The sequence below is a fragment of the Zea mays genome, chromosome 4 (genome assembly GCF_902167145.1).
Source record: "Zea mays cultivar B73 chromosome 4, Zm-B73-REFERENCE-NAM-5.0, whole genome shotgun sequence".
Lineage (NCBI taxonomy): Eukaryota > Viridiplantae > Streptophyta > Magnoliopsida > Poales > Poaceae > Zea > Zea mays.
The window spans coordinates 52,354,906-52,426,461 of record NC_050099.1 but is presented as its reverse complement, the minus strand read 5'-3'; the positions used below and the strand labels follow the sequence as shown (position 1 = coordinate 52,426,461).

The 71,556-nt window shown below is 48.2% G+C and overlaps 3 protein-coding genes across 4 annotated transcripts; all 3 read right to left on the bottom strand.

Annotated features, from left to right (window-relative positions):
* Positions 1–19,336: 19,336 nt before the first annotated feature.
* LOC103653253 (ubiquitin carboxyl-terminal hydrolase 2) lies at positions 19,337–22,671 on the bottom strand. Its single transcript, XM_008680202.3, has 6 exons — positions 22,244–22,671; positions 21,777–21,828; positions 20,917–20,963; positions 20,681–20,727; positions 20,495–20,597; positions 19,337–20,409 (listed from the first exon to the last, which is right to left on the bottom strand). Exons 2-6 carry the CDS (start codon positions 21,805–21,807, stop codon positions 19,642–19,644), a joined length of 996 nt encoding a protein of 331 aa, XP_008678424.1. The 5' UTR covers positions 21,808–21,828; positions 22,244–22,671; the 3' UTR covers positions 19,337–19,641.
* Positions 22,672–41,473: 18,802 nt separating this feature from the next.
* On the bottom strand, positions 41,474–42,232 carry LOC100384158 (uncharacterized). The gene is given in 1 exon segment (NM_001176736.1): positions 41,474–42,232. A coding segment is annotated over 1 exon segment (423 nt). The 5' UTR covers positions 41,962–42,232; the 3' UTR covers positions 41,474–41,538.
* A 711-nt stretch (positions 42,233–42,943) lies between these two features.
* LOC100193676 (uncharacterized) lies at positions 42,944–45,713 on the bottom strand. Of its 2 annotated transcripts, XM_008678356.4 has the most exons (5): positions 44,553–45,713; positions 44,364–44,420; positions 43,871–44,228; positions 43,654–43,740; positions 42,944–43,515 (listed from the first exon to the last, which is right to left on the bottom strand). In XM_008678356.4, exons 1-5 carry the CDS (start codon positions 45,563–45,565, stop codon positions 43,441–43,443), a joined length of 1,590 nt encoding a protein of 529 aa, XP_008676578.1. In that variant the 5' UTR covers positions 45,566–45,713; the 3' UTR covers positions 42,944–43,440. The 2 variants fall into 2 exon arrangements, with proteins under 2 accessions (XP_008676578.1, NP_001132241.2); NM_001138769.2 differs by having other exon boundaries at positions 43,237–43,515; positions 43,654–44,228; positions 44,553–45,530.
* Positions 45,714–71,556: the final 25,843 nt, after the last annotated feature.

Here is a 71,556-nt window from a genome sequence, read left to right as displayed (position 1 = left end):
CTGTCACATTGTTACCTCTCTTAATATTTGGTTTAATCCATTTCAGCTAACTGTTTTCAGCTAACTGTTTTAAGCATAGAAATTTCAGCTAACTATTTCTTATTGTGTTATATAATATTAGTTAACATGTTTGGAAGGGGTTCTCCAAGAATCAACATGCTCTTATCAAAAAGTGCAACAAAGAAGCCTTCTCCTAAAGCTGGTGATCCAAGAAAACATGGAGGTTCTCCAAAAGGTATGCAAGTAGGCTTAAGAGATATTAAGCGCCTCTTGGAATTCAACAACTAATGTTTCTTCCTTGTCTTGTGTAGAGAAATTAAGAGCCGCTTGGAACTCAACTCTAGAGAAGACTCTTGTGGACCTGTTGCATGAGCACAAGACAACTGATTATAGGGGTCAAAATGGATGGACAACAGAAGCATGGAACAAAATTGTCAAGGAATTTCATCAGAGGGAACAATATGTCTATTTCACAAAGACACAAATACAAGATAAGGAAAGAGAGTTGAAAAGGGACTATAGGTTGCTAAAGGATGCAAAGAATCAAAGTGGAGCTCATTTTGATGAGAAGACAGGGAGGATTACGGCTGACCCAGCTTTATGGAAAAATATAATGACTTCTCATCCTAAGGCTAAAAAGTTCCGCAACAAGTCTTTTCCTCTATATGAGGCCTTGGGGGAGCTTTATGATGGTTAGTCTCATTACAATGTCCATTTTTCCAATATGTTACGTTGTCTACCCTTTTTAGTAAAACTTAATTGTGCAGGGCAAACAGCTCAAGGGACCTACTGAAAGTCGCCTAGAGGGGGGGTGAATAGGCGGAACCTGAAAATTAAAACTTTATCCCCCAACTAGATCCCTTGATTAGTGGTTAGAACAAGATATACAAATTTCGGAGAATAGAAACTAAGTTCTTGCTTGAAAGGAGTATTGCTAAATAATGCGGGAGAGATAAATCAATACAACTAATAAGTTATAGAATAACAAAGCAAGAACCCTTAGATGAGAAGAGCACTAGAACAAGTTCTTTCTTGCAACGTGTTGCTTCACTAAATGGAAATTTAACTTGAAGCAATACCAAATGAAATTAGCAAATAATGGTGCAAGAAAACTTAGAGCAAGGGAAAGCAAACAAATCACAAGCAATAAACACAATGGACACGGGTGATTTGTTTTACCGAGGTTCGGCCCTCGAAGGCCTAGTCCCCGTTGAGGAGTCCACTTAAGGACGGGTCTTTTTCAACCCTTTCCCTCTCTCCCCCGATCACACAAGGATCGGTGAGCTCTTCTTCTTCTCAAGGATCACTCTCGATCCCACAAGGACCACCACAATCTTTGGTGTCTCTTGCTAGCTTTTACAAGCCTCCAAAACTTTGGAGGAAGTTCAATGGGAGTCAAAACTCCACGCGCAAATGAACACAAAGATGAAGCACACACTATCTCTCGATGAATCTCACAAGGCACTAGTGCTAAACTCAAATGAGTAGCTCTCTTTTGCTTGCTCTCTCTTTTGTGGCACTTGTGTTGGTTGTAGTGGTCTAAATCTTGTGTATAGGATGGATCAATGAATATATGTGGTTGGGAGGGCTTGAGTATGTCAACTAGATGACTTGGAATGTTGCTTGGGCTCCCACCCCTTGAAGTGGCCGGTTGGGGTGGTATTTATAGCCCTCAACCACCCATATAGCCGTTGGGGCGCATCTGCCAGAAATTGCACTGGCGGACGGTCCGCGGCTAGGGCCCGGACGGTCCGCGACCCTCCAACGGTCGATTCTGACATCTTCAACGGATACTTCTGACAGATCAACGGTTAGATCAACGGCTATCTGCCTCGGTGACACCACGCGGACGGTCCGCCCTTGGTTCCGGACGGTCCGCGCCAGCTATATAATTCCTTTTGCTCAACTTGTCACCTTCGGGCTGAACCAGGTCTTCACCTGCGGACTGTCCGCAAATTATAGCCGGACGGTCCGCGCGTTGTAGCTGGACGGTCCGTGGTTTATTCGGACTGTCCCTGATTTATAGTTCCTGGTCGAAGTCAAAGCGGTGACGCGGACGGTCCGCCGCAAGGGCCCGGACGGTCCGCGCGTGGTCTCGGACGGTGCTTGCTCTTCCATCGGACGGTCCGCAGTAGAGACACATGTTTTTGCATTGGTTCTGTCCGAGGTTTATTTAGGTGTCGCGGACGGTCTGCCGCAAAGACCCGGACGGTCCGCGCTTGGCCTGATTTTCCAAAAAGCTTCTCCTGTCCGGAATAATCTACGGTATTCCGGACAGTCGATTTAGTATAGTTGTAGATGAACCTTTGGCACCTGTAGAGCATATAATCTAGAGCAAACTAGTTAGTCCAATTATTTGTGTTGGGCAATTCAACCACCAAAATCATTTAGGAAAAGGTTTGAGCCTATTTCCCTTTCAATCTCCCCCTTTTTGGTGATTGATGCCAACACAAACCAAAGCAAATAAATAAGTGCAGAATTGAACTAGTTTGCATAAGGTAAGTGCAAAGGTTACTTTGAAATTAGACCAATTTACATTTAATGTTTTAGACCATGCTTGCACCAATTGTTTTGTTTTTGCAAACTCTTTTGGAAATTCTTTTCAAAATGTTTTGCAAAATAGTCAAAGGATAAATAAATAAGATTTTGAGAAGCATTTTCAAGATTTGAAATTTTCTCCCCCTGTTTCAAATGCTTTTCCTTTGACTAAACAAAACTCCCCCTCAATGAAATCCTCCTCTTAGTGTTCAAGAGGGTTTTAAGATATCAATTTTGAAAATACTACTTTCTCCCCCTTTTGAACATAATAAGTGTTGGGGGCCTTCGGCTTCCGAAGGTCCTCAAAAACATGATTTAACAATGTTTCTGGAGTATAATGTGTGAACAGGTATCTTCGGACTTGAATCAGAAAGGGAGAAGCTCAAAAGATACGAAAGTTGACACAGTGCCGAAGCTGTGAAGCAGGAAAGCTTCGGCATGTTCGCAGAAAAGGGAAACCGACTTAAAGATGAAAAGGCCATTTAGACCTCGATAGAATGCTATAGAATTATCACCAAATGTAAAGGGCATGTATGTAATTTTGTATGGGTTGTACCCCGTGCCTATAAATAGGTGAACAGTACCCCCGTACTGTTCACGCTGACTTGGCATTTGCTTTTGCGTCACACTTGTATTTTCATCTCCTTCCAAGCCGAAGGTACATTTATAATTCAATATTGTTTCTATTTCTTTATGATGAGTTAATAAAGTTAAATGAATAATGTTATATGATTATTCACGCTATCTTTTATGTTTCATATGCTTCGTCTTTTACTAATGTATATTGTAGTGATGAAGGTTGATCCTTCATGACCTTCGTCCGGAGATCGTTATATCCTAAGGGAAATAATGCTTCAAAGGACGAAGGATCTTAATGTTTAACATTTTCTGTGTTGCCTTGTTCTTAACTCATAGCATTTGAGAACAAGTCCCTAACATTGGCGCCCACCTCCGGTGAACTCACTTCCACTTCGAGTCTTCGTGAACACCTTCGGAAGCTATAGACCTTCGCTATGGCGCCGAAGAAAGCTTCAGCGGCTGGGGCTGCAGCACTACAACCGCTGGACCACAACCAGGAGACCGTCTCTCTTCGGGAGGCCAGAAGCCAGAAGAGAAAAGCCGTCAGCCCGACGCTTGAGGAAGAAGAGCTAGACCAAGAAATCAGAGAGATGGAGATGCTACATCAACAAGTGCAGAGGAAGAAGGAGAAGATGGCCCGCCTAGCTGAGTTGCAAAGGCAAATTGACGAAGCTTCTGAGGAAGTTCGCCATCTCACTCACGATGAGCAGAACAGAAGGCCTCATCAGAAAGACCTTCATCAGGAGGGCTTCGTCAACGAAGACGACTGGTATGATAATTTCCATCAGGGAAATTTTGTTTTTGATGATGCTTCTCCTCTGTCTGCTGAGCTGCAGGCTACTCCTTGGCCTCCATCCTATAAGCCACCCCAGCTCCCCATGTTTGACGGCCACTCCGACCCGAAGCAATTCTTGATGAGCTACGAAGCAACAGTGTCTTCGTACGGGGGCAACGCTGCAATCATGGCGAAGTCTTTCGTCATGGCCGTCAGGAATGTTGCTCAGACCTGGTATTCCTCCCTTCGGCCAGGAACAATCACTTCATGGCAGAAGTTGAAGGATATGTTACTGACCAGCTTTCAAGGATTTCAAACGAAGCCGGTTACAGCTCAAGCTCTCTTCCAGTGTATTCAGGATCACGAAGAATACCTTCAGGCGTATGTCCGAAGGTTCTTACGATTGAGGGCGCAGGCACCAACGGTGCCCAATGAAATCGTTATCGAAGCTATGATCAAGGGGCTTCGTCCTGGACCTGCAGCTCAATACTTTGCTCGGAAGCCTCCTCAGACCTTGGAGAAATTGCTCCAAAAGATGGATGAGTACATTCGTGCTGACAATGACTTTCGCCAAAGAAGGGAGGAGGCCTTCAGATTTTCTGAGATGACCAGGGGCTTCGGAGGAAGATACTACCCGAGGCATGTCCGTTCCATTCACAGCACTCAGAATGATGATAAGGGGAGTCAGCAAAACAGGCCGCAGTGCTCCTCACAGGCTTCGGGGCAACAACAAACTTCCTTTCGGCCACCAGCTCCAAGAGGCAGAGGCGCCAGGGGCTTCGGCGGAAGATTCGGAGATCAGCCAAGGAGACTGTTTTGCCTATTCTGTGGAGAGGGCAAGGGCCACACCACTAGGACGTGCCATGTTACAATCCAGAAGCAAAAGGAACTAGCCGAAGCTGCATCTCAACAAGCTCAGTCAAAGCAGGTTATGCATACTGCTTCGTTTCATCCGCCTTATGTCCCACAATACATAGACAACCACCCTGCGGCTTCTGTAGCTTCGGCAAGTCAACCTCAAGCTTCCTGGCAGCAGCTTCCGCCTCCACCTCCATTGCAGCAAGGTCAACAGCCAGAAGGGAGTCAATACGCTCCACAGCAGAGGGACTTCAGAGAACAGTCCGAAGCTCGCACAGTCAACAGCACTGTGCCAGAGTCGAAGCACATTTATTGACATATCCTACCTTTGATAGCAGTCTTTTCTATTCAGTTTTATTTTCTGTGAAGCAAAAAACATTGATAGTTTCCATGTAATAATTTCGTTGTTTCCACGAGAAAAATTTATTTGATTCACAGGCCTAAGTTGCCGAAGCCTAAAATTTCTTCCGTTACCAAGAAGGACCTTCGGACTAAAAATCCTTCGGAGTAACAAAAAGTCGTTCTAAGGAACGCAGAGTAAGTTTATAAAGTCACAAAAAGTCGTTCCAAAGGGAGCGCAGCGTAAGTTTTCTGCTCAGAAGTCGTTCCTAAAGGAATGCAGAGCCTACAGCGAAAAATCAACGCTGATACCGTCTAAGTAAAAGACGAAGAAGCTCCTAAGGGAGGCTTACAGCGAAAAGTCAACGCTGATACCGTCTAAGTAAAAGACGAAGAAGCTCCTAAGGGAGGCTTACAGCGAAAAGTCAACGCTGATGCCGTCTAAGTAAAAGACGAAGAAGCTCCAAAGACGTTCCTAAGGGAATGCAGAGCTTACGAATATATTTTATGTGTATCTTCGGAACAAATGTCACATGCATAACATAACATCATCACATCATTTTGCATAGCATAAGCATCATACATCATATCGCATTTGGCAAGAGAAGGGGACACTCTCAACCTTCGAAGGGATGCTTTGAAAAAGTGACATTGAAATTGTATAGCTTCGGAATACAGTTTCGGGGAATATTTTCACGAAACATGGGCGAACTTTATCAGATCAATATCAAAGTTGCATAGCTTCGGAAAATAGCTTCGGAAAATGTTTTCACGAGGCATCGATGTCATTCATCAGAATAATTTTGACGAAGGCTATCTTCTTCACGACGCATGAAAAGAAGGGAAGGTGTTTTTTCGCCGAAGGCTCAAAAGTGGTATGTATTTAAAGTTTCATGCATCGTAAAGAATTCAATAATGAAAAGAGACTTGTATATTACATTCAAATGTACAAAGTGTTGCATAGATTACACTTTAAATGTTTTTTTCCAAATAGCACCTAATCTTCCCTCAATACTGCTTCGGCGGCTTTATTCAGAAGTTGGTCAACAACCTTGTCCATGATAGTTTCGGCCATTTGATTAATTTCTTCATCCCCTTTTGTGTGGGGGTCGGCAGATCGTCCAACAGTTTCTGAGCGAAGAGAACACTTCTTCAGTACTTTTACAAATCGCGAGCAAAGTTTAAAATGAAAATTACAACGCAACAAGAACGACTAGTTGGTACCTAACTGTCTTTCGGGCTCCCTACTCCTTTCGGCAGCGTCTGCTACTCTTCTAGCATCGTGAATGCCTTTTTCGCTTCTTTCAATGATCTCTCGCGCCATTCCTCGGCCGCCGTCGTTCCAGATATCAGTAAAAAATTTGCCTCCAACTGCGCTCGCTTCGGCCGAGGGGTCCTTGATGTCTTCGGTAGATAAGGTAGCTTCGGATTGAGCTAAAAATTTTACATGTTCGCAACCTTTCTTCTCTAAGACGGAAGCAATTCCTCTGGCGCCCGAAAAAGCACATATGTCGCCACGACTGTTCAGAATCTCTTCGAAGGCCTCTGCTTCGTGGCTAATCCATTCCAGCGGACCTTCGGGATTGCCTCGAGAGAAATTCTCTTCGCTGGAAAAAGCGCCTACGCTGGCGAAGCTGGATTTAATTTTATTAACACATTCTACAGATTTTACATAATATTTCCCCTGAGATGTGCGAAGCTCCTTAACTCTTGATTCCAATTTGCTGACCATAAAATCACTAAGTTCTCGTTTCGTTTCCTCAAGAGCGCGATCCTCTTCGGCTCTGGCCAGCTGTTTCTGAAGATCTTTAATTTCGAGTTTTTGAGCTTCGGCCTGGGCCTTTGAAGCAGCTTCGTCTTTTCTCACTTTATCTACCAGTGTAAGCAGAATCTTATCTTTTTCCAAAGCTTCGTTTCTCAGTTTGATAACTTCGGAGCGTAAATTATTAAACGCAATTTCATAACTTTCATCTTCGGCGCTCTTTTGCGCTCTTAACGCGTTGCTTAGGATCAGGCCCTATATGAAAAAAGAATTCATATAAGAAAAAAGGAATGAGTTGCGTAAAAAAAAATAGGGGGTTTTTTTCTCAAGTGTTTAATTCCCGTACCTTCAGGCTGTTGTACGCGAGGCTGTCTGCGAGATCCTCTTTCGTCATGGCACTTAACCCAGCTTCAAGCTTCGGAAAGCCTATGCTTCTCGCCATCTCTCGGCAGACGGATAGCTCTTTGTTATCAGGCAGGCAGTATAAGAAGTCATCTTCATTTGTTCCATTGAATATTACTGCCCCCTTCGGATATTTCAGCTCCTTTGCATAATGGTTGGCCTCATGAGTTTCTTCCTCAGATAGCTTTTTCCCCGAAGCATGTCGTATGATGTAATCGTGCATGCCGGCAGGTGCTTCGGGGATGACGGTGTCCGTTTCTTCAACTAATATTGGTTCCGGAATTTTTACTGCTTCGGCTTCAAAAGGTTGTTCTTTGAAGGGCTCTGAAGGCCCAGCTTCAGCTTCAGCTTGTTGAGCCGAAGCTTCAGTAGAAGCTTCAGCAACTTCAACACTCTTTTTTGGAATTGTGCTTGAAGACTTAATTGTCTCCAAGACGTCTAGTACATTTACCATTCTTTTCCTTTTTGGGGTCACTGATGGCCCCTTTTGGTTTTTTGCTGTCCCAATGATTGCTGTAGGACTCAAAACTTCTGATGTTTTGGAGCCCTCGGTTGCTTCTCTTACCTCCTCAATTTTTTCTGTGAGCGGCGCTTCGGTTTTCCCTTTTGTTTCTGACAACAAAATGTTTGATTGTTCTGATTCTATCTTTGGTGGCACTTCGGTCGTTTCTGCGATCTCTGGCAACAAGGCTGGCTCGATTAGTTTTTCAGCTTCGGTGGCTGAAGAAGTTTTCCCGGTAAACTCCGACACCGAAGCTGGTTCAATATAACGCGGCCGTTGCGTAAGAACCTTTATCTTTTTCCTTTTCGGTTCTGGCTCGCTAGGAGCAGCTGCAGCTTCTTCTTTTGCAGAGATTGTGTTTTTTCTCTTCTGCCTTCGAATGGGATAGCAGTAATTAGGGTAGACAAACCCAATGGCATCAAATACCCGATTCAGTCTCTTCTTTTTTCGGCCTCCGAAGGCTGCTGACATTGCATTATCTTCAGCCTTCGAGTAGGTCCCGAGTAGCTCATCACTTAAATTGTCAATACTTTTCAACCACTCATCATCTGGCTCAATAAATTTATCTCCAAATTTGAAGGTGTACTTCAGTCTCACAAGCTCACCTTCGTCGGCCTCTTTTATGGTTTCTTGTGGCATTTCCCATTTCTCAGCAAGCGGCCACACCCTGAAGGCGATATGTTCTTGTACTAAGTCCCTTGTTCCTATAAAAGAGCAGACAACGCCGAAGGCTCTTTGGCACTCTTCGGCGGCTTCGTTCATTTCAACCTTCGGCCTCCGAAGGCCGAAGCTTTGCCAAATAGGACGCATAATTATACCTTTGATGTCTTCTCATGCTGATAAGTCATTCTTCACATAAAACCATTCTGTCATCCAATCCCCGGGCCATCTCTTCCGAAAGGTTGGTACGGGACAGCTTGCCCCGGACCGAGAAACGAAGCTGTAGCAGCCAAAGTTGTTATGGTACTGTTCTTTGCCCCAAGGCTTTGTTTCATATAATAATTCATGAACATTACAAAAGCTTCTTGCGTCAGGCTTCAGACCTTGACTCCTCGCGGCCCACACGAAGATATTTAGCCTTATAATTGCCTCGGGAGTAAGTTGATGAAGATAGACTTCGAAGATTTTCAACACCTCCACGACGAAGCTGCTCAAGGGGAATCGCAATCCAGCTTTCAAAAAGCTTCGGTACACCACAACTTCATTTTCTTCAGGGTGTGGACAAGTTTTTTCCCCTTCGTCCGCCCTCACAATGGACAGATCCCGAAAATACCTTCCTCTCATATTAACAAGATGATTCTCTTTGATAGTTGATTTACCATAAACTGAATGGCTTGGTCGCCAGGGGCGATCTTCGGAGTCTTCGCCACCGCTGTCCATATCATAACTTTCACTGTCACCAGTATCTTCAGACAGCCCCTCCAGAATTTCCTTGGTAATCTTTTCTGTGTTGGACTTCGACATCGCTATAAGAAACCCTAGGTTCTTCTCTTCATCAAGACTCAGCTTCATCTCAGCAGCAGCCTTCTTAGCAGCTTCAGACATCTTCGGAAGCGCTAAAAAACTGTTTTTAAAAAAAAGCCGAAGCTTCAAAGCTAAAAACTTAGCAGATCACAGTGCACAAGAGCTAAAAAATGAGTGAGCAGGAGTGGTTGCCCAGAAAGCGTGCAAAATAAGTTTGCGGTATGGCCGTATTTATACGCTTGATGCGTTGAAAGTTGAAAGACCCCACTTGTCATTGAATGTTGCTATTCTAGCAAAGGGAAGGTGTTTTTTCGGACCTTCGGCATAAAGCCTTCGTTCATATCGCAATCTGAATTTATTATTTCAAACAAATTAATATTGCGAGGGGCTACTGTTGGGGGCCTTCGGCTTCCGAAGGTCCTCAAAAACATGATTTAACAATGTTTCTGGAGTATAATGTGTGAACAGGTATCTTCGGACTTGAATCAGAAAGGGAGAAGCTCAAAAGATACGAAAGTTGACACAGTGCCGAAGCTGTGAAGCAGGAAAGCTTCGGCATGTTCGCAGAAAAGGGAAACCGACTTAAAGATGAAAAGGCCATTTAGACCTCGATAGAATGCTATAGAATTATCACCAAATGTAAAGGGCATGTATGTAATTTTGTATGGGTTGTACCCCGTGCCTATAAATAGGTGAACAGTACCCCCGTACTGTTCACGCTGACTTGGCATTTGCTTTTGCGTCACACTTGTATTTTCATCTCCTTCCAAGCCGAAGGTACATTTATAATTCAATATTGTTTCTATTTCTTTATGATGAGTTAATAAAGTTAAATGAATAATGTTATATGATTATTCACGCTATCTTTTATGTTTCATATGCTTCGTCTTTTACTAATGTATATTGTAGTGATGAAGGTTGATCCTTCATGACCTTCGTCCGGAGATCGTTATATCCTAAGGGAAATAATGCTTCAAAGGACGAAGGATCTTAATGTTTAACATTTTCTGTGTTGCCTTGTTCTTAACTCATAGCATTTGAGAACAAGTCCCCAACAATAAGATACCAATTTGAAATTTACCAATTGAAAATCATTAGTTTTACCAATTTGAAATTAGGAGGTGGTGGTGCGGTCATTTTGCTTTGGGTCTAATACTTTCTCCCCCTTTGGCATGAATCGCCAAAAACGGATACTCAGAGTGAAATGTAGGCCCTCGAATAACTACTTTCTCTCCTTCGGCAAATAAAACATGAGTGAAGATTATACCAAATACGGAGAGACGGCGGGATACCGGCAAAGAGTGGATAATACCAATGGAGTTGAGTGGAAGCGATGTCTTTGCCGAATACTCTATTTCCCTTTCAATCTAAGACTTAATACATGAGATGCTCATGAAAACATATTAGTCTTAGCCTTGGCACACAATGAAGATAAGAAATATGCAAATGTACCAAAGGAAAGAGACATGATTAAAAAGGATATGTCAATTAAGCTTAAACAATTCTATACAATATAGATTGCTCCCCCTAAATATGTGCATAGAGAGGAAAACAAATTTTTTTTGGTCTAAAATGCCAAGTGCACATAATTAGGTTAATGAGACCATGTCTATATCATAAGGAGTGTAAAGTGCATTGTGTCATAGTATAAGTGTGATGTTCATGACATTTTATGCACTTATGAAAGCATGTTATAAATATCTCAAGCATTTACCCTTAAGGATTTCAAGGAGACTTAAGGACCATCCACCTTTTGGAACAAAAGGCAGCTTATCCTCGTTACAAGGTTAAGCTTTAAGCTCCTTGACAATAAAATTACTTCACCCAGTTTAAACAAAGATGTAAAAAATGAATGTTTGAGAAGTTAAACTAGGTATGAAGCAGGTATAACGCAAAGGACATGCTTTCTCTTCCTTCTATCTAAGATATGCAAAGAATGCTTATAAGAGGAAGATTTGGGTACATGTTTGAATGAAAGGAAGTAGTTTTACCGTTTTGTTCCTTCGCATAGAGACACTCTCTTCATTGTGCTTTGTCCTTAGTCTTAGATGCTTAAGACCTATTCTTAATGACAATATATGGAAATATTTTGCACAAGAGAGAGTTCTACAACTAGTGATCTTTTCAAGTTATTGTTAGCATATATCAAACGGATCACAAGTTGCATAAATGTATCATGAATTCTCCTTTTAACTTAGTGCATATCAAGATAGATGTCGATTGAAATTACTAATTGAAATCAAATTGAAATTGCATGAAGCACTAAGAAGCATAAGTGATAATTGAAGTTATTCAATGATCATACAACAGGTGCGATCAAAAGAACAACATATGCATTAGATTTTCAAACATGCTTATAAATAGGAGAATCCGATAAATATGTTACTCTGACATTGAAAGCTACAATCCTTGATAAAGGTGACATTATTTTACCAAGATGAATTGAAATGTAGTAGCATGCCTTATGAGAAACTTGTTCTCATACAAGAGACTATATGAGATTACTAAGGTAGCGTGCTAGTCTCAATATAACAAAGATATAGAAATAGGCTCCCCCTAGAGATATGCATCAAAAATGAAAGAATTGGGATGCACTTATTTTTAAGGGCAAATGGGGAGAAGCACTATTTATCTTTGATCAAGGCTTATACGATTTGCAATAAACAACTTAAGCCTTGTGTTCTCACAATGAAAAAGATTTAGAATACTCACAACCACACCATTGATGCTCTTGACAAACTTATTGTCCAAGTAGGTGTTGTTTCACTTAATGTCTTTCATGTGAGTGTCCTCCCTTTATAGTTGACTCTTTTTTTTCCTTCCAAACTTAATGAAAATACTTAAGAGAGATGTTAGTAACACAAGGGAGTATATAATGAAGGATGATTTCTTTTAGATAGGAAATAACACAGTTCATCATCCATAAGTCACACAGGCATGAAGTAAAATCCTTAACATTAGTGCACTTTTACTTGAAAAGAGGAACATGCACTATTTAACAATTTGATCAATCATAGGAATTTAATTCTTCATATTGAACTTTAATAATTATTACATAAAACAATTCAATATGAGAACATTTATTGCAAAGGTATGAATAGATTCTAATGGATAAGTGCATTAATGAGAATGAGATTGAATGCACAACTTAGCCAATTTAAATTTAATAAAGAATCTATTTCTTCACAAAGACATAATTTAGAGTAAACAAGTATTGATGGGAACTATATTAAAGAGATGAGTTCCCATACCTTTGCTTTTTACCTTTCTTCCTTTGGGTGAAGAGCAACCCATGAGGCTTGTGCACTTTCTTTTGTAGATATTCAAAAGTAAGCTCAAGAGATGCTTTGTTAGTAATACAAGCACTAGTTTCCAATTTTTGTAATCATTTTGGTAAGGAATGAGAAGTTAGATTAACAAAACATGGAAACTCCATAGCATGAACTAGATTATTCATAGATGATGTTATGCTCAATTTTAACTCATAAAACAAGCATAAATAATCCTTTGAGATTATAGGAATAAATCTAAATCATGATTTGGAAAGCGATAAATGTGAAAGAATCATATCCAATTAAGCAATAAGAGATACAACATGAATTATTGGATAGAATTTCCTAGACATGACGAGATACGCATTTCCATAGAGAAACTTATTCTCTACAAGTGAGACTACTTAAATTACTTAGATAAAAACATTAGTCTCACTTTTCTAGCTATAGAGAGAATTTTCCTTTTATAAGTGTCCTAAGTATTTGAATTCCTTACATGACACCTTATTCTTTTAAGAACATGAAGTATCTCTCTATATCTAGAACATGGCAATAATAGAATAATTAATGTAGAAACATGCCATGAGAACTTGCAATAATTTAAAGCATGTAGATTGTCATAATATAGAATTTGATAAATACACAATCTACCATATGAGAGGAATTTCTTTAAAGAATGATGACATAATTTTAAAATATCCTTAAGTGCTTTCTATTTCTATGTGACTACACAAGACACATGACGAATTAAGATAATTGCACTTAAGAATATAAATGTTACCATCCCTTGACTTTCCTCCATGTTGTAGGCTTTGATATACCGCTCATGATGATTCTTTATTTCCTACAACATCAATATCTTCCCTGAGATGATATGGGTTTTGAATAACATGTTGAAATAACCTTGGGTCAATCTTAAATATGTAGATTATTTGAAGATTGATAGCTTGAGTTGATAAGAATTGAATTAACTCCCTCAAGCACCCCAAAGGTTCATACCATCTCCTTCTCCTACAAATCTTGTCAAGCATATTTTGGTACCCATCGCTTGATGGGTCCGTTAAGGTTAGTAAACAAAGATCTAGGAACCCAAGTGTCCTTTGTGCTAGCGCTTGGTAAACTTGTTACTTTTCTAGCACAAGTTGCAATCTTGGGTTGCCTAGTTATATATGAATCAAATGACAAGTTAGGAGTGGGATTTTTACCAATGGGACAATCTTTGCATTGATGTCCCTTCTTTCGGCATGTGTAGCATAGGCGTTTTCCAAATTTTGAAGATTTCTTCTTTCCTTGTTTATTGCCTACTACATGGTTAGTAAAAATTTTCTTTCCTAACCCTATGCCTCTTTGCTTTAGATGGGGACAAGATCTAAGCAAGTGTCCCTTCTTGGAGCATTTAAAACAAAGTCTATCATCCTTGTTAATAATCAAGCCATTTTTAATGTAGGGACATGACCTAATCAAGTGCCCCTCTTTAAAGCATTCACTACACCTCTTAATGTGAAGTGTGGCTTGATCATTACCTTGGATGTTACCTTTTGTGGAGGCGTGGTTGAGGCTTTTGGAGGAGGTGTTGAATTTCATCTTTTGTTTCTTCCTCTTGATAATCCTCAAATCCTTGACATTTTCTTCAAGGGATGTAGTACATGCCACGGTTGTTCCCGTCTCAAGCTTCTTCACCATGTGATCACGGTTATCTTGAGAAGGTTGGGCAATGCATTTCCCTTTTAGTTGTGTCAAGCTCATCTTTAGCCTCTCATTTTCTTCTTTGAGCTTTTGATATGTATCATCATTTGTTCCTGCAAATTTTAGCTCAAAGGAAGATTTGCTTGTTGACAAACAACAAGCATTAGCACATGGTAATATAGTATCAATTTGAATACATGTGCACGAATGAGATTGTTGGGATTTTAAGTTCTCTATTACAATCTCATGAGCAATGTTTAATATGATATGATTATCCATAAGATTTTCATGAGAGCATAGAAGCATATCATATTTATCTTGAAAAGCTAGATTTTCAACTTTTAGCTTTTCTACTTGGTCCTTGAGCAAGGTATTCCTATTTACTAATTGAGCGATACAATGTGAAGCGTTATCTTGCTCAATTGAAATAGTTTCATACCTTTGGACCAAATCATCATGAGAGCACTTTAGCTCCTCATGTTCTTTAGTCAACTCGTCAAAGTGTTGCATCTTTATGGAGAGAATATCTTCTAGCCTTTGACGAGCTTCGCTTTGCTCTCTCGCTCTTTCTAGAAGTTTGAGCATGACCGCCTTATCTTCTTGGCTTAGGCGAGCGTAGAGATGCACAAAGCTTCTTTCTTCCTCCTCATCCTCATTGGTGCTTCCGCTATCATTTTCATTAGCCACACAACACATGTGGGAATCGAAATGGGAAGACAAACCTTTTGGAGAGGTAGATTCATCGTTTGGTCTCCATCGTTCATTTTCTCCTTCTTCCTTGCAAGGGTTAGTATCACAAAAACTAAAGGAAGTAGAGGCATCAAATGAATTATTATGTTTGGACTCATCAAACTTGATTTTAATTCTAGTCCAAATATCATGCGCATCGGGAATGGATTCGTCATAGTTTGATATGAAGGCACGATAATCTTCTTTGCTAAGAGAATTGTTTAAGATGTCAAAAGCTAGGTAGTTTAAGCGATAACATCTTTGATCCTCCTCGGAATTAATTTCTCCATTAAAACTAGAGGGAAAAATACTCTTGTCAATAATTTGTTCTAATTGAGGATGTACGGTTCTAAAGGCATTTATCACACTAGTAGACCATGAATCATAATTAGAACAATCATCACATAATATTTCAAGAGTTACCTCCTTTTGAGTTGTGTTCGATGGAGGAGTCTTCTTGTTCTTTTGGGATCTTCTATGAGCCATCACTTCGAGTTGTTAGACTCAAGATGAAGTGCCTAGCTCTGATACCAATTGAAAGTCGCCTAGAGGGGGGTGAATAGGCGGAACCTGAAAATTAAAACTTTATCCCCCAACTAGATCCCTTGATTAGTGGTTAGAACAAGATATACAAATTTCGGAGAATAGAAACTAAGTTCTTGCTTGAAAGGAGTATTGCTAAATAATGCGGGAGAGATAAATCAATACAACTAATAAGTTATAGAATAACAAAGCAAGAACCCTTAGATGAGAAGAGCACTAGAACAAGTTCTTTCTTGCAACGTGTTGCTTCACTAAATGGAAATTTAACTTGAAGCAATACCAAATGAAATTAGCAAATAATGGTGCAAGAAAACTTAGAGCAAGGGAAAGCAAACAAATCACAAGCAATAAACACAATGGACACGGGTGATTTGTTTTACCGAGGTTCGGCCCTCGAAGGCCTAGTCCCCGTTGAGGAGTCCACTTAAGGACGGGTCTTTTTCAACCCTTTCCCTCTCTCCCCCGATCACACAAGGATCGGTGAGCTCTTCTTCTTCTCAAGGATCACTCTCGATCCCACAAGGACCACCACAATCTTTGGTGTCTCTTGCTAGCTTTTACAAGCCTCCAAAACTTTGGAGGAAGTTCAATGGGAGTCAAAACTCCACGCGCAAATGAACACAAAGATGAAGCACACACTATCTCTCGATGAATCTCACAAGGCACTAGTGCTAAACTCAAATGAGTAGCTCTCTTTTGCTTGCTCTCTCTTTTGTGGCACTTGTGTTGGTTGTAGTGGTCTAAATCTTGTGTATAGGATGGATCAATGAATATATGTGGTTGGGAGGGCTTGAGTATGTCAACTAGATGACTTGGAATGTTGCTTGGGCTCCCACCCCTTGAAGTGGCCGGTTGGGGTGGTATTTATAGCCCTCAACCACCCATATAGCCGTTGGGGCGCATCTGCCAGAAATTGCACTGGCGGACGGTCCGCGGCTAGGGCCCGGACGGTCCGCGACCCTCCAACGGTCGATTCTGACATCTTCAACGGATACTTCTGACAGATCAACGGTTAGATCAACGGCTATCTGCCTCGGTGACACCACGCGGACGGTCCGCCCTTGGTTCCGGACGGTCCGCGCCAGCTATATAATTCCTTTTGCTCAACTTGTCACCTTCGGGCTGAACCAGGTCTTCACCTGCGGACTGTCCGCAAATTATAGCCGGACGGTCCGCGCGTTGTAGCTGGACGGTCCGTGGTTTATTCGGACTGTCCCTGATTTATAGTTCCTGGTCGAAGTCAAAGCGGTGACGCGGACGGTCCGCCGCAAGGGCCCGGACGGTCCGCGCGTGGTCTCGGACGGTGCTTGCTCTTCCATCGGACGGTCCGCAGTAGAGACACATGTTTTTGCATTGGTTCTGTCCGAGGTTTATTTAGGTGTCGCGGACGGTCTGCCGCAAAGACCCGGACGGTCCGCGCTTGGCCTGATTTTCCAAAAAGCTTCTCCTGTCCGGAATAATCTACGGTATTCCGGACAGTCGATTTAGTATAGTTGTAGATGAACCTTTGGCACCTGTAGAGCATATAATCTAGAGCAAACTAGTTAGTCCAATTATTTGTGTTGGGCAATTCAACCACCAAAATCATTTAGGAAAAGGTTTGAGCCTATTTCCCTTTCACCTACAACTACACCTCCACCCAACTTCCCGATCTTACTCAAGTAGGAAATAGAGATGAGTTTCTCAACATACAACATGAACAAGATGAAGTGGAAGAAACCTTGTCGGCACATGAAGAAGATGATGCCCATGTTGTTGAGGCAGGAGATGCAACAGGTGAAAGGCATGATCCGGTGCCGCAGAGAAGGACTACTGCTACAAGAGGGAACAATGAAGAAACAAGGACAAAGAGGCATAAAAGGGCGATAACCTAGAAGGAATAATGGGAAGATACATTGACATGAGAATGAAGCAAGATGAGGAAGAAGCCACACAACTAGCAAAAGAGAGGGAGGAAAAGGAAGTGAGTCAAGCTGCAGACTTCTCAATCAAGAAGTGCATATCCATTATTGGTACAATGGAAGTTACAAAGGAGGAAAAAGCGAAAGCCTACAATGTCTTCAAGGACCTTGACAACAGGCAAATTTTCTTAAGTGCATGCGATGATGATGCCGAGTCTACACTGATTTGGCTGAGAAACGAGATGGCTTAGCTAGTATGCTCTCGTCCTTTCCCTCTTCTCTTCCCACTAACTTTTTGAGGCTTGCATCTCTTCCTAGGTTGATTACTAGCCTGCAAGCATCCTTGGGCATTTCCTTCTGCTATGCAGTCACTAGCTAGATGCTTGAACATTTCCTATTTTCTCTTAAAATCTATTTGAACACCATAATAATAATGAATTGCTTATGGTTTATTTGAGCATTTCCTATTTTCCCTTATGATTTATTTCCTATTTTCCTATTTTAGTTGCAAACAAAGCACAATTCTTTCGTGAACTGCTTTCTTTTTAGATTATTAGACATGTTTGTCATTTCCCTACCAATCTTGGGCTATGAGCAAATATGTGATTTAACTCGAAAATACCAATATGGTCTAGCATGTTTATGTTTGATATGAAATTATTAAAATGCGTGGAGAAATTCTAGCGTTTAACAGTTGCATTCCCTTGCAGGTGGAGTCCTCTGAATTGCTTGTTGGATAGACAGTATGTACTGTTCAAATGAAACATTAGCTCTCTCCCTTTGGTTTGTTCTTAATCTAAATGCACACACTCTATTGTAATGTAATAAGAGACAATGAGTGGCCAACTTCTGATTTTGATGCTTCAAATTTCATCCGCTTCACAGACCTAATACGATGGGCACTAATCTTTTTATATGCATGCAACAAATTAATGTATCCATGTGGTGTAACCAAACAATGGAAAATTAGCCATGTATTAAATTCCAGCTATAATTGAAACACACATGGTTTAAGTGACATGGGATGGATTCACTCAATCCCACCGTGTATTGGATCCCAATATGTATTAAATACTAGCGTGCCGAACAAGGCCTTAAAGGGTTCTTTTGTCTTATATTTAGAGGAGATTTTTTTTTGTTATATACGCTTGGACGGTGTCTTCTAAAGTGTTCTCTAAATATAGAGATAGTCTTCTAAAGCGTTCTCTAAATATATAGAATTAGTGGTAGCTTCTATATCCTGTATATAGAGAGCCTCTCTTCTCTTCTCTATTCATTTTTATATTGTAAAAACAGGTTATAAGCAAAACTAATACATATAAGAAATTTGAAGGTACATATGCATACAAAATCTAGAGCAAAATATGTCTTAAATGTATAAAAGACGAGATATAGAAGACACTGTTGGATAAGAATAAGATATAAAGAAGTGAATTTTTTAGAGGGTAGTCCATAAAAATGGGATATAGAGATGAGGTATAGAAGATATGGTTGGAGATAGTCTTATTATTCCCATATACTCTATGACACAATTTATAAGGCGTTTCATGTAGATAAAGAATCAAACTTTATAATATTTGAACCATTTGACTAACTACTTTTAAGTAAATATTATTGGATCTATAATCAAATATATTGTTTAATAACCACAAATTTATGATCATAAACATTATAATATAAAATATTTAAACGGTCCGTAATTTTGAAGACTGTTATGTCAGGAGACGCGTTATAAATTGGATCGAAGGAGTAGAAAAAAAACAGAAAGCATATATGCAAACTCTAAGGCGTGTTTGGATCACGGCCTCCCAAGCAGCTGGCATTCGATCCTGGCCATTAGGCATCCGAAATCGGTGGCCAGGGATGTTGCCTAGGCGCTGAGGACACAAACAGACCCTAGGCATGTTCGCGATTGCGTCATCCTCTACGTTTCAGAAAGAAACGAGGCTTGACATGTGTCAGTAAACGACACCACTAGTTTGCCAGGAACAAAGAAACTGTGTAAGCCATTTCATGGATGGTGTTCAAACACATCAGTATGACTGCATACAGTCCACGAGGCACTCGTCTCGTCAAGACTCGTTCACCTCAAACATGTAATGGCAGCCATTTGTGCACTACCTAATAAAACTAGTAGAGATAAACATAAGGTTCAAATACTGGTCAAGAAAACAAGGACCCAACTACGAATCATTGCATTACCCATTACGTTACTTAAACAAACATAATTTAATGTTGTTGATTACCCATTACGTTACTAATATGTGAATGAAATGGCATCATTGCATCTTTCACCTAGGACTGGGGCAGTGCGACTTCTGCTTCGCCTTTGCCTTCTCTATCAGGGGATTCAATTGCTGCTTCTCCTCAAGAATCTTGAGGAAATTGAACAGGAAGGGAACGTAATTATGCTTCCTTCTCAAGTTCTCCGTCTTCCACGTCTTCACCTTCTCTTCCTCCATTATCATCTTCTCCGTCACAGCCTCTATCTGAGCTGACACCTCCGCTAGTGACTGCTCAACAGATGGCACGTGCCTAATTGCAGAAGGATAGCCCGTCTGTTGCAAGAGGCTCTCCCTCTTCCTCTTTAGTTCTTTGAGTTCCACCGTGCACATCTCCTTCCGGTTCTTTAAGATTGCCATCACACTGCATCTTACATCATTCTGAGAGAACAGATCAATGTGCCCTTTAATGACAGGCTGCGCTAGCCTAAGCCACCCTGCATCACCAACACCACCTGGGCATTTTTCCAGGCATATTGGTCCTTCCTTTAGCCCATCAAGCTCATACAGGACACCATCCACTGGAACATAGCTTATGAAATGGTAAACATCGTCGCCGTTGCTAGGTCGTTTCTGCTCCTCAGAGACCTCTGACCTTGCCAACGAGTTGTTTATCATGCGAATGCTTTCACAATTAACGATAGCCAATCCTTTGAGCTCGGGTGGCAAATCCTTTGCAAATTCCTTCAGCTTTTTAAGTTCATCACTGAGGGTGATGCCAGGAGAGTTCAACAGAACCGAAAGGATAGCTTGGGTTGCACACGCGTTGTTAATTATCTTCAAGTGAAGAACATCTTTGATTTTAAGATAAGCAAATCAATAAAGGTGGGAGGAATTACTTGCTAATTTGAATGCTTCTGACCTGGTTGGCAAAGAAAAGGTTTGGAATTGCATCCTTGATGACAGGACGCTCATCCTTTTCTGGAGGTCGCCATTTGTATAGCACTATTAGCCCATATATTGGCCTGGCAAATGACAACACAAATTAGGTTCCATTACCTCAGAAAAATATTGGCATTCACATTAGTGCTAGATGAGGATAACATACTGAAGATCATTGAGAGCATCCAGGTCAAGTGAATAGATTTCATCAACCTGATAATGAAGAAAATGTGCATTGTATGCTCACTTCCGTAAGGCGTAAACATATATCAATTCAACAGACTCACGACCTTACTATCTTACTGTATGTAAGTTAAAAGGTGGGATTGATTGTTTGCTAAGTGCTAACAGTCCCCCTTAACCCAGAAATAGACTCAGAGTGAAGATAGTTGATTTACTTACTTGAAGACCCTTCAGTTGCATCTGCTGCAACAGTTCTGTAAAAACACCTGAATATACAAGATACAAAAGGTCATGAGTTATTTCTTCCTTTGCCAGAAAAAAAGGGCAAACAGTTACAAGGTGAGAAAGAAATTAACAGTGTGGGCCAGTTCAAATATGTATAGTATACGAAGGAAGAGAAATCTAGGTTCTAGAATTATGTTTTCCTCCCACTCCATTGCAAATGCCAAAGACATGGATTTCTTGTCACAGCTCAATATGAAAAGGCAGCAATGCATGGAATTCTAAATTGAGAATGACTATATATTGTGTTACTCTGACTGTCTGACACCACAAAAAATAAAAAGGCACAAATTCTGTGAATACAAATTTGAAAATACCATTGTATTACTTCGAGGCAGTGTCCTAAAAGACATGGGCGCTCAGGTGCAACAGGTGAATGCAAAGCAGGCATATACATCTCAATTTTCTAACCTTGTTAAAGCAGGTCCCAACTTGAATGTACTGTTACGAAAAGCTTATTTTTGTAATGCAGCAGCATTGCGTCTGCAGCATGAAACACTGCTAATGCAGGTTGGTCCAAACCAATAATATCAACATCCAATGAAAATAAAATGATATTAGGCATCAATCAACGTGACTGGTATGGATCCTCTATAGTGTATACAAAATGCAGTCTTAGAGTCGATTTTTCTTTTAAGAGCAATTGGTTAAAAAAAGCCAATCATTCAATCAGGGCCAATTAATGATTACCATATCAATCGTGCCATACTTGGAACGTGTGTTAAAAAAAGAAAAACAATCTTGCAATGTATAAATAAACAAATGTATAACTTTTCGGCAACAGAAAATATATCTACCAGGATCATTCTCTATTGCAGCCCACGACATGGTGAGAGGTTTGCTCCTAGTCTGCAAAGAGAAAACGTAACAGTAAGATGCAGTCTGGAAATACAGGAATTGGTGGTACCGGATAGTCTAGGAGCATAAAAGCAGACATTTGTGTACTCGATCATGAGCACCAAATAATTTTTCCGGAAAAAAAATCGAAATTAGTAGGCATAATACAGGTATACACTTGTACTTTTTTTAGATGGTACAAACTTGTAAATAGATCAGATCAAGTAGCTAAAAAGAGTTAAGTAAGGGTTCGGATATGCTAGGTTTCGCGCAGCAAGAAGGGATGTGGAGGGATCAGGAGCGGAGCCAGTAATGTTTGCAAAAAAATCGAAGTTATTCCTAGTAGGCCTTGTAGGCATCAAATAGCAGTTAGGGTTTGTGTGATCGGTTTCGAGCCGCAGGAAGAGAAGAGAAAGGGTGGGAATACCTGGCAGGTGCTCGTCGCCGGCCAAGAGCCAACGAAGGCCTCGGCACCTGGTGTAGGGCGGCGTCGGCGGCCGTAGTGGTCGCGGAGAGGGGGGAGAGACAGGAAGAACGCACGTCGGGTGAACTCGTATTTATGATGAAGCGTGGTGCGGCCGTGCGGGGTGGACGTTGTTCAGCCAATCAGCCCCCAGGCGAGAGCACCCGCACCGCACCGCACCGCTGCTCGTAGGGTTCAAAACTGAAAATTGACGGGTTGACACGGCAACAATATGAAAGAAATAAAATACTAAGGAATATCTGCAGTCAGTTTTGAACCTCTGGCAACGTATAACTGCCAGCACAAATGCACAATCAAAAGAAATTGCCTATAAAAAATACTAACTGCAAAAGATATGAAAGAAATAGAAATGTGGCGCAACGTCGTCGAAGGGGAAAAAATTTGGTGCAGCACTGCTGCAAACCAGAGTGTTTGCAGCCCCTCACAAAAAGGAGGATAGACCCCACCCGCAGCAACAATAATACAACTAAAACGTTATCTTCTGGACCTGCAAGTGGGGTCTATCCTCCTTTTTGTGAGGGGCTGTAAACCACTGGTTTGCAGCAGTGCTGCACCAAATTTTTTTCCGTCGAAGGGGTCATGTGTGCAGCAGTGGCCCTCGCGGCGTCTACACGTATTGCGCGTGCTGGCGGATTTGGCGCGTTGCAGCGGCTGCTGCCAGGGTGGCCGGCGGAAGGTGGTGGCAGTCGATGCAGCTTTGCGGCTGTTGTGGCAGACGACGCGTGGTTTTCTTGGGTGAAAGCCTTGGCGACGGCGACGCCCCTAGGCGCCGCTTTTCCTGTTGAGGGCGTTGTGTTTTCTAGCATTGTCTTCCGTGGACGAAAGCCCGATCCATCTCGGACCGGCGACGGTGGCATATTCGATGTCACTACCTTCCTGAAGGCATCGTTATTGAAGTTCGTCTCGACCGCATCGTCGCCTTCGGTGGTTGCTTTCGTCTTTCAGGGCCCAGTTTACGTGTGGAGGTGGGGACTTACTTCGTGAAGTCGAAGCTACTACGTCTGGGGGTGTAGCTCGGTAACGATGATATGGGGAGACTCCCTTTTTCATGGGCTGGTTTGCTTCGTTGGTGAGGCATTTGGCGGAGACGGGACGAAGGATCAAGATTTTGGAAGTCTCGCTAGTGAAGAATCGGAGCGGTCTCGAGTGGGATGTCTCGTGGCTTGGCAACGATGGTGTGCCGCAGTCTACCTTCTCATGTGCCTGTGTTTGTAGTAGTCGTCGTGTTTCCTTTGGCATGTGCTGCCCATCTTGAGTAGTTGGAGCTGCTTGTCACTTGTGTTGAGCTCGGCAACAATGACATAGGATGGGCATTGTGTGGGGGTTGCTTTTGTCTGGGTTATTTGTGTGTCCTGTATAGGTTTTGGGTCTGGTTTCCCTTAAAACTATGTGAATGTTTAGTCTGGGTTTCTCCTTTTTTAATATAATTGGTAAGTTTTGCTTGGTTTGTTTCAAAAAAAATAAATGTGGCACAACACGGTAGCAGCCGAGGCTCCAAGCAGCGACTAGAGTGGCCGAGAGGCAACAGGCAAGAGATGGAGCTGGGAGCCTTGGTCCTTGGACTCAGAGGAGACAAACATGTAATACCCAAAAGTGTAAATAATGAAAATAGAGATGAATCTCTTTATGTGTGTGGCTTCCACTTATTAGCACATGTGAACAAACATATTTTAATGAGTAATTAACCAATGAGCTATAACACAAATTATGCATCATGTCGGAGTTTCTTTGTGTGTGCATTTGGTAACAATAAAAAAATATAATAATGTTAATAGAAATATATTAGTAGCCCAATTAGGAATTAAAGATGGAATTTTAGAATTTGAGAAAAGAAAATTGCTAAACAAATAGATAAAATAATATATGACTAAATATATTCCTGCCCTAGGTTTTGAATTGGTACATTTAGCTCTATGAGTAAAACTCAGCCAAATTTGAATTTAAAATTTGAAATCTAAAAATAGGAAGAAGGAAAAACAACATAAAAGGGAATAAACGCCGCTTGGGCCGAGATGCCGCTTTCGGCCCACTACTCCAAATTCCTCGCTCGTGGCCCAGCAGCCACACCCGCACGCTTCGTCCTCTGCTCGCTTGGGCCTGCTCGTCAGTCATCCTTCATTGGAGCGCGGGGTAGAAGTTAATCGCTGACCCCAGGGACCCACAGGTGAGGCACGTCCTCCTCACCGTGGAAGTCGACCACACCAACAGATGCTCCGGGGATCTCGACCGGGTCGTGGGTCGGCCCTGGTATAAGACGGTGCCCTAGAGCGCGTCACAAACCCCTTTTCGACCCACGCCAAAAGCCTGACTGTCGTGCCCACCGTCAAGATTTAGGAAGACCGCTGTCCGCCAACGCCAACCTCGTACTCGCCTGGGAGCTGGGAGGCTAGGGTCGTGTCTGGAGGATTGTGGGGTCACAGGCGACACGATCGTGGCCGATTAGGGAGGAATTGACCACGGAGGCGCCCGGAATTCGTCACCGGACATCGTCGTTCGCCGCACACGTGGAAAAAGTTGGGCGCTTCTTTGAGTCTCGGTAAGAGTTGTCCTCAGTAATACCGTATCGTGTCCGCTTTGCACCAGTACCTTCGGATTAGAGTTTAGAACCGGGAATCAAGCTCGAGACGTTCGCCGATGATGGCGCCTCCGTGAGGGAGCGGTCGCCGCCGTTACCGGGTCTCGGTTGGGGGAGAAGGATCGCTCACCGTTCGATCTGGTTTGAGCGGTCAGCATTAGATATAGCATACCGCTTCGTGGAGAGTAGAATCCGGGGCGTTGATCCTTGCATCGGCGGCACGGATCAAACATGCAAATAGCTAACTCTGAGATCCTATACTGGCCAAAGATGGGAAGAGGTGCGGCTCTGATTCGAGCCCTGGCATAACGATGGGTATGGGATAATCTGAGCCATGATTATCCGATCGAGCAGATCGGTGCGGTTCTAGGGAATACGTGATCGGCGCCGTCGATTTCGGATCCGGTGGTTGAACTCATATACCGGTTCGGGGGAGGGTGGATTTAATCAGAGCCCTTCATTGCGGATTGGGCTACCTAGATCTGCTAGTACCGTTTCGTCTTGGAAACTTTGCGTATGAGTCCCTGGGTTATTGTAGATTAAACCCACAATCTGCCGCGGTTGTAGTATGAGTCTAGGACATTTTGCAAGTTTAACCTTGGGTTTTTGTTTAATCATGCGCGCGATCAAGAGAGCATGAAAAACAAAATAAAATCATTATAAAGAAAATTTTGGTATTAAAATAATCCTAGAAACTCAATTAAATCATAGTAAATTCATTTTAGCTCTTTTTCAGTTCATTCCAGTTTTTATACTTTTCTAATAATATTTTTATCACTTAGTGCCACTATTTTAAAATGAAACCCATATTAGGATTTGTCGGGGACCATAATTAGGGGTACCCTCAAGACTCCTAATTCTCAGCTGGTAACCCCCATCAGCATAAAGCTGCAAAGGCCTGATGGGTGCGATTAAGTCAGGGATCAGTCCATTCGAGCGACTCGATCACGCCTCGCCCGAGCCTAGCCTCGGACAAGGGCAGCCGACCCCGGAGGATTTCCGTCTCGCCCGAGGCCCCCCTCCAACGGCGGACATATTTCCGGCTCGCCGAGGCCCTGCCTTCGCTAAGAAGCAACTCTGACTAAATCGCCACACCTACCGACCAAGTCGCAGGAGCATTTAATGCAAAGGTGGTCTAACACCTTTATCCTGACGCGCGCCCCCCGGCAGAGCCGAAGTGACCGCCGTCACTTTGCCGCTCCACTGACCGGCCTGACAGAAGGACAGCGCCGCCTGCGCCACTCCGACTGCAGTGCCACTTGACAGAGTGAGACTGACAGGCAGCCAGGCCCTGCCGAAGGCACCATAGGAAGCTCCGCTTCGCCCGACCCAGGGCTCGGACTCGGGCTAAGTCCCGGAAGACGGCGAACTCCGCTCCGCCCGACCCAGGGCTCGGACACGGGCTAAGTCCCGGAAGACGGCGAACTCCGCTCCGCCCGACCCAGGGCTCGGACTCGGGCTCAGTCCCGGAAGACGACGAACTCCGCTCCGCCCGACCCAGGGCTCGGACACGGGCTAAGTCCCAGAAGACGACGAACTCCGCTCCGCCCGACCCAGGGCTCGGACTTGGGCTCAGCCCCAGAAGACGACGAACTCCGCTTCGCCCGACCCCAGGGCTCGGACTCGGGCTCAGCCCCAGAAGACGACGAACTCCGCTTCGACTGACCCTAGGGCTCGGACTCCGCCTTGGCCTCTGCCGACGACCTCCGCCTCGCCCGACCCAGGGGCTCGGACTCGGCCTCGGCCATGGAAGACAGACTCGACCTCGGCTTCGGAGGAGCCTCCACATCGCCCAACCTAGGGCGCAGGCCAGCCACGTCAACAGGAGGCGCCATCATCACCCTACCCCGAGCTGACTCGGGCCGCAGGGAACAAGACCGGTGTCCCATCTGGCTAGCTCCGCCAGATAGGCAATGATGGCGCCCCGCATGCTCTGTGACGACGGCGGCTCTCAGCCCCCTTACGGAAGCAAGAGGACGTCAGCAAGGACTCAACCGCTCCGACAGCTGTCCCTCCGCCAGGCTCCATCGCTCCTCCGACGGCCACGACATCACACCAGCTGGGTGCCAAAAATCTCTCCGGCTGCCACATCGGCATGTACTTAGGGCGCTAGCTCTCCCCCGCTAGACATGTAGCACTCTGCTACACCCCCATTGTACACCTAGATCCTCTCCTTATGCCTATAAAAGGAAGGACCAGGGCCCTCTTAGAGAGGGTTAGTCGCGCGGGGACGAGGATGAGACAGGCGCTCGCTCGGAGCCGCTCGCTTCCCTCACCCGCGTGGACGCTTGTAACCCCCTACTACAAGCGAACCCGACCAGGGCGCGGGACGAACACGAAGGCCGCGGGATTCCCACCTCTCTCACGCCGGTCTCCGGCCGCCTCGCCTCTCCCCCCTTCGCGCTCGACCCATCTGGGCTGGGGCACGCGGCGACACTCACTCGTCGGCCCAAGGGACCCCCCGGTCTTGAAACGCCGACAGTTGGCGCGCCAGGTAGGGGCCTGCTGCGTGTTGACGAACAGCTTCCCGTCAAGCTCCAGATGGGCAGTCTCCAGCAACCTTTCCAACCCGGGATGGTGCTCCGTTTTGGGAGTCTTGAGTTCATGTCCTTCGACGGCAGCTACGACATGATACTCCTTCCACCGCCGCGCGACAACGACAATGGCGGCCGACAGCCCGCCCGCCGGCGGCGGAATCGACGACGTCTTCCCCACGTGGCGGAAGAACAATCTTCGAGCTCGTTCCGCCTTCTTCCCCGTCGGCGGAGGGGAAGGCAGGGCAACCAAGGCCAAGCAGGAGGCAGCGCCTCGTTGGCTGTCGAGCGAGTCGACAGCGCCGGCACCCCAACGAGGGGCGCTCCGGGTATCGACTTCGCGCCTGAGACGAAGACGAGCGCCGTCTCCCCGCGACACGCCAATCCCGAGCAAGCGGACGACGCCAGCGCGCTCGCGGAGAGCTTGCTGGGCGTCACCCTCGTACCTGAGACGACGGTACAGTCAGTCCCCGACGTGACTTCATCGCCGCTCGTCGACCAAAAGGTACCGACCGATTCCCATCCTACGTCATTTGGATTCAGCCTCAACCCGCCTAGCGACCTTGCTTTGGCGGGCGCTCTCGTAGAGGCGAGTTCAAACCCTCTGGGGTTTCGCATGCGGTCGCCTTGGGACCGGTTGACGGACGTCTCGACCTACGGGCCCTCTAGGTCCGAGGAAGACGACGACCCCAGCATCTGTTGGGATTTCTCTGGACTTGGCAACCCCAGTGCCATGCGGGACTTCATGACCGCATGTGACTACTGCCTCTCCGACTGTTCCGACGGTAGCCGCAGCCTCGACGACGAGGACTGCGGCCCAAGCCGCGAATGTTTCCACGTCGATCTAGGGGGTCCCTCCGAAGGCAATCATCTCGGCATGCCGGAGGATGGTGATCTCCCTAGGCCGGTGCCCCGCGTTGACATCCCACGAGAGCTAGCTGTGGTCCCCGTTCAGGCGGGGGGCCATGACCCACAGCTCGAGCAAATCTGCAGGGTGCAGGCCAGGCTCGATGAGGGAACAGGAGCGCTTGAGCCGATCCGCCGGGACGTCGGGCAGGCATGGGCGGGCCCACCCCCGGCCGGAGAAATACGTCAGCTGCCCCAGGGCTTCCAGCACCACGCCGCCGATGATGTCAGGGTCAGGCCACCACCCGCATCCAGTGGGGTCGGTCAGAACCTGGCTGCAGCAGCGATGCTTCTCCGCGTGATGCCGGAGCCATCAACCACCGAGGGTCGGCGAATCCAGGGGAGCTCAAGAATCTCCTGGAAGGCGCTGAGGTCCGACGGGCCGAGAGCTCTGCCTCCCGAAGGCAGGGATACCCCTCGGAACCTCATGCCGCGACTTCCCGATTCATGCGGGAAGCCTCGGTCTACACCGGGCGCACGCGCAACACCGCGCCTGCGGCCCCGGGCCGCCTCGGCAACGAGCACCATCATCGCGACCGTCGGGCCCACCTCGACGAGAGGGTGCGCCGAGGCTATCACCTCAGGCGTGGGGGACGCTACGACAGCGGGGAGGATCGGAGTCCCTCGCCCGAGCCACCCGGTCCGCAGGCCTTCAGCCGGGCCATCCGATGGGCACCGTTCCCGACCCGGTTCCGACCCCCGACTACTATCACAAAGTACTCGGGGGAGACGAGACCGGAACTGTGGCTCGCGGACTACCGTCTGGCCTGCCAATTGGGTGGAACGGACGACGACAACCTCATCATCCGCAACCTCCCCCTGTTCCTCTCCGACACCGCTCGCGCCTGGTTGGAGCACCTGCCTCCAGGGCAGATCTCCAACTGGGACGACCTGGTCCAAGCCTTCGCCGGCAATTTCCAGGGCACGTACGTGCGCCCCGGGAATTCCTGGGACCTCCGAAGCTGCCGACAGCAGCCGAGAGAGTCTCTCCGGGACTACATTCGGCGATTTTCGAAGCAGCGCACCGAGCTGCCCAACATCACCAACTCGGATGTCATCGGCGCGTTCCTCGTCGGCACCACCTGCCGCGACCTGGTGAGCAAGTTGGGTCGCAAGACCCCCACCAGGGCGAGCGAGCTGATGGACATCGCCACCAAATTCGCCTCCGGCCAGGAGGCAGTCGAGGCTATCTTCCGAAAGGACAAGCAGCCCCAGGGCCGCCCATCGGAAGATGCTCCCGAGGCATCTACTCAGCGTGGAGCCAAGAAGAAAGGCAAGAAGAAGTCGCAAGCGAAACGCGACGCCGCCGACGCGGACCTTGTCGCCGCCGCCGAGTACAAGAACCCTCGGAAACCCCCGGGAGGTGCCAACCTCTTCGACAAGATGCTTAAGGAGCCATGCCCCTATCACTAGGGGCCCGTCAAGCACACCCTTGAGGAGTGCGTCATGCTTCGACGCCACTTCCACAGGGCCGGGCCACCCGCGGAGGGTGGCAGGGCCCGCGACGACAACAAGAAGGAAGATCACCAAGTAGGAGAGTTCCCCGAGGTCCGCGACTGCTTCATGATCTACGGTGGACAAGCGGCGAATACCTCGGCTCGGCACCGCAAGCAAGAGCGCCGGGAGGTCTGCTCAGTGAAGGTGGCGGCGCCAGTCTACCTAGACTGGTCCGACAAGCCCATCACCTTCGACCAAGCCGACCACCCCGACCACGTGCCGAGCCCGGGGAAATACCCGCTCGTCGTCGACCCCGTCATCGGTGACGTCAGGCTCACCAAGGTCCTTATGGATGGAGGCAGCAGCCTCAACATCATCTACGCCGAGACCCTCGGGCTCCTGCGCGTCGATCTGTCCTCCGTCCGAGCAGGCGCTGCGCCCTTCCACGGGATCATTCCCGGGAAGCGCGTCCAGCCCCTCAGACGACTCGACCTTCCCGTCTGCTTCGGAACGCCCTCCAACTTCCGAAGGGAGACTCTGACGTTCGAGGTGGTCGGGTTCCGAGGAACCTACCATGCGGTACTGGGAAGGCCATGCTACGCGAAGTTCATGGCCGTCCCCAACTACACCTACCTGAAGCTCAAGATGTCGGGCCCCAACGGGGTCATCACTGTCGGCCCCACGTACAAACACGCGTTCGAATGCGACGTGGAGTGCGTGGAGTACGCCGAGGCCCTCGCCGAGTCCGAGGCCCTCATCGCCGACCTGGAAGGCCTCTCTAAGGAGGTGCCGGACGTGAAACGTCATGCCGGCAACTTCGAGCCAGCGGAGACGGTTAAGGCCGTCCCCCTCGACCCCAGCGGCGACGCCTCCAAGCAGATCCGGATCGGCTCCGGGCTCGACCCCAAATAGGAAGCAGTGCTCGTCGACTTTCTCCGCGCAAACGCCGACGTCTTCGCGTGGAGTCCCTCGGACATGCCCGGCATACCGAGGGATGTCGCCGAGCACTCGCTGGATATTCGGGCCGGAGCCCGACCCGTCAAGCAGCCTCTGCGTCGATTCGACGAAGAGAAGCGCAGAGCCATAGGCGAGGAGATCCAAAAGTTAATGGCGGCAGGGTTCATCAAAGAGGTATTCCATCCCGAATGGCTTGCCAACCCTGTGCTTGTGAGAAAGAAAGGGGGGAAATGGCGGATGTGTGTAGACTACACAGGTCTCAACAAAGCATGTCCGAAGGTTCCCTACCCTCTGCCTCGCATCGATCAAATCGTGGATTCCACCGCTGGGTGCGAAACCCTGTCTTTCCTCGATGCCTACTCAGGGTATCATCAAATCAGGATGAAAGAGTCCGACCAGCTCGCGACTTCTTTCATCGCGCTATTCGGCATGTACTGCTATGTCACCATGTCGTTCGGCTTGAGGAATGCGGGCGCGACGTACCAGCGGTGCATGAACCATGTGTTCGGCGAACACATTGGCCGCACGGTCGAGGCCTACGTTGATGACATCGTAGTCAAGACGAGGAAAGCTTCCGACCTCCTTTCCGACCTTGAAGTGACATTCCGATGCCTCAAGGCGAAAGGCGTCAAGCTCAATCCCGAGAAGTGTGTCTTCGGGGTGCCCCGAGGCATGCTCTTGGGGTTCATCGTCTCCGAGCGGGGCATCGAAGCCAACCCGGAGAAGATCGCAACCATCACCAGCATGGGGCCCATCAAGGACTTAAAAGGCGTACAGAGGGTCATGGGATGTCTCGCGGCTCTGAGCCGCTTCATCTCACGCCTCGGCGAAAGAGGTCTGCCTCTGTACCGCCTCTTAAGGAAGGCCGAGTGCTTCACTTGGACCCCTGAGGCCGAGGAAGCTCTCGGGAACCTAAAGGCGCTCCTCACAAAGGCGCCTATCTTGGTGCCTCCAGCTGCCGGAGAAGCCCTCTTGGTCTACGTCGCCGCGACCACTCAGGGTGTTAGCGCCGCGATTGTGGTCGAGAGGCAAGAAGAGGGGCATGCATTGCCCGTTCAGAGGCCAGTTTACTTCGTCAGCTAGGTACTGTCCGAAACCAAGATCCGCTACCCACAAGTTCAGAAGCTGTTGTATGCAGTGATCCTGACGCGGCGGAAGTTGCGACACTACTTCGAGTCTCATCCGGTAACTGTGGTGTCATCCTTCCCCCTGGGGGAGATCACCCAGTGCCGAGAGGCCTTGGGCAGGATTGCAAAGTGGGCGGTGGAAATCATGGGCGAGGCAATCTCGTTCGCCCCTCGGAAGGCCATCAAGTCCCAGGTCTTGGCAGACTTCGTAGCCGAATGGGTCGACACCCAGCTACCGACGACTCCGATCCAACCGGAGCTCTGGACCATGTTTTTCGACGGGTCGCTGATGAAGACGGGAGCCGGCGCGGGCCTACTCTTCATCTCGCCCCTCGGGAAACACCTACGCTATGTGCTATGCCTCCATTTCCCGGCGTCCAACAATGTGGCTGAGTACGAGGCTCTGGTCAACGGGTTGCGGATCGCCATCGAGCTAGGGGTCCGGTGCCTCGACGCCCGCGGTGACTAGCAGCTCGTCATCGACCAAGTCATGAAAAACTCCCACTGCCGCGACCCGAAGATGGAGGCCTACTGCGATGAGGTTCGGCGCCTGGAAGACAAGTTCTACGGGCTCGAGCTTAACCACATCGCTCGGCGCTACAACGAGACTGCGGACGAGCTGGCTAAAATAGCCTCGGGGCGAACAACGGTTCCCCCGGACGTCTTCTCCCGGGATCTGCATCAACCCTCCGTCAAGATCGACGACACGCCCGAGCTTGAGGCGCCCTCGGCCCAGTCCGAGGTACCCTCGGTCCATCCCGAGGTACCCTCGGCACAGCCCGAGGCACCCTCAGCTCGACCCGAGGCGCCCTCGGTTCAGCCCGAGGTACCCTCGGCCTCCGAGGGTGAGGCGCTGCGCATCGAGGACGAGCGAAGCGGGGCCACGCCTGATCGAAACTGGCAGACCTCGTACCTGCAATATCTCCACCAAGGAGAGCTACCCCTCGACCGAGCCGAGGCTCGGCGGGTGGCGCGGCGCGCCAAGTCGTTCGTCTTGCTGGGCGATGAGAAGGAGCTCTACCACCGCAGCCCCTCGGGCATCCTCCAGCGATGCATCTCCGTCACCGAGGGTCAGGAACTCCTGCGAGAGATACACTCGGGGGCTTGCGGCCATCACGCAGCGCCTCGAGCCCTTGTCGGGAATGCTTTCCGACAAGGCTTCTACTGGCCAACGGCGGTGGATGACGCCACTAGAATTGTCCGCACCTGCGAAGGGTGCCAATTCTATGCGAAGCAGACCCACTTGCCCGCTCAGGCTCTGCAGACGATACCCATCACCTGGCCTTTTGCTGTGTGGGGTCTGGACCTCGTCGGCCCTTTGCAGAAGGCGCCCGGGGGCTACACGCACCTGCTGGTCGCCATCGACAAATTCTCCAAGTGGATCGAGGTCCGACCTCTGAACAGCATCAGGTCCGAGCAGGCGGTGGCGTTCTTCACCAACATCATCCATCGCTTCGGGGTCCCGAACTCCATCATCACCGACAACGGCACCCAGTTCACCGGCAGAAAGTTCTTGGACTTCTGCGAGGATCACCACATCCGGGTGGACTGGGCCGCTGTGGCTCATCCCATGTCAAATGGGCAAGTAGAGCGTGCCAACGGCATGATTCTACAAGGGCTCAAGCCTCGGATTTACAACGACCTCAACAAGTTCGGCAAGCGATGGATGAAGGAACTCCCCTCGGTGGTCTGGAGCCTGAGGACAACGCCGAGCCGAGCCACGGGTTTCACGCCGTTCTTCCTAGTCTACGGGGCCGAGGCCGTCTTGCCCACAGACCTGGAATACGGCTCCCCGAGGACGAGGGCCTACAGCGATCAAAGCAACCAAGCTAGCCGAGAAGACTCGCTGGACCAGCTGGAAGAGGCTCGGGACAAGGCCTTGCTACACTCGGCGCGGTACCAGCAGTCCCTGCGACGCTACCACGCCCGAGGGGTCCGGCCCCGAGACCTCCAGGTGGGCGACCTGGTGCTTCGGTTGCGACAAGACGCCCGAGGGAGGCACAAGCTCACGCCCCCCCTAGGAGGGGCCATTCGTCATCGCCAAAGTTCGGAAGCCCGAAACGTACAAGCTGGCCAACAGTCAAGGCGAGGTCTACGGCAACGCTTGGAACATCCAACAGCTACGTCGCTTCTACCCTTAAGATGTTTTCAAGTTGCTCATATACCTCGCACCCACGCAAAGTTTAGTCATCAAGGAAGGGTCGGCCTCGCCTCGGCAAAGCCCGACCCTTCCTCGGGGGCTAAAAGGGGGGAACCCCCTCTGCGTTGAAATTTTCCTCGAAAAAAAGATCTCTTCTGCCAGAATATCTTTCGTGCTTTTTGACTACTTCGAAAAGTGGATCCTGAAAACGACGGAGTACACGTAAGCAGCCAAGGCTGACCGAGCCGAGGGACTCCTACGCCTCCGGGATACAGATACCTCACTCATCACCTTCTGCGATAAGTAACTCACGTTCGGATAAGTGGGTCCGTGGACCGAACAAGTCTTCACGTTCGGAAGTTCTTCTGCCGAAGCGATCCTTCGAGCCTTCTCGACTGAGTCGGTGACAGAGCCTCATGGACAGGTAAAAGTGCGCGTAAGCGGCAAGGCCGACCGAGCCGAGGGACTCCTACGCCTCCGGGATACGGATACCTCACTCATCACCTTCCGCGAGAAGCAACTCTCGCTCGCACAAACATCCCTGTTGCCGATAAAAAAGTCCAGATACTCGAAACCAGAGGAAAAGAGATACAGCTTTGCAACACAGCGAGGGTGTGTGTTCTGGCCTCAGCGGCCGCAGGAGACACACGCTACAAGACAATCTGATCCTGCAGGCTCGGGCCTTGATGCTGGAAGGGGGCAGCAGCACCCTCGGCATCGACGACACCTTTGGCGAGGTCCGACCTAGCCTCGGACGGCGACGCGGTCCGAGGATCTCCGCTCTAAAGGACGACGTCATCACCACACCCAGGCAATCGCTGCCAGGGTCTTCTCCGGGAATCCGGCCTGAGCAGGCGGCTCGGCCGGTCGCCCCGGGGCCTCGGCCAGCCGTCCTCAGAGGGCGCCAGCCCGACCCAAGGCTTCGGCTGGTCAACTCCAGTGTCGGTCCCGCCAACGGACAACCCGGCTAGGCTCTGGCCAACCAGGTTTCATTTTTGAGCCAACTCTGCCCCTGTTCATGCTGATATCTCTACCCCTGGCCTCGGCTCATCCAAGAGCGGCCAAGGGGTCCCTTTAACTAAGCCTGAGGAGCCTCGGACAACAAGGCCGACCGAGCCGAGGGACTCCTACGCCTCCGGGATACGGATACCTCACTCGTCACCTTGACACGGGGTGACTCACGCTTGGTGAAGCGGTTCAGACAACCAACATGCGAGTCTTAGTGCTCGAAAATGAGGAAAAAACACGGCTCCGTGCCAAAATTACATACATGTTCAGGCCTCGACAGCCATAATGAACAAAAACACTGGCATTCAAAGTGCCATTATAGACGGAACTCCGGTTCCGCCTCCGCAGGTACGAACAACCCCACTCGATGGGGGAGGGCCTGCGGAGCAACAGAAGACCGACGAACGACGCGCCGTCGCCCGCTCCAGCAGCAGCGACGACGACGACTTCTGCTCCGGGGGGCCGAACAGCGGCAGCACTGACCTCAGGGCGGGTGCTGCTGCCAGGAGGCCCCCGCCCATGCCCAAACTCGTGAGGCAAGGACGGGCAGAAGGCCGTAGAGTTGGAGGTCGGTCCGTGGGCGGCCCCGGCTATCTCGTCGGCGGAAGAACCTCTTCTAGGCTTCCAGCTGCCGTGGTAGACGCCGGCGCCGCGAGCGGCTCCGAAGCCACTCGCGTCCGAGAGCCAGGCACGGTGCAGCTGCCGGCGCCACGGACGACGACCGCCCTTCCCTCCGATCACTGAGTGAAGGAGCGGGCCACCGCCCACGCATGGGGCCGACCCCAACTCGGCACACTCCCCTCCCCAGCCCTGGTGATGAAAATCCTTGAGGCTGAGGGAGGGGCAGAGGCCGCAGCCCGGCTCGCTTTTCCCCACCATCAAGCTGGAGGTCACCATCTTGGGTGACCGTCGGTGGAGGGGTGCAGCCGGGCTGCATGATGAAAATCCTTGAAGCCGAACGATGGCTGAAAGGTACCAACTCCCATGGAGTTGCGTTCCTCCAACGATGAGGCGAAAAGACGGTGGGTATCCCCCATCTGGGGGCTTGGAAGGTGGAAAGACACGATGCATAAGGGAGCGCAAAGACATGGTCGCCTTCCGAAGGGGGTCACCCTCCTTTTAAAGGCAACTCTCCCTACTTGCGCCCCCAGCCGTCATAGGCTGAGTCTTCTCCAACACGCTCCAAGGCCCTCCCCTGCGGCGCGGGGGCTGGGTCCCACACGTCATGCAAACCGGCTCAGAGCAGAAGAAGCCAAACCGCCACGCGCGGTGCGCACGACCGCCCAGCGGTTACAAGTGACCCTCCACTTTTGCCCAGACCAGCGGGCGGAAGGGGCGGGCAGCCATGCAGGCGGCATGCAACCGCGCCAAGTGGACGCGCTTCTCCGACTCCCGACACGCCCAGAATGGAGGCCCAGGCCCACGCGTCACGCAACCGGCGCGCCGGATGCTTCATGCAAGCAACTGCACCGCCACTTGCGCCACCACCGCGCCTCCTCGATTGCGGAACCAATACCGCGACTCGAGGCGACCCAGCGCACGACCCAGCAGCGCCAGCCTGGCACGGCGGTCAATGCGGCCAAAAATGGGCCGGCAGTAATGACGGTGGCAGGCGGGCGGGAGCAGCGGTCACGTCGTCAGCTAAGCTCACGTCCCATCCGGGGGCAGCAAGAGAACCCCCTCACACGGCGTGAAGACAACGCGCTCGTGATCCGTTCCTCGAACGGCTCGCGCACGTGCAACGGCCGCCCCGCCAACCACTCGCCCCGTCGCATTAACTCCGCAGCGGGACAGGCGGCGCTTCTGGCAGGAGAAGCGGGCGACGCTTCGCCTTCGCCGTAATAACCGCGCCAAAAAAGGTACGCCGCGTCGTTCGATTTCGTATCCTTTTCCTTTTTTCCTCTTTCTCTCTCTCTTGCAACAGGGACCGGGAAAGGGGGATACCCCGAAAAGGATCCTTCCCCGTGAAGGAACCAGGCTCCGAGCCTCCCTACTGATCAGAGGTTCGAAGGCTGACCCCCCGAAGGGTTCGACAGCCGCCTCAGATCGCGTGGGCCCTACACCCACTACTGGTTAGAGGTTTGAAGGCCGGCCCCCCGAAGGGTTCCACGGCCGCCTCAGGCTACTCGGGCTCCGCGCCCATTACTGATCAGGGGTTCGAAGGCTGGCCCCCGAAGGGTTCACAGCCGCCTCAGACGCCGAGCGAGGGATGACCATGGGTACGTTTGATACATAACCAAGGCTCGGGCTGCGCTCCCGAGGTACCCTAGGACATTTCCGAGACCAGCGGGAGCGATCTTGTAACGGAATCCCATCAGAGGGAGGCATCGAGCCCTCGGACCCCGTCGCCAGGGGACCGGGTCCGGCAGATCACCCGCAGGTACTTTTGGGCGTGCCTCTGGGCCCCTAGCCGACCCCTAACGAACGGGACACGGACGTCCACTCGGATTACCCGCTTGCAGCTCACCGGAGACACCATGTTCGGCGCCCATCGAGGGCAACATGGCGCTTTCCCCCCTCCTCCTTGCGGAAAGGCGACGCAGGGGCGTATGTAAAAAAGCCGAGTCTGTCCCTAATCGCCCTCTCGCCCTGTGCAGAGGCTCGGGGGCTGCTCTCGCAAACCCGGCTCCGGCCGAACCGTTGACAGCGTCAACATACCAGCCCGAGAACTTGGGACCCGACCGTACACCCGGGCTACAGCCAGCTCGCATGAGGGAACAACCAGACCAGCCGAAGCATTACGCGAGGCATTAAAACCTCGAAAGAGTGAAACCACTCCTCTGAGGCCTCGGGGGCTACACCCGGCGGGTGCGCTCGCGCGCACCCACCGGAACAAGATGCAACCGAGAATGGCTGGTCCCCTTGCAAAAAAGTGCGACGAAAGCCTCCAAGCGAGTGCTAACACTCCCTTCGAGGCTCGGGGGCTACTGTCGGGGACCATAATTAGGGGTACCCTCAAGACTCCTAATTCTCAGCTGGTAACCCCCATCAGCATAAAGCTGCTAAGGCCTGATGGGTGCGATTAAGTCAGGGATCAGTCCATTCGAGCGACTCGATCACGCCTCGCCCGAGCCTAGCCTCGGACAAGGGCAGCCGGCCCCGGAGGATTTCCGTCTCGCCCGAGGCCCCCCTTCTGACGGCGAACATATTTCCGGCTCGCCCGAGGCCCTGCCTTCGCTAAGAAGCAACCCTGACTAAATCGCCGCACCGACCGACCAAGTCGCAGGAGCATTTAACGCAAAGGTGGCCTGACACCTTTATCCTGACACGCGCCCCCCGGCAGAGCCGAAGTGACCGCCGTCACTTCGCCGCTCCACTGACCGGCCTGACAGAAGGACAGCGCCGCCTGCGCCACTCCGACTGCAGTGTCACTTGACAGAGTGAGACTGACAGGCAGTCAGGCCCTGCCAAAGGCACCATAGGAAGCTCCGCTCCGCCCGACCCAGGGCTCGGACTCGGGCTAAGTCCCGGAAGACGGCGAACTCTGCTCCGCCCGACCCAGGGCTCGGACTCGGGCTAAGTCCCGGAAGACGGCGAACTCCGCTCCGCCCGACCCAGGGCTCGGACTCGGGCTCAGTCCCAGAAGACGGCGAACTCCGCTCCGCCCGACCCAGGGCTCGGACTCGGGCTAAGTCCCGGAAGACGGCGAACTCCGCTCCGCTCGACCCAGGGCTCGGACTCGGGCTCAGCCCCAGAAGACGACGAACTCCGCTTCGACCGACCCCAGGGCTCGGACTCCGCCCTGGCCTCTGCCGACGACCTCCGCCTCGCCCGACCCAGGGGCTCGGACTCGGCCTCGGCCATGGAAGACAGACCTGATCTCGGCTTCGGAGGAGCCTCCACATCGCCCAATCTAGGGCGCAGGCCAGCCACGTCAACAGGAGGCACCATCATCACCCTACCCCGAGCTGACTCGGGCCGCAGGGAACAAGACCGGTGTCCCATCTGGCTAGCTCCGCCAGATAGGCAATGATGGCGCCCCGCATGCTCTGTGACGACAACGGCTCTCAGCCCCCTTACGGAAGCAAGAGGACGTCAGCAAGGACTCAACCGCTCCGACAGCTGTCCCTCCGCCAGGCTCCATCGCTCCTCCGACGGCCACGACATCACACCAGCTGGGTGCCAAAAATCTCTCCGGCTGCCACATCAGCATGTACTTAGGGCGCTAGCTCTCCCCCGCTAGACACGTAGCACTCTGCTACACCCCCCATTGTACACCTGGATCATCTCCTTATGCCTATAAAAGGAAGGACCAGGGCCCTCTTAGAGAGGGTTGGCCGCGCGGGGACGAGGACGAGACAGGCGCTCGCTCGGAGCCGCTCGCTTCCCTCACCCGCGTGGACGCTTGTAACCCCCTACTGCAAGCGCACCCGACCTAGGCGCGGGACGAACACGAAGGCCGCGGGATTTCCACCTCTCTCACGCCGGTCTCCGGCCGCCTCGCCTCTCCCCCCTTCGCGCTCGCCCTCGCGCTCGACCCATCTGGGCTGGGGCACGCGGCGACACTCACTCGTCGGCCCAAGGGACCCCCCGGTCTCGAAACGCCGACAACGAGAATCGAAAAATAATACAATCTAGTCAGGTAAATGTCGAAATCGGATGGGAACCGGGATTTTAGATCGGTAAAATCACACCATAAAATCATATGTTCACAACTTTGACAACAAACATATTGTTAAAGTATGCAAGCAACTTCATTGTCCTTAGAAATTTTTAGTGCGCTTTCATCCTGTTAATGCATAAAAAACAACTTTAGTTAATTATCGACATATACAACATGAATCAGTATGCAAGCAGTATCAATGTAATGCTTCCGAATAGTAATAAGATTAACAAGCATTAGTAAGCTGCTCACATTAGTAAACAAGTTGCTTATTAATGCATTAGTAAGCCCCGAGGAAGCAGGCAAGCAGCCGTCCTGTCCGCAGGAGCAGGCGAGCAGTCGTCCGCGTGGAGCCGTCTGCTGCGTGGTGGCGTGGAGGTCTGCTGACTGCTGGAGAATCTGCGTAGCTCTGCTACGTGGAGCTCTGCTGGACTGCTGCGTGGAGGTCTGATGGACTGCTGCGTGGAACTCTGCGTGTGATAGCACATTAGCACTTTTGGACGGCATGAGTACAGACCTTTTGAACAGCGACGTCGAGTGGTCGCCACGGACTCAGCGGCTCAAGGCTTAGAACGGCATCGTCGAGTGGCCGGCGGCGGGGTCGCGTGGAGAAGAGTGACTAGTGAGCTACTTAGAGCGGCGACGGCGCTAGTTTTTCTTTTTCTGTAGCCTGTAGCAGCCACTATAGGTGTACATTTGGGCCGGTCCAGATGGGCCGGCCCGAAGCACGGAAAAAAAGCACGGCCCAGGCACGGCCCGGCCCGAAATAATTTAGTGCCGGGCCGGCACGACCCGTTATATCGGGCCGAGTTTGGGCCGAGGTCACGGCCCATGGGCGGGCACGGGCACGACCCGTTTAAGGCAGGCACGAAATGACCCATATAGAGGCACGAAAAGGCCCATATATTTATTAAAACCACACTTCATTCCACATTTTCATATAATTGATAAAGAACACAAAACTAGAGATAATGCTAGTTAGATGTTATTTGTAGCTTTGAATTAGAGTGTGTGATGTAATTTTGCTTTTGTTATGAACATTAGACAATAAATTGAACTTACGAACTTTGTATAGAGCTGATTATACTCTTTTTCTTTTTAACAAAATGATTTATAAACGAGATAGTTATTACATAGTTGTGGTAACTTTAATTAATACAAATATTAAGTTTGATTTTGTTCAAATTTATTTGTCTTATCTTTTATTTGTTTTATTATTTTTTTGAATTTAGGGCTCTAATGTGAATTTTGGGCCAAAAATTGAATTTCGGACCCTAATGTGAATTTCGGGCCAAAAATTGAATTTCGGGCTTTTATAATTTCGGGCCGCCCGAAATGAGCCCGGCACGTTTAAGCAATTACGGGCCGGCCCGTGGGCTGAGGGCTAGGCCCATGGGCCGGCCCGGCACGGCTCGAAATTCAAACGGGCCGGGCCGGCCCGAAATTCAAACAATACGGGCCTTTTCGGGCTTGGGCCGGGCCGGGCGGCCCGAATGTACACCTATAGCAGCCACGACCGATGCTTAGATGGGCTGGGCTCTGGAGCACAGGAGCAGGCCGTATTGTTTTATTACCGAATTACAAAATACGGTACACAAAACGGGATCATCCCGATTAAAAACAGGATCCTGGTTAAACGGTCGAGAAAACAACCGTTTTCGTTTCCGTTTACCGTTTTCTATATCTCGTTTTCGTTCCGTTTTCGTTTTTTAAACGGGTTCGGAAATGATCGGAATAAAACTAACAAAATCGGTTATATGATAACGGTCAGAAGATTTTCCCATCCTACTTTCGTCCCTATGTGTGGCTATTCGCCCCCATTTCTTTTGCCAGCACGTGAGCTTCTGTCCCATTTGGCCATTTCTGGTGAACTTTATGCTGATTTACGCTGTTTTATGCTGCTATTCTGCTTTATGTTACTTTATCCTGCTCTTGTCCCATCCATGCTGCTTTATTCTTTTGTTACGGCCAGGGTGTGCGGACGAGAGGAAGCTGCGGCCAATACATAGGACGCGGGGCCGCCTGCGCGCGCGTGCGCGCGGCCAAGGCGCCAAGCCGAGAGCGGGCGGACGCGCTGAGCTCGCTGGGCGTGGCCATGGCGGAAATAAATTCTACAGGATACAGGGAAAATGGCGACGGCCATGGCGATGAGCTGAGTCAAGCGCGCGCGAGCGGGAAGATGGCGATGGGCGAGCGCCGAGGGACGCGGGAAGAGTGCAACGATTTCCGCGCGAAGATGGTAGTGGGTAGGTACGCACGAGTTAGAACTCCTGTTTCTTGCACGATGTAGCAGCAAGCAAAAAAAAAAAAAAAAAACAAAACGGAAGAAATCGAAGAGAGCCAGCGGGCGGGCGGATTGGATTCGGAACATCATGTGGTTGCGGATCGCCAGAGCGACAGGGGAACAGATCCGTCCGAGCAGCTAGGGCCAGGGACTCTCCTTACCACCAGCAGCGAAGGGATCAGGAGTTCAGGTCCCCGGCGGCCATGGGATGCATCTGCTGCACTCCCTGCCACCAGGAGAGCGGAGCGCAGGAGGCGGTGCCGGCGAGGATGGCGTTGCGGATGTCAGGACTGCCAGGTTGTGGTGTGTAAGCGATGTCATGAGCCCCGTGTTGCCTTCATATATCTTTTATCCCTCCTTTTTCCTTGTGTCCTTACTTTTTATCATTAGTTGTGTTTTATTCTCAGTCCTTTTTTAGCAGTAGTATCTTTTTGGATGAAAGAAAAACAGAAATAGCTACTTTCACACGTAATAATCCTGCCCTTTTTCTTGTTGGTGTCCTCACTTTTACTATTAGTTGTGTTTTTTTCTCAACCCTTTTTAGAATAGCACTATCTTTTTGGATGAAAGAAAAACAGAAATAGCTACTTTCACACGTAATAATCCTGGAAAATTTGAAGTGGAGTATTGGAGTTGGAGGAATTGAAGCCAGAGTTGTTTTCACATTGAATGTTTGATTCCGAACGGAAGAGACTTTTAAGCATGAGCGTCAATCATGATAATATGCACAAGACATCGTACAGATATACCACACGGCGAAAGGCAGGAAATAATCTACTGATCGATTGATCGGTTGGTATACATGTGGGTCAAGATTGATGAGGTGGTACCGTGGTAGGTGCCATCATGCATTCCAATCTTCTAGACACCAATTTCTTTCTTGGTTTAAATGTAGGTTTCTATTTTTTATTATTATACTAACAAAAAACACTTACGATTGATGAGGTCGTAGGTGCGAGTGAGATCTTGTACGCGGCTTCTGCTTCTCTCGTTGCTTTCAAGGATTCCCGCATTCACACAAGCAACAAATATCTGTTACATCGGATAGCAGCTTTGCCGTGTACTATAATAATAATAATAATTGTGTGTGTATATATTGAAAATTTAGCACAATCACTTACACGTCAACCACTAAAAGAACAATTAATCCTAAATAAGTGTACTCGTATCTCCATCCTTTCCTCCATAGTAGAGTCTCTAAAATTAAAATTAAGGGGTCCTATCTTGTCTCATCTGATCCTGAAGAACATCATTCCTGCCACCATTACACCAACTGCTAGCGAGTAAATCCTTTACACACAATTTGAGACTGTTCAAGTCATGCTGAGTCAACTGGAAGAAAAAAAAAGTATGTTCAATACGTCTAGTCGCCGCAAACAGGGTTCATACTAGTCGCCTCAAACAGTGTTCATACAGAGACATCAATTTAACTACACGGAGGAGGGGAAAGGGAAGCTATCAGATTCGATGGGAAAGCAAATGAGCTGTGCTTCTGAAAGGGATAAGGCGTATTGCCCAGTTGTTTATTCAAATGAAACGAGCTTCGTGCGTGATAGTACTACACTAATTCTATTCCAGGAGAGGCTTGACTTCATCGGTGCCTTTGCCGCCCCACTTTTGCACACGGCCTGAAGCTTGTGCGGCCTGCAGTTGTTTGCCAGAACAAAGAAGATCAGTCAATCACCAGAATTTAGTTATATGTACACCTCTGCTTGCAAGAACTAAGGGATTGTAAGGGAAAGAAGAAGAAAACAAAGAACATGACGCTAGTAGGTTGTTTACCTCTGCTTTCCAATCTGTCCTCCAAACCACACCTAGCAAGATGAGCGTCTGAAGGGTGATACCACAAAGCATGCCGGACCAAATCCCCTGCGATAAAACTAAAATGTGAGGGAATATAATTCACTACAAGGATTTTTCTTTGGCTAATTATGCGTGTTTCGTTCATGCGGCAGCTTTTCTGACTGCATACAGCATGCAGCTGCGAGAGTTTAATTACCCCAACTCCAAAGCTGAACTTGTATCCGAGCAAGTAGCCCAGGGGCAGGCCGAAGATATAGTAGCAGCCGAGGTTGATGTAGGCGACGAGGCCCTGCCATCCGCCCCCAACCGCGACCCCTGAAACCACGGGCTGCACGCTGTTGAGCACCATGGTGAGGCCGAGCAGGCCGGCGATCCTGGCGACGGCTCGCTGCAGGGTGGTGTCGCTGGTGAAAATGATGGAGAAGCTGTCTCTGAAGATGAGGATGAGTGCCATGCACAGAATCCCGATCACCAGCGCCTCGCCGACGACGACCATGACGGCGTTCCACGCGGCCCTCGGACGGCCGGAGCCAAGCTCGTTGGAGACTCGGACACTGAAATTAGATGGCAAAGGAACACAACAGAGCAGAGGCTGTATCAGTACCCGGCAACAGCAAGCATATATTCTGCCAGCACAGAATATTGAGCTATATTATATAGTACACATAGAGGCCATATCTGGACTGCACCTGATAGCGGCATTGAGGCCGATGAAGATCATGGCCTCCCATCCGTTTATGTTCATGCTGAAGACATACACAATTATGTAGGAGATGAGCTTTGTTTGTCCAAGAAACATTCTGATCTAACAAAGGAATCCAAGAAACATTCTGATCTAATAATCTACCGTTAGCATATCCTCCGTCGTGCGTACGTACCATATGCCTAGTGAGTCCACGGCAATCTGGGCGTCCTCCAGGTCGCCGGTGAGCACGGTGATCAGGCTCATGTACCATACCTCGAGGCAGAGCATGACGGCGGACTCGAGGGAGAGCCTGACGAATGGCCAGATTTCGTGGAAGGCGGCTACGGACCATCCTTTCCATCCGTCCTTGCACCATCCGATGATGTAGACGACCTGGCCGAGCGCGATGATCCAGTGCGCGATGTCGTAGGCGGCGGCGGCGCCGGGGAGGCCCCAGCCGAGCACGCTGACGAACAGGTAGTTGAGGAGGGCACAGGCGAGGAGCGCCCCGAAGCCGATCCAGGCGGGTACGGTGACCTTGCTCTGCGCCTGGAGGAACTTGCTGGCGGCGAAGTTGATGCCCATGGCGTAGATGGAGGGGACGATGTAGGTGGCGAACCTGGCGGACTCCCGCGCGACGTCGGCGTCCTGGCCGATGAGCAGGAGCAGCGACTCGGCGAAGACGAAGACGGGCGTCATGACGACGCAGGCGGCGACGAGGATGATCCAAGACCGCTGCAGGTAGACGCCGAGCATGGCGACCTCGCCGGCGCCGAAGGCCTGGCCGCAGAGCGTCTCGAGCGCGCTGCCCATGCCGAGGAGGAAGCCGAGCGCGAAGGTGGCGAACACGGAGAGGCCGATGGAGGCGGCGGCCAGCGGGAGGTTGCCGAGGTGGCCGATGAATATCTGGGTGATGGAGCTGATGGCGTACATGCTCAGCATGCCCACGCCGATGGGCAGCCCGATGCCCCAGAGGCGCTTGGACTCGTCCCAGACCATGCGCGCGGCGTCCCCCGCCGTGCGCACCAGCGGGGTGTCGGGCACGCGGGAGGCCGGCCGGCCGCCGAGATGCGGGAGCGGGCCCCCCTCGATGGTGCTGGCGTCTCCCCCCATCGCAGCAGTCCTCCCGGCGCCGCTGCTCGCGCTCGCTATGGAATAAGGGGGTTTGTTCGCGTCCGCTTGCTTGCCGTCTCGTCGCCCTTGCATTTATGTGGGGAGGCTTTTAGTTATCTCGCTCGATCACAGCCACATCTCGCAACAGCACTGCGCCTCCGCCACGGTTAGGTGGCAACTACTCGACTGCACCCAATGGCCAATGCTGCTCGTGACGAATGTATTTATGGAGGAGGAGGAGACGCATCAGCATCGTAAGCTCCTCTATTTTAATACACAGAAGATTTTTCCCTATATTCTAGACATAACTTCATTTTTTTATATGTATCATCTATATCTCTTCTTCAAGTATAATTCTGTTGCTTAAAAACGAAACTCGATCACTTTGCTTCAATGGAGATAAAGAGATCGCTAAAACCAAAAGCACATCAACCAATCAATAATCTTATTTTATTAAAATGTTCCTAATACTTACACAAGACCAACAAAACGAATGAATCGTAAATCAAACATCGAAAAATCCAAAATACTCCAAAACCGTATAACTAACTAGTGTTGTTTTCAATAGCTCGAAATTCAATATTGGAATGCGAAACTGATCCAAACGGACTTCGATTGAGCTAAAATTTTATACACACCTTGACAAAGGAGTTTTCAAGGTGTCCACAAAATTTGAACTCCAACGGATTTGTAAATCAATCGCAGATCAAAAAATACACACTAGACTTGGGGTTTTCAAAACGAGTTCAGATCAGATCAAGACCATAAACTATCCAAACCAGATAATTGTAGTGGTCGAAAGACAATCTCCAACTCAATAAATCAATGATTCTCACAAAATCAAAAGGAAGGATTGAGAAAGGAGAAACCAAATGAAAATCATAGCGATATCAACAAAACACGATCTGAACAAACATTGAACCAAGGGTAGTTATGGCCACCCTTCCTCTCAAAATCATGAGTACATAGATGTGAAGTTTACAAAAACACCTACGGATCTTTGGGCTAAGAACTAGAGCAACCTAGGAAATGGAAACTAGAATTTTCTAACAAGTGCCACATGGAATAGGCAAAAGAAATGGCTGCACACAACGGTCCTCCCACCTATTTATAGGGGGGTTATTTCACTAGTCTAAACTACCCCTACATATATAGAGCTCATCCACTTAACCGGGGACAAAATGAACCAACTCCTAGAATATGCATATGATAGCCACGAGCTCCACACAAAATTGCTTCACGTCGATGCACCCTTCGCGATGATGTCATGTGTCGTCTCCGATTCCCACCGGAACCGCATTGCTATGTTTTGAAGCCCAAACTCGGCTAAACCCAACATTCGTAGCCCTGGTTGGTTTTAAGGCTGAACCACCGAACCGCCGTGAGTAGCGTACCGCATACACGCCCCCCCGTGTCCTAGACACATGTCCCACCGGTTCGCAACCGCGTCGGCAACACGATGGGCTCCACACATCCTCACGTCGGTGTGTGTCTGCCACCACGGCTAGTCACTCAGCTTCTCTGGTCTATCGGTCAAGTCACAACGCTCGTCCTTCATCGCTCCAGGCCCATTGGCACAAACCCGCATGACCTTCACCTTTGTCGTCGTCCATCATCACTGTGCTCCGCACCTGCACACCACAAGCCGATAGACATGGTTGCACAACACATAACCTCATACTTTGGATATTCCATTGACTACACCAAAGTACTACTCATATTGATAATCACTCATCATCAACTCGAACCACAAGAGATAATTTAACATTGTGTTCGCAATCTCCCGCTTGATGATTGTATTGTCAACACCACCATATGGACTCAAAAATCAGCAAGAAGAGAAAGAAGAAAGAGAACTCACTCGAATGACAAAAAAACCAGATAAAAGCCAAAAACCAGTTGTTAGTGTACTCGCTTAGGGTTTGGAGTTCACCCTGTGTATTTACCATCTCACCCCTGTAATGGGCTAGGCCCACCTAATACAGTCTAATAATACAACACCTAACCCCTTGATAGGGTGAGGGTTTCCCACATGGTATAGAGCTAGGTCATAATTTTTTTCTCCAGACTCCACAGCTGCCACTGCCCCCCTTCTCTCCTAGCCACCGCCGCCTCCTCCCCCTCCCTAGCTCGGCGCCCGCGCAGCCCCTCCCTCCACGGTGTCCGCACCCACGCCGCCCTCCCCCGGCGGCCACGCCCCTCCCATCCCGGCCACGCCTGAATAACCCCCACCGTCGTCTGTCGTGCCCCTCCCCAGCGTCTGCACTCCCTGCGTCACGCCCTCCCTGGCGTCCACACCCCTCCCGCTACACCATCCCATGGAGCCCCCACCTCACTCTCCAATGACCCTGGTCGCTGGCGACCCTGCCACTATCGTGGCTGGCCATGCCGCAGCCGTTGCCGCTATGGCTCAGCATGCTGCTGCCCCCCATCGCCAGCACGGGCATGGGCTCGCGCCCCACCAGCGGCACTGCGACTGCCATCTTCCCCGACCTACTCTCCATAGCGGCTAGGATGACCACCACCAGAGTTGCCCCCCCTACATCGCCAGCCTTGGGCCCCTCACCGGAGTCTCCTCCACGCGCCTCACTACCCTCGTAGTGCCACAGCAGCCACTTCGTCGCTCCTCGCCGGGTTTTCCCGTCCACACTGACACCACGTGGGCCAACATTGCCCCGTCGTCGATGGCTCCTCCTCCTGCCTCCTTGGTGCTCTTCGCAGCCATCACCACCATCTAGGGCGCCTTGGCTACCTCACAGGAGCGTGATCGTGCCGCGTTCTCGCTCTGGAGCCAGAGCATGCCATGAGCGCCACTCTGACCGCCTAGATGGGCACCGCACAAAGTCTCATCCTCGGCCTTGCACCGGTCGTCCATGAGGCTCCCCCGCCCACTCCCAAGGCCCCCCTCGCCCTCGAACTCGACGCCGACCACATCGCCGCCCTCCATGCCCAAGCAACCAGACTTCACAACATCCGATCCCTTGTGTACATCATGTTGGACCCGACATCCTCCCACTACCCTCATTGGCGGGGTCAGGTCCTCGTCACTCTTCGGTGGTAAGCTCTCGCCGACATCGTCGCCCCGCCGTCTCTGTCCGGGTACCTGATGGACAACGTGGTGCTCTCGTGGCTCCACATCACCATCACTGTTGAGCTCCAATACATCATTCATGACTAGGCGAACACGGGCCGACAGGCATGGCTCGCCCTCGAGGAACAGTTCCTCGGGAACCGAGACGCTCGGGCCCTTCACCTCGACGCTCAGTTCCACTAGTTCTCTCAGGGGGGCCTCTCCGTGGGGAGTCTTGCCGCCAGATGAAGGGCCTGGCGGACTCCCTCCGCGACCTCGGCGAGCTGATGGCCGACCACACATTGGTGCTGAACCTCCTATGTGGCCTCAGCCCCCGCTACGGCCACCTGAAGGCTCTCATCAAGCAGACCGTGGCCTTTCCCACCTTCCATGTCGTGCGGAGCGAGCTTCTCCTCGAGGTGCTCACCGTGGCGATTTTGGCATTCGCTCTGCCCTAGCACTCTACAACACTTCCACTGGTGCTCAGGTGTCTTCTAGGGGACAGAACCCTCAAACCTCGTTGGTCGGGATCCCTGCTCGACCTCCTGCCACGACCCTTGTGGCCCCTTGTCCGGCTTCCACCACCGACGGCGTCCGTTGCCCACGCAAGGGCGGGCGCGAGGGTGGCAGCTCCACCCGTGGAGGTTCCACTGGCCAGGGTGGCGGCTAGGGCTGGTCGTTGTTCTACAACCCTGGAACGGAACCATCTCCATGTGGCCAGGTATGCCCCCAGTGCCTCCTGTCCTCCAGCGCCGGCACCGGCTCTCCTGATTGCGCCACCCTACGGTGCATCTTTGCCGCCTGTCTACAACATGCCTCCATACGTCGTGCCCCCGATGACCCCAACCCTGCCTCACTATAATACCCATTTTGTAAAAGAAATAAAAGGAGAATTTCCTTTCCTTTATATGTGATTTTTTCCATTTATCATCACACGTGAACACTTCATTTGAAAATAAATGATTAATAAGAATATAAATACAATTAAATCATGCATCATGCTGGTGTTTATTGGTTTGTGCATTTGTCTACAATGGTAATGATAATAAGAATACATAAAAGAAGAGAATTAGTCCTAACCCAATTTGCACTCTAGAATTTAGAAAAGGGGAAGGAAATGAATACTATACAATACAAGTAAAATCATAATTAAATAACTTCACCACAGTGGGTATGATCAAAATAAATAATTAGTCAGTGTACAAAGGTGCCACAAAGTTTGAATTTAAATTGAAGTTTGGATTTGGAAAGAAGGAAAAGATAAAAGAAAAGAAAATAAAAAGAGAAAAGAATAAAACCTACCTGGGCCAGACTCCCCCAACTTGGCCCATCATCTCACCCCTCGCACGGCCTAGGATCCTCTCCACCGCGGGTGCTGCTGCCCTGTCACGCGGAGCCCATCTGTCTGTCGCTCAGTGGCGCCATGTCGCCCACTCATGTCACTGGTCCGCGGGACCCGCACGTCATCCGCTGTTTCGCACCCGCGTTGAAACGGCCTCTCACTGCGTTCGCGGGCCCACGGAACAGACTCTCAACTGCGCTCCTCCGTCTCACTATCACGTGGGCCGGCTTTGTCAGCGCGTTCTTCTCCGCGCTCGCGAACCCGCCGCGAGCTCCGCGCGCAATCCGTAAGCTCCGGGAATCGGTTGAAGTCCGCCTTGACCTGGGGATAAAGCCTCCCCTGGACACCCCCGACTTTTTCCTGCCCTCTCCCTGCGCAGAAACCACGCGCCGACCTTTCAGCCATAGCCACCTACCGCCGCCGCGAGGAAGAAAGCGGCCGCCGCCGTAGACCACCGCAATTAGAGCGTTTCAAGCCCCGATTGGGATACCCAAAGCTCGGGTGGCTCACGTAGAAGCAGTACGTGGGCGCAATTGGAAAAAAGAGCCCACGACGCCTCGGGCATTCCTCGTCGGAGTTGGTGCCCCGCCGCACGCCGTGGGCAGGACGCCACACCATTGGAATACCGGTATGAACCTCGCCTAGACATTCGCAATTGCTTCCTCGTCGTGTAGACGTAACCCGAATGGAGTTCGAGCGCGTAGTGTTGAGGTTCGCGTGGCACCGGCCATGGCTCCGCCATGCGGGCTAGGCGCCGCCGTGCCACTGCTTGGGTGAGACGGTGGGGGAAATCGGACCGTTGGTCCATTGACCGATGCCTCAGATTAGGTTTCGCTCAGCGGATTGGTAGACTGGACCAAGGCCGATGGATTTTGATCGTGCGGCAATTGAGTGACCGGGGATTGTGAACTGAGGGCCGTAGATTTCGGATCCGGCGACCAGAAACGAGTGCGGATTCATGACTGGCCCAGATCTAATCGTATGCGTCCAATTTTAATCGGACGACCAGTGCTATCCGATACCCTTTCGCTATGGCATTTAGCATAAGAAACCCTGTAATTATTAGGAATGAACCCGCGGTCCAGGGACCCTATTCGCTGAGTCTTGGCGATCTTGCGGGTTAGCCCCTGGGTTTGCTGGGAAATGAGGCCCAGTCCAGTGCTGACTTAAAATTGAATAAATGAATTGAGAAATAGATTTTTAATGTGGAAATAATTACTAGAACTTATAAAATTCATAGAAAATTCATATGAAGTCCAAATTTATCGATTCCAGTTTCTAAAATTTTGTAATTTTATTCTCTATCACTTAGAGTCTCTGTTTTTACATGAAAATAGTGATAAAATTTATTTCTCACTTAATCCTATTTTAAGCACATAAAACCTTTGAAAATTCATAACTTAAAATCTATAACTCCAAAAGTTATTATTCCTGTTCCTAGGATTGTATTTTAATGTGTATATTATTACTGTGTATCTGTTTATATGTTTGGTGTGATGTTAATTTTCTCTATATACTCTGCTTGTTTGTATTGTGGCGAGTAGAAGAGCTCGTGACTGAGGATCCTGGTGAGCAGCAGATAGAAGTAGCTGAGCAGGAGCTCATTGAAGGCAAGTTGTGCCCTTGGCCACTTTTATACCCAATAATGTTCTTTAATGTCATTTATTCATGCATAGGTTTAATTTTGATGGGACCCGATAGGTCACCCTAGATTGTTTACCTCATTGCCTTGTTTACCCCTGAATCACTTGGGTAGTTTGCTATTGCTTTACATGGTTTTGGGATAATTATTTATTATATCTATGTTCCAATTCTTTTGTTATTATATTTATGTTCATGTCAAGATCATTAATGTTAATTGGAACATAGAGCTTAACTTGAGAAACACGTGCCACCACAAGGGTTTAATGGGACGCCCTTGGCTGACTAATTAGGAAAGCTAGTAGAAGATTACCTTACCCGAAAGGGGCAAGGGCAGTGGGGGAGTTGCATGCAAGGAGGTTCTCGGGTTGATTTTGCTGCGATGGCGGTCAGACGGGGGATTCTTGCAAGTGCTCTTCCCATAAACTGTAGCGGGTTTTCGGAAGCTAGTGGAACTTTGTAAAGGCCTCGTAGTATTGCCCTACCTCGCCTCCTAGGTAGAGGTGTATGGGAGTCGCGATCCCTTGGTAGATGGGTAACATGACTTGTGGGTAAAGGGTACAACCTCTGTAGAGTGTAAAACTGGTATACTAGCCGAGCTCACGGTCATGAGCAGCTCAGGACTCTCTGATGATTAATTTATGGAACTTAAATTCAATTTTGTCATTTGCATATGCATGGGTTTATTATTAATTTTGTTCTATTACTTTACTTAAGGTTTGATATTTACTTACATCTAGTAACTGCTAATAAAATTTTGACAAACTACTTAAAAGCAATACTCAGCTTTAACCCCTGTCCTTGATTAGCCTTACACATCACATGAACTCCCACCTTTGTGAGTTCATGTCCACTGGTTCCCCACAACTTGTTGAGCTATGATCATGTGTGAGCTCACCCTTGCTGTCTCACACCCCCCATAGGAGAAGAATAGGTGGTTCAGGAGGAGCCACAAGGAGAGGAGTTTGATCTGATCTAGGTGGCGTTTCTCAGTTGACGTTGGCGCCAATGACGATCCTTAGTTTGTTTTATATTTATCTTTTATTTTGTAATAAGACTTCCGCTATGTAATAAATACTCTGATGTTATTGTGACATTTATCTCTATACACTCTGTTATTATATATGTTGTCTTCTTGGCGCATGTATGAGATGCACCTGGCTTTGTTCCTTAAAGTCGGGTGTGACAGAAGTGGTATCAGAGGAAATGTTATCAGATGCACCTGGCTTTGTTCCTTAAATACTCTGATTCTTTCTATACTCATCTTGTCTTGTTCTTATCTCACCTTTTCTACTCTGATTACTCTTATCTTTCGTACTCTAAGACAAGATGGATTTCACACCATGGAATCCTACAACTATGATCTTTTTAAGAATAGGGAGCCTAAGACAAAATTAAAACTATTTTCTCTATTTAAAAATGTTGGTTGATTGTTCTGATGATAAATGCCTGATTTGCTTCTTTGATTGATTGAAATATTATAAATGGACATCTTAGTATGTACCACTATAAGGTAATGAATTAGCTATGGTAGGTAAAATATTAATCTGCTTAGCTAATAAATCCCCCAAAGTAACATGTCTTGTAATCACCTTCCTTGTCTACCATTCTTTCTTTCTTACCATATATTTCTAACTCAGATGGTCAATACCAGGAAGGGTGGTGGAATTGATTTACCTCCCAATCGCCACACTCGGAGGATATCTAGACAACCCCAGCCGCAACTAGCAGAGATGGATCCTCCACCACCGCCTCCACCAGCAGAAGTTAACCCACTAGTTGTAGCTCAGATGAGGATGATGCAACAAATGGCGGACACTATGGCAGATATGCGTGCTCAGATGCAGCAGGAACGCCAGGAGATGCGCCAAGAGCGGGAGGATATACGTCGAGAGCTGCGCCAAGAACGAGAAGAGATACACCAGGAAAGGAGGGCGCAACAGCAACAACAACAACAACAACAAGTACCACTGCCTCCACCACCACCACCAGTTCCACCCCGAGATAAGCACCAGGAGTTCATGAGTCATAAGCCACCAACATTTGCTAGTTCTCCTGATCCACTGGACGTGGATGATTGGTTGAAGTCCGTAGAGAAGATGTTGAACATTGCTCAGTGCACGGACCGGGAGAAGGTTTTATATGCTTCTGGACGTCTGACAGGTCCTGCTGCTGATTGGTGGGATTCATACACTGCTGCCCACGATGCTGCTGACACTATCACATGGGCAGAGTTCAGTACGCAGTTCAGGAATTATCATATACCCGCTGGATTGATGAAAATTAAGAAGAAGGAGTTTCTATCGCTGAAGCAAGAAAGTATGTCAGTCAGCGAGTACCACGACAAGTTTATCCAGCTATCCAGATATGCACCAGATGAAGTTGCTGAGGATGAGAGGAAGCATGAGCATTTTATTGAAGGACTTAATGGACCCCCGCAGTATGCTCTTGTGGCACATACATTTCCATCATTTCAGAGGCTGCTCGATAAGGCTCTAGCCATTGAACACAAGCGTGTTCAGCTGGGAGATTTGAAGAGGAAAGCCATATCTCAAGGACAAGGAAGCAGCAGTGTTCATCCTCGCTACAGTTCACCCCAGGGTACACCAGTTCGCACTGGCGGAGGCCAGCGCCCAGTTCAGCAATCACCTCAGAGGACTCCACCACCTTGTCAGGCTACCCCCACTGGTACCCCGACAAAATTCTCAGGACAGAGTGCAAGCACTACTTGCTACAAGTGTGGGAAGATTGGACATTATGCAAATGTTTGCCCACAGAGGATTGCTACTACTCCAGTTCAGAATAAGCAGCATACTCCAGGATCTGGCAAGGGATTCTCTATTGCCAGGGTTAATCAAGTCAGCGTTGATGCTACTCCTGATGGTGCTGACATCGTACTTGGTATGTTTTACGTTAATGCTATTCCTGCAACCATATTATTTGATTCTGGTGCTACACATTCATTTATGTCTACTCGATATGCCAACACAAATGAGATACCACTGTTAAATATGAGAAAACCAATGATAGTAATTACACCTAAAGGGCCTGTTGAGGCAAATCAAATGACACGTAGATTGACATTAACAATTATGGGAAGAGAATTTGGAGCTACTGCTATAATATTAGAGGCAAGCAGTATAGATCTGATCCTTGGTATGTCATGGTTAAGAAAGGCAAAGGCCATTATAGCATGTGGTAGAGGTACCGTAGAACTCACCAGCCCTAAAGGAGAAAGATTTCAAGTTAATATTGCAGTAACCACCTCTTCCAAACGTGCAATGTTCTTTATACCTGAGGAGTTTGTTGGTGACAACATCTGTGTGGTTAGAGATTTTCTGGATGTCTTTCCAGAGGAGTTACCAGGGATGCCACCAGATAGGGAAGTTGAGTTTATGATTGATCTTCTACCTGGAACTGCCCCTATTTCTAAACGGCCATACAGGATGTCTGTAGAAGAGTTAAAGGAACTTAAGAAACTGTTAACAAAGTTGCAAGAGGCTGGGTACATTCGTCCGAGTTCCTCACCTTGGGGAGCACCGGTTCTGTTTGTACAAAAGAAGGATGGATCACAACGGATGTGTGTGGATTATAGATCACTTAATGATGTTACTGTGAAGAACAAGTATTCGTTACCCCATATTAAGGATTTATTTGATCAGATGAGAGGTGCTAGGGTATTCTCGAAGATTGATCTCCGATCCGGTTACCATCAGATGAGGATTAGACCGTCGGATATTCCCAAGACAGCATTCTCGACCCGATATGGATTATATGAGTTCACTGTTATGTCATTTGGACTAACTAATGCACCAGCTTATTTTATGAACTTGATGAATACGGTATTTATGGAGTATTTAGACAGATTCGTCGTGGTATTCATCGACGATATTCTTATATATTCCAAGAGTGATAGTGATCATGAGGAACATCTGAGATTAGTGCTACAGAAGCTACGAGATAACCAACTCTATGCCAAGTTTAGCAAGTGCGAGTTTTGGATTGGCGAGGTGCCATTTCTTGGACATATCATTTCTAATGGCGGAATATTAGTGGATCCTGCTAAAGTCAAGGAGATAATGGAGTGGAGAGTACCCACTACAGTTACGGAGATCCAGAGTTTCTTGGGACTTGCTGGCTATTATCGGAGATTTATTGAAGGATTTTCTAAAATCGCCAAGCCTATGACCTCACTTCTGGAGAAGGGCAGAGAATTTAAGTGGGACGAGAAATGTCAAGACAACTTTGATCAATTGAAGAAGAGATTGATGTCACCACCAGTGTTGGTTATGCCAGACCTACAGAAGGGATTTGACATTTATTGTGATGCATGTGGCCAAGGCTTAGGATGTGTGCTCATGCAAGAAGGACATGTGATCGCCTACGCTTCTCGTCAGTTGCGGAAGCATGAATTGAACTACCCCACTCATGATTTAGAGCTGGCAGCCGTTGTGCATGCACTTAAGATTTGGAGACATTATATCGTGGGAACCAAGTGCCAAGTGTACACAGATCATAAGAGTTTGAAGTATATATTCACACAAAAGGATCTCAACCTTAGGCAACACCGTTGGTTGGAGCTTATTAAGGACTATGATTTGGAGATTCACTATCACCCGGGCAAGGCGAATTTGGTTGCAGATGCCTTGAGTTGAAAGGAGCATGTTCATTCAGCTGTTGTTGCCCAGCTACCCGATGAGATTGTTGAGGATTTCAGGAGACTTAACCTGGGGATAGTTGCTCACACTGAAGGAGTTACTATTGATGTGGAACCTACTTTGGAGCAAGAAATTCGTAAAGGAAAAATTGGTGATGCTAAAATACAAGAGATCAAGGATCTTATTACTGAAGGTTGAGGTCCAGAATTAACGGAAGATGAGCAAGGCACCGTATGGTTCAAGGACAGGATATGTGTTCCTGATATTGAAAGCCTTCGTGAGACTATTTTAAAAGAGGCCCATGACTCGGATTATTCTATTCATCCTGGTAGTACCAAGACGTATCAGGATTTGAAGCAAAAATACTGGTGGTATGGATTGAAGAGAGATGTGGCTGCACATGTGGCTATGTGCGATGTATGTCAAAGAGTCAAGGCTGAACACCAGAGGCCAGCTGGACTACTGCATCCACTGAAGATACCAGAGTGGAAGTGGGAAGAGATTGGTATGGATTTCATTACTGGATTGCCTCGCACCCAGAAAGGATATGATGCTATATGGGTGTTTGTGGATAGATTGACTAAAGTGGCTCATTTCATTCCTGTCAAGACTACCTATAAAGGTTCTCAACTGGCATAGTTGTATATGGCTCGGATTGTGTGTTTACATGGGGTACCAAAGAAGATCGTGTCTGATCGAGGTTCATAGTTTACCTCAAGATTTTGGAGAAGCTTTCATGAGAACATGAATACCAAGTTAAATTTTAGTACGACTTGTCACCCTCAGACCGATGGACAAACTGAAAGGACTAATCAAGTATTAGAAGATATGTTGAGAGCTTGTGCCCTTCAGCATGGAGGAAGTTGGGATAAAAGTCTACCATATGCTGAGTTCTCATATAATAATAGTTATCATGCCAGTCTGAAGATGTCACCTTTTGAGGCTTTATATGGGAGGAAGTGCAGGACTCCTTTGTATTGGGACCAGACTGGAGAAAGACAGTTCTTTGGGCCTGAACTGATTCAAGAAGCAGAAGAACAAGTCCGTATAATTCGAGAGAATTTGAGGGTAGCTCAAACCCGGCAAAAGAGCTATGCTGATAACAGAAGAAGACCACTGGAATTTGAGGAAGGAGATTATGTGTATCTCAAGGTGTCACCACTTCATGGAATGAGGAGGTTCAAAGTTAAGGGCAAATTGTCCCCTTGCTTCATTGGACCATTCATGATCTTTAGGCGAGTTGGGGAGATGGCATACCAACTCGAGTTACCTGCTAGTCTAGCGGATGTGCATAATGTGTTCCACGTATCTCAACTGAAGAAGTGTCTCCGTGTCCCTGAGGAACAGTTACCAATGGAAGAGCTCAGTGTTCAGGGTGATTTGACTTACACGGAGTATCCGATCAAGATTATTGACACATTGACTCGAGTTACAAGAAATAAGGTGATAAAGATGTGCAAAGTGCAATGGAGTCACCACGGAGAAGATGAAGCGACCTGGGAAAGAGAAGAAGAGCTTCGCATAGATTTCCCCATCTTTTCTCTAGTTCTCCTTAAATCTCGAGGACGAGATTATTTTTAAGGGGGGGTAGGATTTGTAAAACCCATTTTGTAAAAGAAATAAAAGGAGAATTTCCTTTCCTTTATATGTGATTTTTCCATTTATCATCACATGTGAACACTTCATTTGAAAATAAATGATTAATAAGAATATAAATACAATTAAATCATGCATCATGCTAGTGTTTATTGGTTTGTGCATTTGTCTACAGTGGTAATGATAATAAGAATACATAAAAGAAGAGAATTAGTCCTAACCCAATTTGCACTCTAGAATTTAGAAAAGGGGAAGGAAATGAATACTATACAATACAAGTAAAATCATAATTAAATAACTTCACCACAGTGGGTATGATCAAAATAAATAATTAGTCAGTGTACAAAGGTGCCCCAAAGTTTGAATTTAAATTGAAGTTTGAATTTGGAAAGAAGGAAAAGATAAAAGAAAAGAAAATAAAAAGAGAAAAGAATAAAATCTACCTCGGCAGACTCCCCCAATTTGGCCCATCATCTCACCCCTCTCGCGGCCTAGGATCCTCTCCACCGCGGGTGCTGCTGCCCTGTCACGCGGAGCCCATCTGTCTGTCGCTCAGTGGCGCCATGTCGCCCACTCATGTCCCTGGTCCGCGGGACCCGCACGTCATCCGCTGTTTCGCACCCGCGTTGAACCGGCCTCTCACTGCGTTCGCGGGCCCACGGAACAGACTCTCAACTGCGCTCCTCTGTCTCACTGTCACGCGGGTCGGCTTTGTCAGCGCGCTCTTCTCCACGCTCACGAACCCGCCGCGAGCTCCGCGCGCAATCCGTAAGCTCCGGGAATCGGTTGAAGTCTGCCTTGACCTGGGGATAAAGCCTCCCCTGGACACCCCCGAGTTTTTCCTGCCCTCTCCCTGTGCAGAAACCACGCGCCGACCTGGTAGCCATAGCCACCTACCGCCGCCGCGAGGAAGAAAGCGGCGGCCGCCGTAGACCACCGCAATTAGAGCGTTTCAAGCCCCGATTGGGACACCCAAAGCTCGGGTGGCTCACGTAGAAGCAGTACGTGGGTGCAATTGGAAAAAAGAGCCCACGACGCCTCGGGCATTCCTCGCCAGATTTGGTGCCCAGCCACACGCCGTGGGCAGGACGCCACACCATTGGAATACCGGTATGAACCTCACCCAGACATTCTTAATTGCTTCCTCGTCGTGTAGACGTAACCCGAACGGAGTTCAAGCGCGTAGTGTTGAGGTTCGTGTGGCAACGGCCATGGCTCCGCCGTGCGGGCTGGGCGCCGCCGTGTCACTACTTGGGTGAGACGGTGGGGGAAATCGGACCATTGGTCCGTTGACCGACGCCTCAGATTAGGTTTCGCGTAGCGGATTGGTAGACTCGACCATGGCCGATGGATTTTGATCGTGCGGCAACTGAGTGACCGGGGGATTGTGAACTGAGGGCCGTAGATTTCGGATCCGGCGACCAGAAACGAGTGCGGATTCATGAATGGCCTAGATCTAATCTTACGCGTCCAATTTTAATCGAACGGCCAGTGCTATCCGATACCCTTTCGCTCTGGCATTTAGCATAAGGAACCCTGTAATTATTAGGAATGAACCCGCGGTCCAGGGACCTGTTCGCTGAGTCTTGGCGATCTTGCGGGTTAGCCCCTGGGTTTGCTGGAAAATGAGGCCCAGTCCAGTGCTGACTTGAAATTGAATAAATGAATTGTGAAATAGTTTTTTAATATGGAAATAATTACTAGAACTTATAAAATTCATAGAAAATTCATATGAAGTCCAAATTTACCCATTCCAGTTTCTAAAATTTTGTAATTTTATTCTCTATCACTTAGAGTCTCTGTTTTTACATGAAAACAGTGATAAAATTTATTTCTCACTTAATCCTATTTTAAGCACATAAAACCTTTGAAAATTCATAACTTAAAATCTATAACTCCAAAAATTATTATTCCTGTCCCTAGGATTGTATTTTAATGTGTATATTATTACTGTGTATTTGTTTATATGTTTGGTGTGATGTTAATTTTCTCTATATACTGTGCTTGTTTGTATTGTGGCGAGTAGAAGAGCCCGTGACTGAGGATCCTGGTGAGCAGTAGATAGAAGTAGCTGAGCAGGAGCTCATTGAAGGCAAGTTGTGCCCTTGATCACTTTTATACCCAATAATGTTCTTTAATGTCATTTATTCATGCATAGGTTTAATTTTGATGGGACCCGATAGGTCACCCTAGATTGTTTACCTCATTACCTTGTTTACCCCAGAATCACTTGGGTAGTTTGCTATTGCTTTACATGGTTTTGGGATAATCATTTATTATATCTATGTTCTAATTCTTTTGTTATTATATTTATGTTCATGTCAAGATCATTAATGTTAATTGGAACATAGAGCTTAACTTGAGAAACACGTGCCACCACAAGGGTTTAATGGGACGCCCTTGGCTGACTAATTAGGAAAGCTAGTGGAAGATTACCTTACCCGAAAGGGGCAAGTGCAGTAGGGGAGTTGCATGCAAGGAGGTTCTCGGGTTGATTTTGCTGCGATGGCGGTTAGACGGGGGATTCTTGCAAGTGCTCTTCCCATAAACTGTAGCGGGTTTTCGGAAGCTAGTGGAACTTTGTAAAGGCCTCGTAGTGTTGCCCTGCCTCGCCTCCTAGGTAGAGGTGTATGGGAGTCACGATCCGTTGGCAGATGGGTAACATGACTTGTGGGTAAAGGGTACAACATCTGTAGAGTGTAAAACTGGTATACTAGCCGAGCTCACGGTCATGAGCAGCTCAGGACTCTCTGATGATTAATTTATGGAACTTAAATTCAATTTTGTCATTTGCATATGCATGGGTTTATTATTAATTTTGTTCTATTACTTTACTTAAGGTTTGGTATTTACTTACATCTAGTAACTGCTAATAAAATTTTGACCAACTACTTAAAAGCAATGCTCAGCTTTAACCCCTGTCATTGATTAGCCTTACACATCACATGAACTCCCACCTTTGTGAGTTCATGTCCACTGGTTCCCCACAACTTGTTGAGCTATGATCATGTGTGAGCTCACCCTTGCTGTCTCACACCCCCCACAGGAGAAGAACAGGTGGTTCAGGAGGAGCCACAAGGAGAGGAGTTTGATCTGATCTAGGTGGCGTTTCTCAGTTGACGTTGGCGCCAATGACGATCCTTAGTTTGTTTTATATTTATCTTTTATTTTGTAATAAGACTTCTGCTATGTAATAAATACTCTGATGTTATTGTGACATTTATCTCTATACACTCTGTTATTATATATGTTGTCTTCTTGGCGCATGTATGAGATGAACCTGGCTTTGTTCCTTAAAGCCGGGTGTGACACTCAGCTTGCACCTCTGGTCCCCGCTCGCTGGAGGCTAGGACCTAGCCTCTCTCGCTGCCGCCTATAGCACCATGGTGTTGGCTCCACTCTCCCCTGACTAGGTCATCGACTCCGGTGCCTCCTACCACACCACCCCCACCACAGGCATGGTATCTCGCTCTCACCCACCCACTCCTCCCACCCCACCTCATTAGGTGCCTCGGTTCTCCTTAGACCGTTCTATCTCAATGACGTTCTGGTAGCCCCTCATATCACCCACAATCTCCTTTCTGCCTGTTGGTTCACCACCAACAATTCTTATTCCATTGAGTTTGACCCCTCTAGTTTTTATGTGAAAGATCTGGCCACCAGGACCCCTCTCACCAGATGTGACAGCACCGGGCCCCTCTGGCCTTCCTCCATCGACGCGTCTCCACCACCTGTCCTGGTCTCCACCACTTGGCATCGTCGTCTCGGCCACCCAGGACCTGACGTCATGACCAAGCTCTCCAACAACCAAGATTCATCTTGTAGTAGGGGACATTTTGAGGGTCTCTGTCATGCTTGTCAGTTAAGTCGACATACTCATCTCCCATTTACTACCTCTTCTTCTCGGACTGAGCAGGCTTTTGACCTGGTTTATTGTGATCTCTAGACCTCCCCTGTACTTAGTCTTTATGGATATAAATACTATTAGGTGATTTTGGATGATTTCCCCATTTTCTTTGAACTTTTCCTCTTCGGTTGAAGTCCGACACATTCCCCACTCTCACACACTTCTTTGCTTGGGTATCCACCCAGTTCTGTCGCCCGGTCCGTGCCCTCCAGTGTGACAGTGGCTGCGAGTTTGATAACCATGCCTCCCGGCCTTTCTTTCTCACCAATGGCGTTCAGTTGTGTCTCTCGTGCCCCTACACCTCTGCCCAGAATGGTCAGGCTAAGCGCATGATTTGAACCACCCCCAATATGATCTGATGTCTTCTCTTTCAAGCGTCTCTCCCTGCTAGCTATTGGGCAGAGGCCCTGAACACTGCCACTCACCTCCTCAACTGCCTCCCATCGAAGGTGGTGAGCCAACATACTCCCCACTTCGCCCTATATGGCACAACCCCCTCCTATGACCACCTCCGTGTGTTCGGCTGTGCTTTCTATCCCAACACTTCCACCACCGCTCCTCATAGGTTATCTCCTCGCTCCACCCGCTGCCTCTTCCTTGGCTACTGTTGGGGACTTGTTCTCAAATGCTATGAGTTAAGAACAAGGCAATACAAATGTTAATGGTTAAAGACATTCATCTTTCGAAGCATTATCTCCTTTGGGATATAATGATCTTCAGACGAAGGTTATGAAGGACATACCTTCATCATTTGAAAGCAGAAACATATGAAACATAGAAAAGAACATGAATAATCACATTAAATCATCAGATTATTTGTGTTCTCATTATATAATCATGAACAAGCATTAATGATATTAATTACATTTGTACCTTCGACTTGACAGGAGGTGAGAACCCAAGAGCGACGTGCAAGTGATTACAAGTCAGTGTGAACAATATGGTATTACTGTTCATATATTTATAGGCACAGGACGCAGCCTGGGTAAAATTACATCCATGTCCTTGACACTTACTACTGACTAAGGAGTAATTTGTCGAGGACTGGGCAGTATATTCCCCTTTAAGTCGGTTTCATTCTCCATCGCTGCCCTTGCGCTAAGCCGAAGCTTCTTCATTCGTAGCTTCGGAACTGGTTTATCCTTCTCCCAGACCGTGCCTTTCATACCGTGCACACCTTCATCTCAAGGCCGAAGGTTCCTGCGACAATATATTATACTTGGAAAGCATGTTAGTCGTGTTTTTGAGGATCTTCGAAAGACGAAGGCCCCCAACAGTAGCCCCTCATAGTATTAATTTGTTCTTGTAACAACGAATTCAGACTGCGACGTGAACGAAGGCCTTAAGCCGAAGGTCCGAAAAAACACCTTCCCTTCGCTAGAATAGCGAAAGTCAATGACAAATGGGGCCCGCCAAGTTGCAATGCACTAGGCATATAAATAGAAACCCACAACAGCGACATTTGCTACGCCATTTCTGTTGCTTGCGCTGTTTTTTCAAATTTTTAACTATTGCTTATCATCTCTCGCCTGATTTTGGAGCTTCATCTTAAAGTCAAGTGCTTGTTCCATGTCTGAAGAGAAGATGTCTAGAGAGAAGAAGATATCCGAGGAGGAGAAGCTGTATGAGGAGAAGAAAGTTGCAGATCTTCTTCTTGCTGGGTTTTACGAATCTATGGCAAAGACAAATACAGAAAAGATCACGAAGGAAATAATGGCAGATTTATCTGAGGATTCCGACGATAGTGATGACTATGATGTGGAAAGTGGGGATGAAGATTCTGAGGACCGGCCCTGGCGACCAAGCCATACCATCTTCGGAAAGTCGACTATTAAGCAAAGTCATGTTGACGCCATGAAGGGAAGATACTTTTGTGACATGTCTATTGTGAGGGTAGGAGGAGACAGCACCGCCCCTGCTCCTGAAGAAAATGAGGTGGTTGTTTACAAAAGCTTTTTGAAGGTGGGTCTTCGGTTCGCATTAAGCAGATTTTTGGTTGAAGTGCTAAAGATATTTCAGATCTTTCTTCATCAACTTACTCCCGAAGCTATAATAAGAATGGGCTTGTTTGTTTGGGCTGTGAGAAGCCAAGGTCTGGAACCGAGCGCGAAGTGTTTTTGCAGTATGCATGAACTGTTGTACGAGACGAAGGCCACTGCAAAGAGCAGTATCACAACAACTTCGGTTGTTATGGATTCATTGCTCGCTCTAATGCAAGCTACCCGGTTCCAACATTTCGGAAAAGGTGGCCCAAGGCCTGAATGGATGAATGGTTTTATGTTAAGAATAATCTGATTGAGAGGGAGGACATTAAGGAAATTATCCAGCGCCCCATCTGGTCTTGCTTCGGCCTTTGAAGGCCGAGGGTGGCGATTGAAAGTGATGCTGAAGCATGTCAAAAGGCTTTCAACAATGTCTGTGCTTTCATTAGCACAAGAGACATAATCCAAGAGCACATAGCCTATAGAGTGTGGCCACTTGTGGATAACTGGGAGATGCCGAAGGAGCCTGCTGCCGGGTCCATCGAAGGTGGATTAGTTCGATTGAAATATACCTTTAGATTCAGGGACCGGTTTGATGAGCCAGATGACGATTGGATGGAATGTATTGAGGCTACTAGCGACGAGTTACTTGGGGCATATACTAGAGCCAAAGATGATGCTTTATCGTCAGCCTTCGGGGGTCGGGGCAAGAAAATATTGAACAAGGTTTTTGATGCAATTGGCTTCATATACCCTGATTACTGCTACCCCTTGCGAAGGCAAGGAAAAAACAGAAAAACTGCCGCTTCGACCACCACTGTTGTGCCGAAGGGCAAGAAAATAAAGGTTTTGACCCACCGGCCACGATATATTGAAACAGCCGTAGTGCCTGAATTTGGTGAAGGGACCTCCTCCGCTGCCGAAGCGAAACAAACTGCTCTTGCCGCTCGGAGCGCTGAAGGATTGATTGTAGTGCCGAAGGTGCCTATAGTCGGGTCAGCCGAAGCCAAAGATGATGCGGCCAGAGAGCCAGAGTTGGAAAAAACAGTGATGCTGACAAAAATTCTGAGTCCTCCGGCAGAGGCAGAACTGTCGAAGGTGACAAGGGCTCCCGCCACAACTCCTAAGAGGAGGAGAATGGCCAGCGTACTAGACGCTGTTGTGGAGACAACAAGAGCGCTGACTCCTGCTTCTGTGAAGAAAGTTGCCGAAGCTGTTATAGCTCATACGGAAACCGAAGCTGGGCCCTCAGTGCCTGCTGAGACGAAGCTTGCCGCAACTGAGCAGAAGGCCGAAGAAGAATCTCCAGATATTAGCGTAGCTCTGGAGAAAAATGTGGCCAAAGAAGCCAAATCCCCTGCTCCCGAAGCACCGTCCGAAGATCTTGACTATATTATTCGACATGCTTCGGGAAAAAGATTATCCGAAGAAGTTTTTGAAGCCAAACACTATGCCCGGGAGCTGAAGTACCCGAAAGGGGCCTTAGTGTTTAACGACACAGACAAAGATGATTTCCTGTACTGCCTCCCGGACAACAAAGAGTTATCCGTCTGCCGGGAGATGGCCAAAAGTATGGGATTTCCGAAGCTCGAAGCTGGTCTCTGCGCCATGACGAAGGATGACCTCGCGGACAGCCTCGCATACAACAGTCTAAAGGTACAGAAGTGAACTTTGAAGCTTATGGACTTGGAAATGAAGACTTTTATTCTCACGCTAAATCCTTTATTCTTTCTTGCAGGGCTTAATCCTTAGCAACACCCTGAGGGCACAAAAGAACGCCGAAGACGAGAGCTGCACTATAGCTCTCAGCAACCTTCGATCAGAGGTCATCAGGCTGAGAAACGAAGCCATGGAGAAAGTCAAAATTCTACTTTCATTGGTGGATAAAGCAAAAGAAGATGAAGCAAAATTTAATACTCAATCCGAAGCTCATAAAGCCAAAGTTGAAGATCTTCGTAAAAAACTTGCTGAAGCCAATGAAAATTGTGCGCTCGCAAAGGCTAGCCAATAAATTAGTGAATGGTGGAAGACTAAGCTAGAGAAAAATGTTGAGGAGCTTCACGAATCCAAGGAAAGATGCTTTGAAAAATCCTTTGATTGCGTGAATAAATTGAAAACTAGCTTTTCCAAAGTGGGTGCTTATTCTTCTAAGGAAAATTTTATTCGAGGCGACCCCGAGGGCGTTATTGAGTGGATAAGCGGGGAAGCCAAAGCTTTCAAGGAGATCCTGTGCGATCGTCGGGATATCTGTGCTTTCTCCGGCGCTCGGGGAATTGCGGCTATTCTGGAGAAGGCTGGATGCGATCATGTTAAAGCTACAGCCCAGGCCAAAGCCGCCTTCTCTATAGAAGACACAAAAGACCCTTCAGCCGAAGCTACCTTGGTGGGCAGAAAATTTTATTCCGATGTGTGGGTGAACGGTGGCCGAGAATTGGCCAACGAAATTATAAAGAAGCATGAAAAAGACACCCATGAAGCCTGAGAAGAAGCTAGGCGAGCTGAAGAAGCTGTTGAACGTGAAAGGCACATATGTATTGGTTTTGAATTTTAGCTTCGGTACTTACTTTGTGGCTTCGAACTAATAGTTTACCTACTACAACTGAACTGTCTCCACTGCCGGAGCCATACAATCCCCTGGCTGATCCGGACATGAAGGAAGCACTAGACGTAATAAGCGTTGCTAACTCTATTGTCGACGAAGTCGTCGACAAGCTATTGAACGAAGCCGCAGAAAAGATTCTTAGTGAAGATTTGACTTTATTGTAATAATACTTTGTAATATTTGATGTGCGGAACAATTAATCAGACATGTAAATTACTGTAATATATTTCTTTACGATGCATGGAATTTACGCATGTACCATTTTTGAGCCTTCAGCGAAAAAACACCTTCCCTTCTTTTCATGCTTCGTAAAGAAAGAAACCCCTCCTTTGGTAAGTCCGATAAAAAATGTATTTCCCAAAGTTCGCTTCGTGCCTCAGCACATTTTCTTTTACCAAAGTATTGCCGAAGATTTGCTTCGTATTCAATCTTTTTTGTTGTTGATGCGATATAATATATGATGCAATGTTATGCGGAATGATATGATGATATGATGCTAAATGATGGTGATGTCGAAGACACACACACACGCCCACACTGGAATACACAAGACTCTGCATCCCCTTAGGAACGTCTTTTGAGTCTTTAAGCTCTGCATCCCCTTAGGAACGACTTTTGAGCTTGTTCACCTTATATTTCGGTGGCATTTAAACTCTGCATCCCCTTAGGAACGACTTTTGAGCTTGTTCACCTTATATTTCGGTGGTATTTAGCTCTGCATTCCTTTAGGAACAACTTTTGAGTAGAAAACTTATGCTGCACTCCCTTAGGAACGACTTTTGAGTTTCTTCACCTTATATTTCGGTGGTATTTGGCTCTGCATTCCTTTAGGAACGACTTTTGAGCAGAAAACTTACGCTGCGCTCCCTTAGGAACGACTTTTTGCAGCTTCGGATCGTAATTTTTGGCTCTGCATTCCCTTGGGAACGACTTTTGAGCTTCGGAATTTACTCCGCTTTCTTAGAAACGTCTTTCGAGCTTCGGAAGTCTGTGAGGAAGATATATTTTACTCATTGATGTAGACATAATTATTACAAGAAATCAAAATTAAGTCCTTCGTTACTTGTTTCTCGTAAAAAATAAAATGGCATAAAAGATAAAGGTACATCAAAAGTAGGATATTCCTCAGTATATATGCTTCGATTCTGGCACAGTGCTATTGACTGTACGAGCTTCGGACTCCTCTCGGAAGTCGCGCTGCTGTTGGGCGTGCTGGTGCCCTTCTGGCTGCTGGCTTCGGGCGTGAGTAGGTGGTAATGGTGGTGGTAATAAGAGCTGGGCCCAGGAAGCTTGTGAATGACTTGCCGAAGCGACAGAAGTCGCAGGTTGATTACCTACGTATTCTGGTACATAGGGAGAGTAGCATGAAGCAGTATGTAAGACCTGCTTCGGCTGATTCTGCCGTGCCTGTGCTTCGGCAATCTCCTTTTGCTTCTGAATGGTGACCTGACATGTTCTTATAGTGTGGCCCTTGTCTTCACCATAGAATAAGCAATAGAGCTTTCTGGGATGATCCCCATACCTTCCTCCGAAGCCCCTGCCGCCTCTGCCCCTTGGGGCTGGTGGCCTGAAAGAGCTTTGTTGTTGTCCTGAGGATTGGGAGCTGTGTTGTGGCCTTTGAAACTGGCTTCCTCTGTCATTACTCTGGTTGGGGTTATGGATTGATCTGACATGCCTAGGGTGGATTATTCCTCCGAAGCCCCTAGTCATTTCAGAAAACCTGTAGGCTTTTTCCCTTCTCTGGCGGAAATCATTATCAGCCTGGATGTATTCATCCATCTTCTGAAGAAGCTTCTCTAGGGTCTGAGGGGGTTTCCTGGAAAAGTATTGAGCCGTAGGTCCTGGCCAAAGCCCTTTGATCATGGCCTCAATGACAATTTCATTGGGCACTGTGGGCGCTTGTGCTCTCATACGCAAGAACCTCCGGACATACGCCTGAAGGTATTCCTCGTGGTCTTGCGTGCGTTGGAACAAAGCTTGAGTAGTGACCTGCTTTGTCTGAAATCCTTGGAAACTGGTGATCAGCATATCCTTCAACTTCTACCATGATGTGATTGTTCCAGGCCAAAGAGAAGAGTACCAAGTTTGTGCAACATTCTTGACTGCCATGATGAAGGATTTTGCCATGACTGCAGTGTTGCCCCATATGAAGATATGGTTGCTTTGTAGCTCATTAGAAACTGCTTCGGGTCTGAGTGCCCATCATACATAGGGAGCTGGGGTGGCTTGTATGATGGGGGCCATGGGGTAGCCTGCAGTTCTACTAACAGAGGAGAAGCATCATCAAAAGCAAAATTTTCATGATGGAAATCATCATACCATTCGTCATCATCGTAGGAATTGTCCTGACGAAGCTCTCTACGTTGAGGTCTTCGGTCCTGGTCATCTTGAGTGAGATGACGCATTTCCTCAGCAGCCTCATCGATCTTCTTCTGAAGATTGGCAAGACGAAGCATCTTCTCCTTCTTCCTCTGGACCTATTGATGGATGGCTTCGAGGTCCCTACTTTCTTGGTCCAACTCCTCCTCCTGAGGCATTGGACTTGTGGACTTCCTTTTTTGGCTTCTAGCTTCGCGTAGTGTTTCTTGGTTGACATCCAGTGGCTGCAATGCAGCCCCCAGCACTGAAGATTTCTTCGACGGCAGGACGAAGGTCACAGCTTGCCGAAGGTGGTCGAATGAGTTCACCGGAGGTGTGTGCCAATGTTGGTGACTTGTTCTCAAATGCTATGAGTTAAGAACAAGGCAACACAAATGTTAATGGTTAAAGACCTTCGTCTTTCGAAGCATTATATCCTTTGGGATATAATGATATTCAGACAAAGGTTATGAAGGACATACCTTCATCATTTAGTATGTAATAATGAAAGAAGAAATATATGAAAGATAACATGAATAATCACATTAACTCATCAGATTATTTGTGTTCTCATTATATAATCATGAACAAGCATTAATGATATTAATTACATTTGTACCTTTGGCTTGATAGGAGGTGAGAATCCAAGAGCGAGTGCAAGTGATTACAAGTCAGCGTGAACAGTACGGTGTTACTGTTCATCTATTTATAGGCACAGGACGCAGCCTAGGTAAAATTACATCAATGTCCTTGACACTTACTACTGACTAAGGAGTAATTTGTCGAGGACTGGGCAGTATATTCCCCTTTAAGTCGGTTCCATTCTCCATCGCTGCCCTTGCGCTAAGCCGAAGCTTCTTCATTTGTAGCTTCGGAACTGGTTTATCCTTCTCCCAGACCGTGCCTTTCATACCGTGCACACACCTTCATCTCAAGGCCGAAGGTTCCTGTGACAATATATTATACTTGGAAAGCATGTTAGTCGTGTTTTTGAGGACCTTCGGAAGACGAAGGCCCCCAACAGCTACTCCCCTCACCACAAGGGGTATCGCTGTTTTGACCTTGCTTCCCACCACATCATCATCTCCTGTCACGTCGTCTTCGACAAAGATGTGTTTCCACTTGCTGGCTCCTCCCCACCCATCGATCTCGACTCCTTCCTTGAGTCCGATATGACTACCCCTCCACCTCATGTGCCTCACCTTGCGCCGTTTCCCGCACCACGCGTGGCTTCGATGCCCTCGCGTGTGCCTCTACTTGTGCCACACGCGGTCCCATCGACCATGTGTGCGCCACACGTGGCTCCGACGTCTCCGCTCGCTCTTCTACCCGTGGCATGCATGGCCCTGTTGGCAAGCGCGACTCACTTCATCGACCCTGCCCTCGTCTACCACCGGCGCAGGAGGACCACTATCACACCCGGTTTTAGAAGGCAAACCGAATGCGAACCATGTAAGTGTCAGGATCAACAATTCACGTACATAGCAGTTACATAACTGGACATCATCACAGAGTGCTCAAATGATCACATAAAGGAGTAATAATAGTCGATTACATCATATGTCTGAGACATCCACATAGTCTTTACCATAATCAAAGTGCGAAAAACGAAACGTAGATACACGCGGCTTTCACAAGCAGCCGACTGGGGGTTGCCGCTAACCCACGCCTAGAACTCGTCGTAATCTTGGAACTCCTGGAAGTCTTTTTCCACGGCTTCATCTTTTCCTGAGCAGTGGTTGCAACGGGGACAACTTGGGGAAGGGGGGGGGGGTTTGGTGTGTAGAGCAAGGGTGAGTACACATCAACATACTCAGCAAATGTCATGTTTGGCTGTAGTGGACTAGCTTTATGTGGGGGGTAAGTCCAGCAGTTGCTTTTAGTTGGTCAGATTATTATTACTAGTAGAGAGCCAGGTATTAGAATTAACCCACGTTATTAACCCAAATGTACCCTTTCTAAACGGAAAGAATACCACTTACCATTACCATAGTCAATACCAAAACCATCATTCTCATCACCACCTATAATCCAAACATCTCTGATCAAGTATCACTAATCAATGGAGCTCCCTTGACCGCTCATAACCGCGAGCATGGCTGATATATCAGTTTTCAAACACTCTGCAGAGGTTGCGCACTTTACCCACAAGTCGTAATTCCCTTTCTGCTCGGAGATCATGACTCTCCATTGATCACTACCAAGGTGACCCGACAGGGTATCACTACGTAGCCTTTACAAAGATTCCCCGGGGCTATAGCTATCCGTTAGGTTTCCTAAATGCACTGCACTCCTCCCCAAGGGGCGAACCAACCTTGGCAGAGCGAGCCGCATACACCGAGCCCCATTAACGGCACGATGGCTAAGCGAACTACACCCCGGTTCCTCTAATTATTCAACTAAGGGCGTCCCATTCCACCCTCATGGTTGCACTGTTTTCCCAGGCGGTCATCCAACGAACAGGTCCTTACGGAGAGGCACTCGAGAAACCGCTCGAGTCCCCTTAAATGCCACAAGTATATCATCATAAATAAGGAGGAAACAGCGTATCATAGATAAATCTCATCATGTTCGTTGATTAATGTTAAGCACTAGCATAAAGCTAAACCCTAATAATCCAACCCAAATAGGTAAGCAAGGACATGGATAACAAAATCTAGTCAATCCTTAGGTATAAACTGTGTAAATGTGGAAAGTGAATTAAGGAATGTATAGGACATAAGTGGGTCAAGGGACACTTGCCTCCACCAACCAGCTGCTGCTCAGGGTCTTCTCCTACGAGTTCTTCGGACTCCTCAACCAGACCGTTATCTATGCGAGCGCAAACATACATCCATCTCTCTGAATTAGGAAATAAATAGTACACCATACACGAGAGTAGATAAATTGAATATGCATAAGATATGACGTACGATTTGCATTCGCAAT

Coding starts and splice junctions, on each gene's coding strand:
- LOC103653253 (XM_008680202.3), bottom strand. CDS start 21,807: ATGTCGTGGGCTGCAATAGAGAATGATCCTG. Junction 20,964..21,776: donor TGCAATAGAGAATGATCCTG/GTAGATATATTT, acceptor TTGTATATTCAG/GTGTTTTTACAGAACTGTTG. Junction 20,728..20,916: donor TGCAACTGAAGGGTCTTCAA/GTAAGTAAATCA, acceptor CTTCATTATCAG/GTTGATGAAATCTATTCACT.
- LOC100193676 (NM_001138769.2), bottom strand. CDS start 45,472: ATGGGGGGAGACGCCAGCACCATCGAGGGGGGCCCGCTCCCGCATCTC. Junction 44,229..44,363: donor GGCCTCAATGCCGCTATCAG/GTGCAGTCCAGA, acceptor ATCTAATTTCAG/TGTCCGAGTCTCCAACGAGC. Junction 43,516..43,653: donor GGACAGATTGGAAAGCAGAG/GTAAACAACCTA, acceptor AAACAACTGCAG/GCCGCACAAGCTTCAGGCCG.